Source organism: Triticum aestivum, chromosome 3D (assembly GCF_018294505.1).
Source record: "Triticum aestivum cultivar Chinese Spring chromosome 3D, IWGSC CS RefSeq v2.1, whole genome shotgun sequence".
Lineage (NCBI taxonomy): Eukaryota > Viridiplantae > Streptophyta > Magnoliopsida > Poales > Poaceae > Triticum > Triticum aestivum.
In genome coordinates, this window is record NC_057802.1 from 12,554,604 (window position 1) to 12,626,692 (window position 72,089).

At 45.0% G+C, this 72,089-nt stretch overlaps 1 protein-coding gene, 1 long non-coding RNA gene and 1 pseudogene across 2 annotated transcripts; all 3 read left to right on the top strand.

Annotated features, from left to right (window-relative positions):
• Positions 1-17,970: 17,970 nt before the first annotated feature.
• On the top strand, positions 17,971-22,939 carry LOC123076883 (uncharacterized). The gene is made up of 4 exons (XR_006436284.1): positions 17,971-18,540; positions 18,610-20,793; positions 21,434-21,513; positions 22,630-22,939. It is a non-coding gene; the product is annotated as an uncharacterized lncRNA (long non-coding RNA).
• Positions 22,940-25,600: 2,661 nt separating this feature from the next.
• On the top strand, positions 25,601-31,019 carry LOC123076047 (receptor-like protein EIX1; annotated as a pseudogene).
• Positions 31,020-34,427: 3,408 nt separating this feature from the next.
• On the top strand, positions 34,428-36,912 carry LOC123073756 (uncharacterized). The gene is made up of 2 exons (XM_044496797.1): positions 34,428-34,527; positions 35,426-36,912. The coding sequence occupies exon 2, from the start codon at positions 35,446-35,448 to the stop codon at positions 36,682-36,684; it is 1,239 nt and encodes a 412-aa protein (XP_044352732.1). The 5' UTR covers positions 34,428-34,527; positions 35,426-35,445; the 3' UTR covers positions 36,685-36,912.
• Positions 36,913-72,089: the final 35,177 nt, after the last annotated feature.

Below are 72,089 nucleotides of genomic sequence, written 5' to 3' on the forward strand. Positions count from 1 at the left end.
CATCTACTGGGCCACCACGGCCTGAATACGACTAGAAACCCAACCATGGGCCAGGATTCAGGCCCGCAGGTGGCCCAGTAGGCCCATAGGCACACAGTATACGGTTAGGCCCGAAAGCCTGCAATTGAGAGGAGCTCGAGAGGGTGGGCGCAGCAGCGCTTATAAACCACTCTCGAGCTCTCTCAACTAGCAAGGTGGGACTAAACTTTGGCCGCGACGCGGGCAACACATGTCCTTTTGTCCCGGTTGGTGGCACGAACCGGGACTAAAGTGGTGCATTGGTCCCAGTTGGTGCCACGAACCGGTACCAATGGCCCCCCTTTAGTCCCGGTTGGTGCCACCAACCGAGACTAATGCTTGGACTATACAACAAACACTTGTGAAAAGTTTCAGTTTTCATCGCCAGTTGCCTCCCCCCCCCCTCGCCGTCAGGCTGCTCCACCTCGCCGTCTACGCCGCCACCAATGCCGTCGCCTCCCCGAGCCCGCGCCGTCCTCGTCGCCGGCATCCCTGAGCCCGCCGTCCTCGTCGTCCCTGTCGCCGCGTGCCTCCCCGAGCCCACCCCTCCTCGTCCATGTCGCCGCCTGCCGTCCCGAGACCGCCGTCCCCGTCACCGCGTGCCGCCCCGAGCCCGCCGTCCTCGTCGCCGGACTCCTGCCATCGCCGCCCCCTAGAAGTGAGCCCCCCCTTTCCCATGGTCCTGATCGAGCGCCGCTCTTGCGCCCGAGTGCCCCTTGCTCTCTGCCCCTGCTCCATGGTCGCCGTCGGCCCCGACGCATTGAAGAGCAGAAGGAGAGGAGAAGGAGAGGAGAGGAGAAGGAGTGGAGCAGCAGCAAGACGCCGTCCAATTTTCTGAATTATCTGAATTTTTTTACAGATTTGAACAGTGCATATAGAGGGTGTTTGATCAAATGCTAGATGGCTTTGGGCATTTTTAGAATTTATGATATTTTTTGTGGTGAGGTACTGATGCAAGACAAAGGTGATGGCAAAAAATTTCAGAATTTTTGGATTGGTTTACAATAGGTTTTCAGCAAGGAATTTGAATCTGGTTCAAATTTCATTTGAATGAAATTTGAAAATTTAGAACTATGGATCAGAAGGTTTTTGGTGAAATGGAGTGTGGGTACTGTCATGAAGTTGGAGTAATTTTTGTGGTTGTAAAAGAGTTAGGAAAATTTAGAATGTGCTAAATATGTCAAAAAATGTTTTTTTGTTCATATACAGAAAGTTTTTATATATTACTATGGATATATGAGCAATGATGATCCATGGATGTATGCATTGATATATATAAGATAAACGATGTTCATAGAATATTTACCAAGTATATATGTATTTTTGTTCATAGCATTTTTTTCCATTTATATATGTATGTGGCTGTAGATGGATATATATGAGAAATGATGATCCATGGAAAAAATTTATATATGCAAAAGTTACATTTTTAGAAAAAATTTATATATCTAGCTAGGAAAGGAAGAAGAAGAAAAAGAAGGAGAGGAAAAACGAAAATAAGAAGAGGAAGAAAGGAGAAGAGGAGGAGAGGAAGAAGAGGAGAAATAAATAAGAAGAAGAAAAAAGAAAAAAAAAAGAAGAGGAGAAGAAGAAAGGAATAGAGGAGAAGAAGAGAAAATAGAATATTCTATTTTCTCTTCTTCTCCTATATTCCCTTCTTCTTCTCCTCTTTTTTTTCTTCTTTTTTCTTCTTCAATCTTCTCCTCTATTAATATCTTCTTCTCCTCTTTTTCTCCTCTATTAATATACCCCATGTCCCGATAACTTCAACATGAGGGGGGGGGGGGTTTCGACCTACCCCCTCCCCGATAACATTATTTTCCCATGTATGTATGTCGTCGTTGTCGATATAACCCCCTCCGGGATAACTTCGACCGTGATAACTTATACCACGGGAGCACCCCCCGGCCCTCTCGCTCGACCAAAACTCTCGAGGACACCCAAACCGTAGAAAAAAACGATGTCGGTCTCCTACCCCCTCCCGCCGCGACCCTACCCTTGAAGCGTTGCCGAGGCCAACCCCAAACACAGAATAAGCTAGGTCTACGTTTGCACTAATATATCCACCTGCTGTCATGTTTGTGTAATAATTTCCATGTTGTAATATTTGCAGAAACAATGGAGCACAGACGAGCCGAGGAAGCAGAAGAGGTGTTGGGGGACATAATCTTAGCCGGAGGTGATGTCTTGTCGTATCTTAACGACAATGATGGTCTGGAAGAACAGGGTGAAGAAGCAGGCTATGGTGATCGAAGAGTGGAGGAGGAAAGACATGATTATGATGGCTCCGGTGACCCAATGCTGGTGCAAGAAGGAGCTCGTGGTGACGGCTCCGGTGACCGAACAGAGTCCGGCCAGGTAAATATATTAGTTAAGCCTGTGCTGACTAGCTAATTGATGCATTCATTGTTTTGGTATGTACACATATTAATTAACTCTTGTCTTTCTTCTTTTTTCTAGCCCTCCGGATCAAGCACAACTTCGGTAAAGAGACGAGGCCCGAAGAGAAAGTTGCGCTCGGATGAAAGGTTTGAGATCACAGCAATCGCGCACGACGGCCAACCGATTGAACCCATCCGGACAAAGGAAGTATTTGCTGCTCAGTGCGGGGTTCTTGTTGGGGACAAGATCCCGATCAGCATCCACCAATGGTATAAGCCTAAGAAGGAAGACCCTGAGGTGTCTTATGTCAATGATATGCAGAAAGATGATCTTTGGACTAAGCTCAAGGCAAATTTCACCCTACCGCCAGAGGAGGATCCGGAGAAGCCAGTTAAAGAGCAATTAATCAAGTCTCATGCTCTTAAGAAGATGGCAGGCCTATTCAGGAGGTGGAAGAATGAGCTGAAAACGTTTGTCGACAAAGAAGAGACACCAGAATTCATCGGCCGGTATGAGAAGATCAGAGATTACTGGCCCGCATTTGTGGCCCACAAGACATCGGAAAAGAGTAAGAAGATGTCAGTGACAAACAAGAAGAATGATGCGAAGAAGAAGCTTCACCATCGCACGGGGTCAGGTGGCTACCTCAAAGCTCGGCCTAAGTGGGCCAAGGCTGAGAATGATCTGCTTGATAAAGGGATCGAACCACAGACAATGTACTGGCCAGACCGTTGCCGGACATGGTTCTTCGGGGCTGGCGGAAAATTGGACCCTGTATCAGGGAGGTGCGTTTGGACGGACGAGCTTTTGAGAATACCAATCAAGAAGATTCAGCAATATATCAATGCAGCGCAGGAAGGGACGTTCGTTCCAGACAAAGAGAACGACGAGCTCACAATGGCCCTCGGGAATCCTAAGCACCCTGGATGGACACGAGGCACGCCAGGCTCTGTTCCATGGAAGGCTAGTTTTCCGGACGCAGGCGGTTACAAAAGCCAGGAGAGGAGGAAAAAAATGGAGCAGACCCAAATTCAGAAGCTGCACGAAAGGGTTCAAGCGCTAGAGGAACGAGACGGCAATCGACATGCTGAAACTACCCCCGAAGCTACCCCGCCATCTCAGCGGAGAAGCAGCATGGCTTCCACTGAGCTGCTTCAGCCGGAGCATGTCTTGACGGCTCCTGCTAGCTACCCCGTGGATGCTATCACGGAGTCTCAACATTTCCACCTTATGGCGCAATGGCAGAACTTCAAAGTCAAGGCGGCTGTTGGCTCTGTTTTACCTCCTGAACCCGGCGCAACCTACCACTGCCGGCCGATTCCAGAAGGATATGCTAGGGTGATGGTGGATGAAATAACAGAGGGATTTGAGGACCTCCAGCTTGACCACCCTACCGGTGAAGGGGAGACTCGGCTGGGTTCTGCTCTGAAGACTCCATGCCTATGGCGGAAGGAGCTCATTAACCTTCCGAACTGGACGCCTCCGAGGAGTAAGGGCACTCCGCCTCCTCCTCCGGCGAGTGATCAGGGCACTCAGCCTCCTTCTCCGGCGCGTGGCAGCACTCCGCCTCCTCCTCCAGCGAGTGATCAGGGCACTCAGCCTCCTTCTCCGGCTAGTGGTGGCACTCTGCCTCCTTCTCCGCCTGCGCCGGTCTGCCAGAGCAGCCAGCCTCCTCCTTCTCCGCCTCGTCAGCAAGGGCGGAGAGACCCGCCGCCGCTCTGGTTGCTCCTGCGCGTCGTAGTACTTCTCCTCTGCCTCGTAAGCAAGGAAAGAAGACAGCCGCAGCCGCTCCGTCTGCTCTGCCGGCGTCTAGCAGTACAGCTGCCAGAGGCGGGAGGCAATACAGATTCGGTCCTTCTCTGAAGACTCCAGAGAAGTTACCATACGAGAGGACCGAGGAGGAAACCACGAAGATCGTGCGAGCCGAAGTGACGAACTAATTTGAAGGGGTGAAAGCAAAGAAACATCCACCTCCGGAGGAGAACGTAGATCCGGTGAAAGCGAAGCGCACTCTGGCTGCCCTGACAAAACCACCAAAGTCTCCGCCGAGAGGCAACTATGAGCGCATTCTTGCAAAGACATTTGCCGAAGCGGAGCGGTCGGGAAGTACTGTTAGTGATCAAAGGTTAAAAGAACGAGGAGCTAGGAAAAAAATTGGCCAGCTCGGCGAACAAGCGAACCAATCGTGCCCCCCGCTCAAGGTGTCTAGCGACATCGTCGCTGCAGATCCGAGGATGGTGCCTGGTTATAGCAATCTTGGAGATTACCTGCCCGACAATGTACATTATAATTTCTTGGAGGTGGACGAACACAAATACCATTACGGGAAGCCTCTCATCAAAGATGAAAGATCTCTAACAATGATGATGCAAAGATTACATGATTGGTACATGAAAACCTGCAGAGAGTCTGGGGGGAGGAATACTTTGACGCTGAGAGTTAAACCGGAGCATGACCTCGTTGGAATTGAACTGTTGAATGTTCCATTTGAGGAGTTCTTCCAGTTTTTCAATCAAAATGCCCTCGATAAATCAACGATCACTTGCTACTGTCTGTAAGTAGTACTACTTCTGTAATTAAGTCTCTCTATATAGGTCAGCTCTTTCATTGCATGTATTTATAATTATCCTCACTATATTATGCAGATTGAAGATCGCCGAATTGAAGAAAAGACAAATCGGTGATATTGGGTTCATTAACACAAATCTCATAGATGCGACTGAGGTTAAATATCATGCCGAAAATACCGAGGCCAACTTGCTACGATCGTTGGTAATAAATGAAAACAAAGATATAATACTCTTTCCTTACAACTTCAAGTGAGTGTTACTGTCTTGTGCATATTCGGTTTCCCTTATTAGTCCAGGTTATGGTAATGTAATTGATGACTTATGCATGCGTGCGCAGCTTCCACTATATTCTCCTAGAGATTAAGCTTGAGCAGGGAGTAGTAACCGTCTTAGACTCGAGACGAAAAGATCCCCAGGACTATGCGGACATGACTCAAATGCTCGAGAAATAAGTTAAATTGATCATTATCCACCATATCAGCAACTTTGTTCATTTCCTGATATCAAATAATTGTTTTCTTTGTCTGGCAGGGTTTGGATAAAATTCACCAAAAAAGCTCCGGGACTGCCGAAGAAGCTGCAATTTAGACACCCGAAAGTAAGTACTATAGTAGCATGTTCCGCGCATCTCCTAGTGATTCAAGCGCTAGTTTCATCAATACCATTTAGCATGCTTGCTTATCAGTTTGATTGACCTCTATTTTTTGTAAAGTGGTTGTGGCAGGAACAAGGGAATGTTTTTTGTGGATACTACGTTTGCGAGTCCATCCGCCACACGACCTGTGAGCGGGGCTACTCTGACGAACAATATGAAGTGCGTAAGCAATAATATTCACAATTTTATTTTATTACCATCATTTGTGTCGAGTTTCATTTATTCATATATATATGTATTGACCCCCCCCCCCTTCTTCAAATTATATCTTTCGGATGCGGGATGAACTCCTAGCACCAGATCGTATGCGAGCAATTCAAGAGGAATTGGCGGCATTCTTCCTTGACCACGTGATCGCTGAAAACGGAGAATACTATGTGGACCCTGTGTTCATAGATAATTAGGAGATTATATTTTAAGAGATAATTATTGTATATATGTAGCCGGTAGTGTCGGGTAGATATACGAGAACTTGTTGTTCGACCAATCTCTCGGAGAAGGAGAGGTGGTCGATATCACTTCTCTCTATATGCATATGTTCATGACGATCTTTTGTTTCCTTCATTTGCTTACTAGCAAGCGTGTCTAGTCCTCTCTATACGTATATAGTACGTAGCGTCGACCAAGCACGGAGATAAGAGAGGACACTTCTCTCTATTAATTAGCTAGCTAACACAATATATGAAACACCTAAATTAACCCCCCAAAACCCCCAACCCCCCCTTCAGAAAAAAAAACAAAAACCCCAGCCCCTGAAATGCTGACGCGTGGATGCCTATTGGTCCCGGTTAGTGCCACCAACCGGGACCAAAGGCCCTCCTGCCTGGGCTCACCGCACCGGCCACGTGAAGGCTATTGGTTCCGGTTAGTGCCACCAACCGGGACCAAAGGCCCTCCTGCCTGGGCTCGCCGCGCCGGCCACGTGGAGGCCCATTTGTCCCGGTTCGTGTAAGAACCGGGACTAAAGGGTTAGGGCATTAGTAACGACCCTTTAGTCCCGGTTCAAAAACCGGGACAAAAGGTCCTTACCAACCGGGACAATAGGCCCTTTTTCTACCAGTGCCTCATTATTACAGTCCAGAAGAGTAGTAAGTATTACAAGATTATAAACAATACTGAACTCTTACATTTACCACTGTAGTTCGACAATAGCAAAGTCATAAATGCATCAGAAGAGCTAGACATCTTCATTTTTATATAGATAGAGGTACAAACAAGGCACACAATATAACATATCTTTCTTGACATCTTGCATACCCTGGTTAATATCCCAAACCTCTCATTCAATAGGTTGCAGCACAAACACTGCCTCCTTCAGAGAAATTGCTTATTCTTCATCCGTTTTCTTTGCGAAGCTTTCCCACTTCACAACCACAAATACATAGAATTGATCGTACACTTTGTCGAAGAGCCGGAAATAAGCAATTCTCCATGTCTTCTTGAACAGCAGTGCACAAAACACCATCCAGAGCCCCACCACAAATCCTAGCACAAGACCAAAGTAAAACGTCAGTGGATCAAATTCTTCCTTGCAGCTTTCGAGATCGCCATAGATGGAAGGTTCATTTCCTGAACAATTCTTGTGGACAGGAGGCCCAGAAAGTCCACTGTTGAAGTTCTAGGTTTGTTCCAGGTCAAACTTTTTTAAGTTTGACCAAGTCTATAGAAGCCTCTTTATTAGCGAAGTCTTCGGAGAATTTCTTCTAGTATAGGTTGATACCAGAAAGAAGATGTTTCCAAGAGATCGTATTTTAATTCCTAGTCATAGGAGTTACTTTGTACTTTTGTTTGGATCTTGTATCCGAATCAGTGTACCTGTAGTAGTAATTGTTCAAAATATGAGATTTAATCCGAATAAACAGAAGATAAATCATGACAATACCAGCAGAGATTAAACTAATCATGCGAACTAGCATAGTAGATGAATAGATCACATGTAGGGCACATACTAGAAACATGAATTCTACCACGATCTAGAACAAGAAGGATAGAATCATATACGGTGCAGCAGCAGCAACACCACCGGCGTCGATGTTGTCGCCATGTCGTTGAGGATGAGGTTGCCGAGCTCGGGGAAGAAGTCGTCATTGGCGAAGTCGTCGCTGCCAGCAGTCCACTAGTAGAAAAAGAGGCTTCCATACGCCCCCATTAGTCCCTAAAATAATTGAACCGCGACCAAAGGGCTCTTTAGTCATGGTTCGGGAGGAGACCCGCGACCAACTATCTGGGCCCAGCGCGCTCGGTCGACAGCTGGCGGATGGGAGGGGCTTTAGTCCCGGTTGGCCTGGCCAACCGGGACTAAAGGTCCTTAGGCTGGCCCGAAGGCCTTTAGTTGCGGTTGGCCAGGCCAACCGGGACTAAAGGCCCATCCCTATATATAGGACTCAGCTCACTTCACTTAGCCACAATTCAGAAGGGGGGTGGTGGGTTTGCTTTTGGTTCCTCCTATGCACACAAGGTGTTCGATGAAATGCCCGAGAGCATGAAACAAACATGATATGAAGTATCCGAGCCACACTTGAGCTTTCTCATTTATTTTTCCTCCGCGATCGCGGTTAGCAACTTGAACCTTTCATGTGTCATTGATAAAATATGCGTGTGTGTAGTTGATTGTTTAATTTGTATTATTTCTAGCTAGTTAGTTTAACAAATGCATGATGGTTAATTATATACTTTATATAATAATAATGCAGATGAATCGGCAATGGATGTACGGTCCCCGACTCTCCGGCGAGTTCACTACGGGTTTGAAAGATTTCCTCGTAGTGGCAAATGCGAACAAGCAGCGAGGTTTTATTATCTGTCCATGTGCTGTCTGTAAGAATCAGAAGGGTTACTCCTCCTCAAGAGACGTTCACATGCACCTGCTTCGGCACGGTTTCATGTGAAGCTATAATTGTTGGACCAAGCATGGAGAAAGAGGGGTTAGAATGGAAGAAGATGAAGAAGGGGATGATATCGATGACAACTATCATGATCATTTCGGTGATACTTTCATGGAGGATGATGCCGAAGGTGGGGAAGGGTTAGGTGAAGGTGAAGAAGAGGCACATGATGAGCCCGCTGATGATCTTGGTCGGACCATTGCTGATGCACGGAGACGCTGCGAAACTGACAAGGAGGGGGAGAATTTGGATCGCATGTTAGAGGATCACAAAAAGTCGTTGTACCCAGGATGCGATAATAGTCTGAAAAAGCTGGGCTGCACACTGGATTTGCTAAAATGGAAGGCACAGGAGGTGTAGCTGACTCATCATTTGAAAATTTGCTGAAAATGTTGAAGAATATGTTTCCGAAGAATAACGAGTTGCCCGCCAGTACGTACGAAGCAAAGAAGGTTGTCTGCCCTCTAGGTTTAGAGGTTCTGAAGATACATGCATGCATTAACGACTGCATCCTCTACCGCGGTGAATACGAGAATTTGAATGAATGCCCTGTATGCACTGCATTGCGTTATAAGATCAGAGGCGATGACCCTGGTGACGATGTTGAGGGCGAGAAACCCAGGAAGAGGGTTCCCGCCAAGGTGATGTGGTATGCTCCTATAATACCACGGTTGAAACGTCTGTTCAGGAACAAAAAGCATGCCAAGTCGTTGCGATGGCACAAAGAGGACCGTAAGTCCGACGGGAAGTTGAGACACACCGCTGATGGAACGCAATGGAGAAAGATCGACAGAGTGTTCAAAGATTTTGCAGCTGACGCAAGGAACATAAGATTTGGTCTAAGTACTGATGGCATGAATCCTTTTGGCGAGCAGAGCTCCAGCCATAGCACCTGGCCCGTGACTCTATGCATCTACAACCTTCCTCCTTGGTTGTGCATGAAGCGGAAGTTCATTATGATGCCAGTGCTCATCCAAGGTCCAAAGCAACCCGGGAACGACATCGATGTGTACCTAAGGCCATTAGTTGATGAACTTTTACAGTTGTGGGGCAGACCTGGTGTACGTGTCTGGGATGAGCACAAAGAAGAGGAATTTGACCTACGAGCGTTGCTTTTTGTAACCATCAACGATTGGCCTGCTCTCAGTAACCTTTTGGGACAGACAAATAAGGGATACAATGCATGCACGCACTGCTTACATGAGACTGAAAGTGTACGTTTGGGTAACTGTAAGAAGAATGTGTACCTGGGTCATCGTCGATTTCTTCCCCGAAATCATAACGTAAGAAAGAAAGGCAAGCATTTCAACGGCAAGGCAGATCACCGGCCGAAGCCTGCGGAACGTACTGGTGCTGAGATATTTGATATGGTCAAGGATTTGAAAGTCATCTTTGGAAAGGGTCCTGGCGGACAATCAGTTCCGCGGGGAGTTGACGGGCACGCACCCATGTGGAAGAAGAAATCTATATTTTGGGAGCTAGAATATTGGAAAGTCCTAGATGTCCGCTCTGCAATCAACGTGATGCATGTTACGAAGAATATTTGCGTGAACCTGCTAAGCTTCTTGGGCGTGTATGGGAAGACAAATGATACAAAGGAAGCACGGCAGGACCAGCAACTTTTGAAAGACCCAGATGACCGGCATCCGGAATGGTTTCAAGGTTGTGCCAGCTACGCTCTTACCAAAGAAGAGAAGGTCATTTTTTTGAATGCCTGAGCAGTATGAAGGTCCCGCCTGGCTTCTCGTCGAATATAAAGGGAATAATAAACATGGCGGACAAAAAGTTCCTAAACCTGAAGTCTCACGACTGCCACGTGATTATGACGCAATTGCTTCCGATTGCTTTGAGGGGGCTCCTACCGGAAAATGTTCGAGTAGCCATTGTGAAGCTATGTGCATTCCTCAATGCAATCTCTCAGAAGGTAATCGATCCAGAAGATCTACCACGGTTACAGAACGATGTGGTCCAATGCCTTGTCAGTTTCGAGTTGGTGTTCCCACCATCCTTCTTCGATATTATGACGCACCTCCTGCTCCACCTAGTCGAAGAGATTTCCATTCTCGGTCCTGTATTTCTACACAATATGTTCCCCTTTGAGAGGTTCATGGGAGTATTAAAGAAATATGTTCGTAACCGTACTAGGCCAGAAGGAAGCATCGTCAAGGGCTATGGAAATGAGGAGGTAATTGAGTTCTGTATTGACTATGTTCCTAACCTTAAGCCGATTGGTATTCCTCAATCGCGGCACGAGGGGAGACTAAGTGGAAAAGGCATGATCGGAAGGAAATCAACGATATGTATGGACGGTCATTCTATGACTGAAGCACACCACACAGTTCTGCAAAATTCCAGCTTGGTGGCTCCGTACTTCGAGCAACACAAGAATATTTTACGCTCGGACAACCCGGGGAAGCCTGAATCCTGGATTAGAAAGGCCCACATGGAGACTTTCCGCAGTTGGTTGCGAAAACATTTAATGAATGACAATGATGTTGGAGATCAGCTGTACATGTTGGCCAAGACACCATCTTCGACTATAACGACTTTCCAAGGGTACGAGATAAATGGGAATACATTTTACACCATCGCCCAAGATAAAAAGAGCACCAACCAAAACAGTGGTGTCCGCTTTGATGCAGCAACCGAGAATGGGCAAAAGGTCACATATTATGGTTACATAGAGGAGATATGGGAACTTGACTATGGACCCTCCTTTAAGGTCCCTTTGTTCCGGTGCAAATGGTTCAAGCTAACAGGAGGTGGGGTAAAGGTGGACGAGCAATACGGAATGACAATGGTGGATTTCAACAATCTTGGTTACCTTGACGAACCATTCGTCCTTGCCAAAGATGTCGCTCAGGTTTTTTATTTGAAGGACATGAGTAGCAAACCGAGGAAACGGAAAGATAAGAAAACGATCAGTACATCATGCGATGATCCAAAGCGCCACATTGTTCTTTCAGGGAAAAGAAACATCGTGGGAGTGGAGGACAAGACAGACATGTCAGAAGATTATAATATGTTTGGTGAAATTCCGCCCTTCAAAGTGAACACTGACCCAAGCATTAAGTTAAATGATGAGGATGCTCCATGGATACGGCACAATCGTAAGCAAGCAGGGACACAAGGGAAGAATTGATGTGTAATAATTTATTATACCAAACTTTGTTGAATGGATCATGTGAATTAAAACGTACGATGGCGAATCCGGATGATTTGTATTTGGTCGATGAACTGAATGATGTATCAAATCTTTTGTCAAACCTTCAAGGGATCGAGGATGTAGAACAAAACAATCGGTCTGAATTTTTAAAATGAATTAGTTTTATTTTTCTGGATTTTTTATATATTATTTGTATTTTTAAGATTTTAAAATGAATTAGTTTTATTTTTTTGAATTTTTTGATATATTATTTCTATTTTTAAGATTTTAAAATGAATTAGTTTTATTTTTCTGAATTTTTTGATATATTATTTGTATTTTTAAGATTTTCAAATGAATTAGTTTTATTTTTTTTGAATTTTTTGATATATTATTTGTATTTTTAAGATTTTAAAATGAATTAGTTTTATTTTTCTGAATTTTTTGATATATTATTTGTATTTTTAAGATTTCAAAATGAATTAGTTTTATTTTATTGAATTTTTTGATATATTTTTTCTATTTTTAGATTTTAAAATGAATTAGTTTTATTTTTCTGAATTTTTTGATATATTATTTGTATTTTTAAGATTTTCAAATGAAAAGTATATGAAAAAGGACCTTTAGTCGCGGTTCGTGACACGAACCGCGACTAAAGGCTCTTTCCGCGCGGGAACGAACACGGCGCGAAAGAACCTTTAGTCCCGGTTGGGGACACCAACCGCGACTAAAGGCCTTTAGTCGCGGTTGGTGTCCCCAACCGGGACTAATGCTCTGTCTATATATACAGCACTTAGTAAATTTTCCCCCACCTCCATTCTCCTCTCGACGCCGACGCCCTGCCCCGACGCCGATCGACGCCGACGCCGCCAGGCTACTGCCCCGACGCCGATCGACGCCGACGCCCTGCCCCGACGCCGACACCCTGCCCCCAGTGAGCTCCGTCGCCCCCAGTGAGCTCTGCCCCCACTTCCCCTGCCCTACGCCGCCGCCCCTGCCCTGCCCTGCGCGCCGCCGCCACCGCTGCCCCTGCCCCTGCGCGCTGCCGCCGCCGCCCCCCAGTGAGCTCCGCTCCCCTTCCCCCTGCGCCGCCTGCCGTCCTCCGCCGCCTGCCGTCCTCCTCGTCGTCGCGTACTGGATGCGCGCCTTGCCGTACTCCGCCGCCCGCCGCCGCCTGCCTGCCGTCCTCCGCCTCCCGCCGCCGCCTGCCGTCCTCCGCCGCCCGCCGCCGCCTGCCGTCCTCCTCAAACAAAAACTTGAGCAGAGAGGAAGAAAAAGTTTGCTCCCACCCAAGCCCTTATTGACGCAATGACCCAAGCTCAAGAGGGCTTGATCAAGTTCAACAGAGAGAAAGACGCACTTACAACAGCCCTCGGGAATGATGAACACGGAGGACGTGTACGAGGCAAAGGCAGAATTTCGTGGAAAGTAGGGTTTTCCCAGGACAATGACCCGTACTGTTACAGAAGCCGTAAGAGAAAGACGGACCGGGATGCAGATCTTTTGGCGAAGTTTGCATCGGAATTCCATGAGTTGAAGCAGACCGTGCATGAACTAGTAAAAGAAAAATCGGCTGCAGGGCCGCATGAAGATCATGAAGCGGATCGCGGAAGCCAGCAGCGGAGAAGCAGCGTGGCTTCCACGGATGCCCCGCCTGGTGCTAATGCACCGATGATCGAGATTCGTGCACCGGAGCCTCACTACCCCGTGGATGATGTAAAGGAGATGAAAGAATGTGATCTGCATTATCCCGTGGGGAACGTTTCCACGAAGGTAGCTACCGGCAGTGCTTTACCCTGTACACCTGGAGCACTCCACCACAACAACCCCATTGCATATGGCTATGCTCGTGTCACGGTGGAAGACATAGTCCAAGAGTTTGAGGACCTGGAGATTGACAAAGCTACACCCGAAGGGGAGAGAAGACTTGGAGATGTCAAGCGCCAGATCATTCTATGGAAAAAGAAGTACATAGTGTTTCCAGGCGAGGCGCCAAGGCTAACAAGTCCATCCCCCTCCGATGGTGGTGGTGGTGGTGGTGGTGGCGGTGGTGGTGGTGGTGGTCGTGGTGGTTCACCTACACCTCCTTCACGCCATTCGACGCCGTCCCCCGATCCACAACCTCCGGCGGGTAAGCAGCCGCCGCCCCCCAATCCTCCTCCGGCGGGTACGACGCCCCCCAATCCTCCTCCGGCGGGTACGACGCCCCCCAATCCACCTCCGGCGAAGAAGCAGAAGCAGGCGGACAGCAAGGAAACCCGCTCCTGGACTATTAACCCGGACCCTTATGTACCTAAGACCACAAGGGTACCGGAGCCATCACTGAAGCCTCTCCTCCCAAGGCCTTGGGAACTTAGTGAAGCTGAAACCAAATTGGCCACGTCTGCTCATTATGAGAAATGGAAGGCGGATACGAACGCGATGAAAGATCCTGAGCCCAAGCAAGTATTCACTGAGAAGCAAAAGAAGTGGGCTAAGGATTTTTTGACAACACCGTCCCAAGCCGAGCTGAATATGCCTGACGACTATGGACATGAACTTCGTAGGCAAGCAAAAATATTGAAGGAGGAGAAAGAAGAAAGTAAAAAAAGCGGGAAACAAGTTGACCAGCTCGGGATGCAGAATAAACAATCGATCCCCCCGCTCATAGTGAAAGCCGGTCCGGAAGAGGACCCCGAGATCATAGCAGCTGCGGCAGCACTTGGATTGACTGTAGCGAGTGCCATGAAACAAGCGTCCGAGATGGGTTTGACTCTTCGTGCCTTCTTAGGCCTTGAGGATGCGCCAGTATGTGAGATAGCATTACAATATGTGCGGAATGGGCCTCTCGTCGAGCCTGCGCGGGAAAAGAGTCTACCACCACAAATGCGAAATCTGCTACGTTGGTACAAGCAATTCATAACATGGGCCGACAAAGAATATGTTTATGCGGATGTTACAGAGGAGCATCACACCAAACGGTACTCTGTACAAGTTCATATGAGTGAATTGTTCCAGCTGTTCAATCTGCGCGAGCTCGACAAATCTATCCTGAGTTGCTACGTTCTGTAAGTGATTTATTTCTACCTCATCTCGTTCTTCATTGCCTGCACTATATATATATATATATATATATATATATATATATATATATATATATATATATATATATATATATTGTCCTAACTATATTGTTGTGTACGCTATTATGCAGATTGAAGATTTGGGAATGCAAAATAAGAAACATCCATGATGTTGGGTTCATTGACCCACATATCGTTAATGGACATGTGTTACAAAATCACCCCGAAGACATGGAGAAAGACTTGTACAAGTTTCTTAGAAAGCATCAACTCAAAAGTCATATTCTATTTCCTTACCATTTTGGGTGAGTGTTTCTCTCTTGTGCCCATTCTCTTTTGTTTACTCCATGCATGGTATGTCTAATCGATGAGTTATGCATGACTGTGCATGTAACGTGTCCGCAGGTTCCACTGGATTCTGCTAAATATTGAACTTCACACCTCCAGAGTTCTAATCATGGACTCTATGGATTCGGATCCAAAGCGTTGGGCCGACATGAGAAAAATGCTGCAAAAGTAATTATTTTCAATCATTTGAGCTCTATATCGATCGGTCTCTTTCGTTCATTTCCTAATATCAAGTAACTAATAACTCCCTTGTTCATTTAATTTTCTTTGCCCTGTAGGGTTTGGAGACGGTTCTCAGAAGAAATTGTCGGTGAATTCAAACATGAGCTAGATTTTAGAAGGTTAGTTAATGTGGATAAGCAGCCACCGGGGACCAATCTATGTGGATACTATGTTTGTGAGAACATCCGGAGACACACCTCTGAGCGGAAGGCATCGGATAGCGTGCGGAAGGCGACGGATAACTTGCGGAGGAGGCTTAGTCCAGAAGCTCGCTTCCGACCAATTCAAGATGAATTAGCAGGATTTTTCATGAGGGAAGTCATCAATCCTAAAGGAGAACACTATACCGAGGACGAAGAAATTTATATGCATACCCGAGATTGAAACTTGTTCGAAGTTGTATATGGTCATCCATCCTAATTGTGTATGGAAACTTGTTCGAAGTTGTATATGGTCACCCGAGATTGAATATATATTATATATTCCTCTTGAATTCTTCTTGTTTGAAATTTCATATGCATGTATATAGTAGCGTAGAATATGTGTACTGAAACTTCATCAAAATTAAAATAAAACACAAAATAAAAAATAAAATAAATAAAACACTACAAATTAAAAAGAAACCAGGTTTAGGGGGGCTAAAACCCTAAACCTGCGGAGGAGGCCTTTAGTCCCGGTTAGCCACGAGAACCGGGACTAAAGGTCCTCCGCCCCGACGGACTCCTGGCGCCCACGTGGACGGGCCTTTAGTCGCGGTTCGTAAGAGGCGCGACTAAAGGGGGGAGCCTTTAGTCGCGCATATTTAGTCCCGGTTGCACAGCCGAGATTAATGGCCTTTGCGAACCGGGACTAAAGGCATATTTTCTACTAGTGGTCGCGCGGGTGCGCTCCCCAAAAACGGGGCCTCTCATCATCAGCGGAAGGAGGATGTAATTGAGCATCATTGACAGCTTGTTGGGAGATATCTTGTTTAAATTTCTCTCAAATTCATTTTGTTTTATTTGAATAATTTATTTGATCGGATTATTTGTTAATTTGGAACATTTGATATATTCGGATTAATGGATTGTAGTAATATTTGTTGAATTATTGGATTGTTTGATCTAAATTATTGTATAGTGTAGAAAAAATGAAGGCCACATTATGGCGATTCTATATTGGCGCACATCCTCCGCAACCTCCAAAACATAATGGAACGTGTTTCATATTTGTTTTGGAGATTACTAATATGGCGACTCTGCTAAAGTTCTAAGGGTAATTGCTTAGATTTGATTCTAGAGAGAGAGAGAGAGAGAATTGTTCGGTGAATGTGTCTGCACACCAATACCGTTGATTTAATGAGAGAGAGAATCGAGGAGGGGTGGTGAAAATAACGACATTGTGTTTCAGGAATGAGGTGAGCTTTTTGCCCCAAAAGTCTGATCGCCCCTCTCCCGTACAGGATCACGAGAGGCGGGGTTCCGGAGGCCTGCTGTCGCTTTTCGCGGTGCACGTCGGAAGGAAGGATGAAGAAGACTTGTCTGGCAGCGCAATGCTCTGGAACGGTGGTGCCAACCATACGATTCAGTGGCGGCTAGGATAGATGTCTGCCTGACTATATAATACGGGCCGGATAGGTCATGGCGAAAACCCACGTCCAAGTAACAACCCCACCATCCAAAAGGATCAGAAACGGACGCGTCCATTACTTATTAATTAATGACTTATTAATTTTTCCCGAGCAGTAAAAATATAGACAACGTGCATAGCTCTGTCCTCGGCTCGGCTCATTCCCGCAACCCGTGGCGCGTCGTGACGAGGCAAGGCGTGGCGAGGAGGAGGAGCGCGCGTGTAGGTCTCCTCTTCTCATACTCACACAAGTGGTAGAAGAGATCACCTTATAAAGAGGTGCAACTCTCTCTCAACTTATGGGGTGAGACTAAACTTTAGTCTCACTCCCACCACTCGCATGTATGCATGAATGGGCCAAGAAAATTTTAGAATTTTAGTTGGGCTTTGGCCCAAAAGGCCACTAGCAAATTCCAACAGGTATTTTTAAAAAAGTTTGAAACAGAAGAATATAGATAGATAGTTAGTTATAGATATAAAAAAAAAAGAAAGCGTGCTTCTCGTGCTTCCCTAGCTTTACTCGGACATTATGTCGATCTACCTACCATGATCCATCTCTATTTTTAATGGAGCAGTTGGTGAATAGTTTTCACGGTTTTTTTCGCTGGGTTTTTTTCGTCACCTCCCATGATCCATCTCTATTTCTAATGGAGCAGTTTCGCGTCACCCTCACACACAATAAAAAAATCTGAACGGATCAGAACTTTCCATTCCGACACAAGTTATTGAGGAATGTCTTTATGTGAAAGAATCAATCACGATCAATCTCTAAAGACCAAATCTAAATTAATTAACCTTACCTTAAATTGCCCGATCACATTAATTGAAACAAATCTTACTCCTAATGTCTGAGTTGGTGAATAGCATCCATGGTTTATTTTCGCAGGGTTTTTTTCGTCCCCCTCTCACCATCTCCCTCATTTTAATTTTTTTCTCCTTCGCAACTAAAACCGAATCGCGTCCGATCCTCTTTCCATTTATTCGTGCTTACTTTGGTAGGTGTCAATTGAATTCAATCATGTAAATATTTGGTAATTAAGAATTCAGAAATAATATCATATACATGGGATCAGCTTCCAAACAAATCACCTACCTCTCCATTTATTTTTTTCACCGATCCCCTTCCATACTTAGCTCCTTCGAACACGCACTAGACACGTTTATCTTTTCTCCTGAGCATAAGTCGTTCGTTCGTCATCCTCAAAAATAGACCAAACGTGAAAACCTACGGAGGACCTCCCTCCCGGCTCCCGTGATCCCTAGCTAGCCCGCGCTCATCCCCTTCTACACCAGCAGCCGCCGCCCCCGCCCCGCACCCCTTGCCCTCCCTCCCTACCTTTTCCCAGCCGAGCGCCCCATCCATACAAAGGGCAACGCCGCGGCTGGGCAGTCCAGGAGGCGAGCGAGGCAGCGAGCAAAGTTTTTCATGGATCGATCGATACATGTGTGATTGCGTTTGCCTCTTCCTCAGCTGGCTGATCGAGCGTCCTCTACGTGCCCTCCCTCGGCCCCTCGGCAGCTCGTCGCCGCAGGCAGGTATCCACACGTGATGCCTATGCGCTGCACGCCATTCCTCTCTGCAGGTGCCGCCATGGCCGTGTCATGGAGCTCGCCGCCGCGCCTACCAACGACGTCCTGCGTCCAGGTCATCCAGATCCTGATTTGGGCGTTTGTTTTTTTGCCCTTGTTTCTGATTTGGGCGATTTTTTTCCAGGCATGGCGAGGGCGCTGGATGGCAGGAACGGCCGCATCAAGGAGGCAGCTAGGGACGGTGGCTCCAGGGCTCTACACGCCGTTGCCAGTCACGGGAGGATGCCGGTGTGTGTTTACCTGCTCCAGAAGCATGTTCAACGAAAATGTCAACGAACCTTTGGCCATAGCTCCTTCCTCTTCTCACAACAAGTGAGTTCTCTCTGCACTAGCATATGTGCTATCAGTAATCACCGCTCTAGAATTCTGAATATATTTCTATATGATATCCAGCCGGTAATCGTGCAGGCTTTTGTCTAAAGTTTTTTCTCTTGCAATTTGCAATGTACAAAGTTTGAATATTACAGAAACTGCTGGCATCTAATTTTCCATCATATTATATTTTACGCATAAGTTTTGTATCTCCTTTCTAATGAGTAAATGGTGAATAGATCCTTTTTGTGAATTAAACATAATTCAGAGATGATAATGACTATGTAGCTTGCATTGCATGTATGGTGGTGTATCTATTGAGCTGGAGAATATTTTAGAATTCATTCACTTGCAGCGATGGCAATGACCAACACAGTTTTTTCGTTTTCCGTTTCGTTCCTACGTTCTGGTTGGTACCGGTGTAGATTTTCTTCCTCAATAAAATACATAGAAGTAGATCGGATTGGTCACAAATATCTTACTACTTCAGCAGCAGTTATGTTTTTCCAACTGAAATCATTTTCCTTGCTAGGCGCTAGCTATACCTGACAACAGGTAAGAGACGTGTTGTTGACAACTCACCCTTAGTTACAGTTGAGGTACTTGCACAAAAGACGCATGAAAATGTTTGATTTTAATATTGTTTTACCATATGCTTTGATTTCATCGGGAAAGAGGAGAAGACGAGAGGAAGAGAGTCCCTAGGGGTAAGTATCGCCGAGCACAACAGGTTGAAACAAAAATACTGAGATGGTGTTGAGAACAGAAAATAGGAGAAATAGTCCAATGTTTTACACAACATGTTGTGACACATGCACATGACATAGATATTTTAATCAATATCTCATTTAATGAACTAATCAAGAAAGACAAAAAAATAGATTGACTCATGATGACAAATATGTTCGTCTTGATTTGTACTATCAATTTTTGTCGCAACACAGTCATAAGTCGCATGTGACGTTCACATTGTGAATTGAAATGATGTTTTGATTAGTGTCTTAGTTTGTTGTTTCATGGTAGCACGGGCATTCACCTGTGTTAGTTTTTCATCTTGAATGGAAGTAACTTTGTGTTCTAATTGATTGAGCATATGAATTTATGAAGTATTGGTTGTGTATGCTAATTCTGACGGATGGAATCCTTTGCTTTATAGCATCATGCACTAATATCTCTATCCCTAATGTCTCAGTTGGTAGAATAGTCTCCACGAATTTTTTTCGTCCCACCATTTTCATCCTTTTTTTCGTTGGTTTTTTGTCCCCCCACCCCACCCCACGCAAGCACCCCAAAAAAACCAACCCGCACAAACACCGATCCTATCGATCCCCTGGAGGACATGCAGCCACCGTCGTGTGATCTTCCTCACACAGACGCACCAGATCGCCGCCGCCGACCTCACAGAGAAGACGCCGCCGAATCTTGTACACGTACGGGATCGCCGGATCCCTAGAACGCTGTTGATCTATTCACTACATCGACGGAAACCAAGCGCTACACTAGAAACCAGGCCGATCCCAGAGCCAGAAGAAGAAGGAGAAGAGGGTCTCCATGGCTCATCAGGCGTCGGCGGGCAGCGATGACACGCGGCTGCGAAGGTGTTCGTGTATGGCCCGGCGTGGAAGATGAGCAAGGAGGGTGTGCACGACCAGTTCGAGCTCTTCGGCGAGATCCTCGAGGCTGTCGTCATTGCCAACAAGGGCACCGACATATCCAAGGCCGCGGATTCGTGAGTACCCACCCAAACAATTCTCTCTTCCCCTCATCATCGATTCATGTTCAGTAGTTAATTCTCTTGTTTAATTCAGCCCCGTTAGTTGATGCTATGCCTAGATGGATGCTTGGCAGGTTACATTTTGGGAGGCGGAGGCGGCCATTAGGGCGTGCTTCGGTCCGTATCGGTGATTGACGACCGGAGGACCAACTGCAACCTCGCCCGCCTCAGGGTCCAGAGGTCCAAGGCCCCACAACCAACTGCCTCTGCATCCATATGCTGGTAATTAATTAATTTTATGCTTTGATTGTTAGTCATTGACCATGACCAAGAATCTATCAATTAATTTGATGCTTTAGTTAACTTGTAATTTTCTGAATTATTATTGGTTAAGCACCGTGTATGTCTTCGTTTGATTGTTAGTCGGTGACCATTACCAAGAAGCTAGCTAGGTGTGCGTGCATGCCACACACATATATCAGTTGTTGCAGTTTAAAACCATCTGCCAACTCTCTTTTCAAATAAAAAATTTGCCAACTTAATTAATCAATCATGTTAGATTGTAGACGCAGTGACCAGACAATGCAAAGTTCCTGTTTAGTTTGACATAGTTAGTAGAAGGTTTAGTGTCAATCTAGATTTGCTATGACTAATTTGAAAACTATACTGGTGTTATAGATTTGCTAGGACTAATTAATCTGTATGCACGGCTAATGCCTTTTTGATGTTTTTCACTGTCGAGATTACGCTTTTAGAAAATGTGTTTGTTTTGTTTTGTGTTAAGCTACAACAAAATATGATTTGATTGCATTCTGGGCAATCTTCAAAGAGATGCTAATTCTCCATGATTATTAACTTGACGTCCGAAATTAAGTTTGTCTGTCCTATTGTGGTTTATTTCAATTGTGTGTGGTAATTGCAGCAATCAAGTTACCAAATCTGAAGCATTTTAGCAAGGCAACGGTACATGTGCTCTTTTGGTGGAAGATGAAGCTTTTGTTGGTAATGTGATGTTTTTTCTGAAGAAGACTGACAACCCTGCATCATGAGATCGCCAAAGTCCAGTCTCGTTTCTACTGGGCGGGCGACAACGATAGATAGAAATACCATATGGTCAGCTAGACGGACATCTGCAAGCCTCGGGAGTAGGAGGGCTTAGGATCATGTGCTTTAAGCACATGAACATCGCCCTACTATCCCGCTGGCTTTGGCGGATTGCCCAAGGGCAAGGTGGCCTCTGGTTAGACATTATCCGAAATAAATACCTTCGTGGACAGCCAACTTGCCTTCTGCCAGAGAACTGGCGGCTCCCAGTTCTGGCAGTCGGTCATCCAGCTGCTCCCGGTGCTTTGCATCGGGACATCCATCTCGGTTGGATCTGGAGCTACGACTCTGTTCAGGTTTGTCCGCTGGGTGGGCGACTCCCCCTTCGCTGTGCGCTTCCCCGACCTCTTCTCCATCGTCGTAGATCCTAGGATCTCGGTTGAGAGGGCCCTTATTGACTTAGGGCGCCTCGCCTTCCGGAGACCATTTGGGCCTCCGGAAACTGTCGACTGGCAGGAGCTGCTTGACTGCATTGCCCTCCACGAGCCTCAGGTTGACGCTGGCCCAGATTCTGTTCAGTGGCGCCTAGAGCCGTTGGGACAATTCTCCACCAAGTTCCTCTACCGGGCTGTCGCCCCCTCCTCCGCCCCGCCTCCCCTCACGGCGGTTTGGCATGTCCGCCTTCCCCTGAAGATCCGGATCTTCATGTGGCAATGGATCCGCGGACGGATTCCGTCTGGCGTAGAGGTCCGCAAGCGCAATGGCTCCGGTACCGGCCTTTTCCCGCTTTGTGGCGTCCCTGAAGACTCGAATCACATCTTCTTCACTTGCGTGTCCGTCCAATTTATTTGGGGCTGTTTTCGTGAGGTGGTTGGTGGCAACTGGTGCCACACCAATTTCCCCGACATGTTCGCTGAACTCCAGGCCTCCTCCCCGCATTCTCGCCACATTAGGTCGCTGGAGATTGGGACTCTTGCTTGGACCCTCTGGACGATCCGCAATAGATTTGTGATCCAGCGCATTCCGCTTCGGCGTGCTACTGACACTCTCTTCAAACTGTCTGGTTACTTGCAGCTCTGGCAGCCGCTTAGCCGCCCCAGGATCGGGACGCCATCTCTGCCTTCATCGCCGACCTCCGCTCGATGGCCGTCCACTTATCGCCGACGCTCCCTCCGCCACCTCCCGAGCCGGATTAGGGGTCGGGTCCCTCCCCGGCCCCATTTTGTGTTTATTTTGGGCTTGTTGAGCTGTGCCCTCAGCAAAACCTTTTGTACTCTGTCTTGTGAGAGTTGTGTGTGTGTGGTGTGAACCTTCTTGTGTACTAGTGCTATGTGGCGGTTTGCTTTATTTATAAAGCGGGGCGAAAGCCTTTTTCGGTTTAACTCAAAGGACTGACAATTAACCATGGGAAAGTAGTGCATCATGGAAGGTTCACCACTAGAAAAATCAACAAAGTCTACAGCTAAGAGAGATAATTTTAAAATTTCTTGTTACTTACAATTCCTGAATTGGGTTAAGAATGTAGTGCTTACGGTGCAGATTGTATATATAGTATTTGGATGATCAGATGGGTCTTCTTCTACATGGTGACTATTAACGCAAAAGGATTGCACTTCTATCTCAACCACTACATTTGGTTACTCAGATTGTAAGTTATTTTGCATATCTGCTGTCATCATACTTTTACTTTCCATTGTGTTGATGTAGAGGTACGAACAAAGCTACAAAGTGATAAGGGCACATAGTCTACTAGATTTGTTACACTCTTCTTGGCAGCCAACGAAATATCTTTATTTGAACCATAATCCGTGCAAAACAGATTTGGAGTATGCATTGTCCCTCTTAATAGCTCACAAACTGGTTTATGGGTACCATATCTTAGCAACACACATCAGACTGAAACGGACATTAGAGTGTTACTCCATCTTTTCGAAAATACAGTGTGTTGTTGAACCTTGACCGTAAATTTCTCTTTGTTGCAAATCATAAGAAGGTGTTACACAAGTACTATATTATTATCACACTGCAATATTTAGCAAGATTGCATGCTATTTATACAGTATCTTTTCTAACCCTTTTTTATTCCAAGTCAAGTGATTGATGGGAGGGAGGGAGGGAGAGAGGGAGAGAGAGAGAGACGGACAGAGGTGGCAACCATGGACTGGGATTGCAGAGAGAGTTGAGAGTTATTGGACAAAGAGATAGATGTTGAGTGATTTATTATTGATAAAAAAAAGTAAACTGAACAAGAAATCTATAGGTATATGTTAGCTTGATTAAATCTTCATACTAATTATATAGTGCTTGTGCAGGATGATTATGAGATGAGAAATATATTTTTGTATTATAGATACCATCCAAATGAAGCTAAAGGCAACAATCCTGACTGGAAATATCTTAAGCGCATCATGTAGACCTTAATTGTAACATATAATATTGCTCTCTACCTATACATAATCAAGTTACATTGCAGTGGACTTCAATTATTTTCCAATTGTCGCAGGCTATTTTTTCTATATATGTGAAATATGATATACATTATATGCATAATCAGAAGAAAAAAAATACATGTGAAATTTGATATGCGTTCTATTCATAGGTGTAATCAAAATAAATAAATTAAAAGCCGTGGCAACGCACGGGCATTCTACTAGTATATATAAGTGATGGAGATCTGCCATGCGGACGTGTCCTAATCTGCTGATTGGCTAGCAATTAAACCCATTAAGCTATGAGCTAGCAATTAAACCCATTACGCTATGAGTGAAAGGCAGCCAACCAGCTATGCCATGTGACGCGAGCTGGTTGGCCGCGATGGGAATTTTTTTGAAATTCTTTTTACACGAGGGGTCAGTTCAACATAACACACAATATTACCATCCTATAATTTCACATGGTATTAGAGTGGTTTGTCCAACGACGTTCATCCTAAGACCTTCCACCACTTTCGCAACGCGCCGCCCTCAGGGAGATTAATCTCCTCTCCCCAGGGCGAGTCAGCTGATCGATCAAAAGATTAGATTGGCTTCTATAGCTTAGATATTAAATCAATTCTGTAGGCTTTCAATCTTGAGATTTAAGGATCATCTAGTAAATTGTTTCTTTTTAGCCACCAAAAATACAATAAAATCACAACCCACTTTTCCGATCGATCTCTCCTCGCATCCACCAGCGTAAGTTACACGCGCAGGCCAGGAGGGCCGGCCACCAGCAACGGCCCCCTTGACTTCGAGCGACACACGACTTCGGCGGACGAGCACATCAGCCCGAGACCTCCCCGACGCGATCTACGTCAACACCACGGGCGGCGATCAGCAACCAGCCAGGCGTACGAGCGCATCAACACCGGGCGGGTCACACGGAGTCGATCCGATCTTCCTCGACAATCTGCCGTCCCGGATGCCGGCCTCTACTTCGTCTAGCCGCATCGGCTTCCCCTCCACATGAGCTCCGCCGGCATCCATAACGCGCCGCCGTCCACACGGTGACCGTGACACGCACGCCACCGAGCACCGAGGTTATCGCCGCTGCTGGCGAACTGCGTGCGACTGAACGCGTACTCGGCGCGGCGTCCTCCAGTAATTGCAGGCCCACGGTGATGTACGCGAGGCCGCACTCAGCAACCACGCTGGCTCGACATCTCGGCTACGAAGAGCAGATCGGTTCAGGTCGGCCTGCCAGCACAGACATCTAGGAGACCAGGAGCTAGCATGCATCCATGCATCACGTGCCCATCCAGGGGCCATCTGCATCCGCTCCAGCATGCATCGATAACAGGAGGGCCGATTCAAAGTCGGTCGGAGGCCTCGCCACGGACTAGCAGGACACCACAGGCACAGATCGACATCGTGCCACTACATCTGCATCGTGCCGACCAGACTGCACCAATGTTCGAGCCACTGCATCGAGCGATCTACACCGACCAGCGCCGCATCATCAAGCTGTAAGACTACGTCAGGCTACAAGCCAACATACTTCGTCGAGCACATCTACGAGAAGCGACTGCAATATGCACCGTCCACACGCCAGGCCGGCGTGGAAAGCGATGCAATTCTTCATCAACTTCTCCGACGCGACACGGCATCGACACTTGGTCGCCGCGAGGGACGCCTTCAAGCGACACATTATCGTCGACACACCGCTGCGACGTCATCACCGACACTTCATCGCCAAGGTCTTCATCAACGTGGTCTTCACCAATATCTTCGTTCTGGACAGAGAGAACGACGAGCTCACAGAGGCCCTCGGGAATTCTGAGCACCCCGAACGGACACGAGGCACGTCAGGCTCCCTTTCGTGGAAGGCTGGATTTTCCGACGCAGGCGGTTACAAACGCCAGGAGAGGAAAAAGAAAAAGGAGGTGTCCCAACTACAGGCACTGCACGCAAGGGTACAATCGCTAGAGGAACGAGAGGCAGTTTGCAGCACGCGACCTGCCGAAGCTACACCCGAAGCTACCCCGCCATCTCAGCGAAGAAGCAGCGTGGCTTCCACGGAGCTGCTTCAGGAGCCTATCTTCACGGCTCCTGCTAGCTACCCCGTAGATGCTATCACGGAGTCTCAGCATTGCCACCTTATGACGCAGTGGATGGAATTGAAAGTCAAGGCCGCTGTTGGCTCTGTTGCACCTCCTAAACCTGGCGCAACTTTTCACTGCCGGCCGATTCCAGAAGGATATGCTAGGGTGATGGTGGATGAAATCACAGAAGGATTTGAGGACCTCCAGCTTGACCACCCTACGGGTGAAGGGGAGACTCGGCTGGGTTTTTGTCTGAAGACTCCATGCCTATGGCGTAAGGAGCTCATCAAGCTTCCGAACTGGATGCCTCCTCCTCCGGCGAGTCAGGGCACTCCGCCTCCTCCTCCGGCGAGTGACGATCAGGGCACTCAGCCTCCTTCTCCGGCGCGTGGCGGCACTCCGCCTGCGTCGGCACGCCCGAGCAGCCACCAGCCTCCTCCTTCTCCGCCTCGCCAGCAAGGGCGGAAGAGACCCGCCGTCGCCCCGGCTGCTCCAGCGCGTCGTAGTCCTTCTCTCCGCCTCGTAAGCAAGCACAAAAGAAGACAGCCGCAGCCGCTCCGTCTGCTCCGGCGTCTAGCAGTACAGCCAGAGGCGGGAGGCAATACAGATACGGTCCACCTCTCAAGCCTCTAGAGAAGTTACCGTACGAGAGGACCGAGGAGGAAAACGCGAAGATCGTGCGGACCGAAGTGAAGGACTTCTTTGAAGGGTTGAAAGCAAAGAGACATCCACCTCCGGAGGAGAAGGTAGATCCGGTGAAAGCAAAGCGCACTATCGATGCCCTGAGGAAACCACCAAAGTCTCTGCCGAAAACCAACTATGAGCGCATTACTGAAAAGGCATATCTCGAAGCGGAGCGGTCGGGAAGTACTGTCAGTGATCAAAGGTTAAAAGAACGAGCAGCTGGGAAAAAAATTGCCCAGCTCAGCGAACAAGCAAACCAATCGTGCCCCCCGCTCAATGTGTCTAGCGACATCGTCGCTAATGCTCCAGGGATGGTGCCCGGTTATAGCAATCTTGGAGATTACCTGCCCGACGATGTACATTATGATTTCTTGGAGGGGACGAACACAGATACAAGTACGGGAAGCCTCTCGTCAAAGATGAAAAATCTCTAACAACGATGATGCGAAGATTCCATAATTGATACATGAAAACCTACAGAGAGTCTGGGGGGACGAATACTTTGTATCTGAGAGTTAAAGAGGAGCACGACCTCGTTGGAACTGGTCTGTTGCATGTTCCATTTGAGGAGTTCTTCCAGTTCTTCAATCAAAAGGCCCTCGATAAATTAACGGTCACTTGCTACTGTCTGTAAGTACTACTTCTGTCATTAAGTCTCTATATATAGCTCAGCTATTTCATTGCATGTATTTGTACTTATCCTCACTATATTATGCAAATTGAAGATCGTCGAGTGCAGAAAAGCAAAATTCTATGATATTGGGTTCATTAACACAAATCTCATAGATGAATTTCAGGTTAAAAAGAGCGCTAAAGATGCCGAAGCCAACTTGCTCAAATGATTGATAATAAATCAAACAAAGATTAATACTCTTTCCTTACAACTTCAAGTGAGTGTTACTGTCGTGTGCATATTCGGTTTCCCTTATTACTCGAGCGAGGTTATAGTAATGTAATTGATGAGTTATGCATGCATGCGTAGCTTTCACTATATTTTCCTGGAGATTAAGCTTGAGCAGAGACTAGTAACCGTCTTAGACTCGAGACGAAAAGATCCCGAGACCTATGCGGACATGACTAAAATTCTCAACAAGTAAGTTCAATTGATCATTATCGCACCATATCGGCAACTTTTTGTTCATTTCCTGATATCTCAAGTAATAATTATTTTCTTTGTCTTGCAGGGTTTGGAAAAAGTTCACCGCAGAAGCTCCGGGACTGCCGAAGGAGCTGCGATATACATACCCGAAAGTAAGTACTACTAGCTAGCTAGTTGCGCACATCTTCTGTTGATTCTAGCTACTTTCATCAATGCAATTTATAATGCTTCATTATCAGTTTGATTGACCTCTATTTCTCGTAAAGTGCTTGTGGCAGGAACAAGGGAATGATTACTGTGGATACTACGTGTGCGAGTTCACCTACAACGCGACTTTGAAAAATAAGCGGGCCTACTCTAAAAGACAATATGAAGTGCGTAAGCAATAATATTCACAATTTCATTTTATTACACCATCATTTCTGTTGAGTTTCATTCATATATATGTATTAAGCCCCTTCTTCAAATTAGACGTGGCAGATGCGGAATGAACTCCTACCACAAGATTGCATGAAAGCAATCCAAGAGGAATTGGCGGGATTCTTTCTTGACCACGTCATCAATAAAGCCGGAGAATACCATGTGGAAGTTGAGTTCAAATGCTAGGGGATTGTAAGAGATCTTACATATTGTATATGTATGTAGCCAGTAGCGTCAGATAGATAATACGAAAACTTGTTGTTCGACCAATCTCTCGGAGAAGGAGAGGTCGATCACTTCTCTCGGTATGCATGACGAACTTCTGTACTTGATGGTTTCCTTCATTTTCTTACTAGCTAGCGTGTCGAGGGCCTCTTTATGTATAGTACGTAGCGTTGACCAAGCACGGAGATAAGAGAGGACACTTCTCTCTATTAATTAATTAGCTACCTAACACAATATATGAAACACCTTAATTAACCATACAAAGCCCCAAATCCACCCCTCTTTCAGAAAAAAAATAAAAACCCTAGCCCCTGAACAGCTGACGCGTGGATGCCTATTGGTCCCGGTTGGTGCCACTGGTCCATCTGTCCCGGTTAGTATAAGAACCGGGACTAAAGGCCTAGGCATTAGTAACGACCCTTTAGTCCCGGTTCCCCAACTGGGACAGATGGGCCTTATAAACCGGGACAAATGGCCCTTTTTCTACTAGTGTAATAACAATTTCACTGGAACACTGCCAAATTTTATCGGTGAATTCACCAGGTTGAGCACACTGCATCTCTTCAATAACAACCTTGTTGCACCTATACCAGCACAGCTTGGGAATCTGACATGTCTAACCTCCCTTGATCTCAGCGACAATCACCTCACTGGACCTATATCGGTGCCTTTACTCGTCTCACTTCCTTGGACCTAAGGAACAACTGCTTCTATGGTAGTTTACCAACTGAAATAGGTGCCCTTACTCGTCTCACTTCCTTGCACGTAAGTTATAACAACTTGAATGGAAGTGTACCAACTGAAATAAGTTACCTTACTAGCCTGATTTCTCTGGACCTAAGTGGCAACAACTTCAGCGGTATGATCACAGAGGAACACTTTACAGGTCTAAGAAACTTGAAGGACATAGACCTTTCTTTCAACAGCTTGAAGGTTATGGTGGGTTCAGGTTGGCTTCCTCCCTTTAGTTTGAAGTCTGCACTGTTTGAATCCTCCAAGATGGGCCCACTGTTCCCAACTTGGCTTCAATGGCAGACAGAAATCACCAGACTTAGCATCTCAAGCACATATCTGAAGGGCAACATTCCTGATTGGTTTTGGTCTACATTTTCACAAGCCACCTACCTCAATATCTCTGACAACCAACTATGTGGCAGCTTGCCAGCAGATCTGGATACTATGGCATTTAAATAACTCTATGTCTCTTCAAATCGGCTTACAGGACCAGTACCTTCGTTGCCAGAAAATATCAGAGAGTTGGACATCTCAAACAATTCATTTTCAGGAAGGCTGCCATCAAATATTGGTGGTCCGGATCTTGAAATGCTTCTTATGTATTCAAATCAAATTGAAGGACGCATTCCAGAATCCATGTGCAAATTACAGAGCTTGTTATATCTAGATTTGTCAAACAATATTTTGGAGTCTGAAATTCCTCAATGTTTTGACGGCAAACAGATACAATTTCTTCTGCTCAGCAATAACAGTTTATCTGGAAAATTCCCAGCATTCTTGCAGAATAGCACAAGGCTGAAGTTCTTGGATCTTGCATGGAACAAGTTCTCTGGAAGGTTACCTACATGGATAGGAGAGTTGTGGAAGTTACGTTTTCTACTATTGAGCCACAGTGCACTTTCTGGTACTATTCCAGTCGAAATAACAAATCTTGGGTATCTTCAATTTTTGGATCTATCGGTCAACAACTTCTCTGGTCCTATACCATTGCATTTGTCAAAGTTAACATTTATGAAAAATTTACAAGAGCAATTCATGCCTAGGTCTGATAATCGAGGCATACATTTAAATAACATTCAATTGGTTTCTCCAACATTTGGCGCTGGTCACCTAGCAGAAATATTGTCAGTAATTACTAAAGGACAAAAACTTATCTATGGTAGCACAATTGCATATTTTGTGAATATAGATTTATCAAGCAACTCCCTGACTGGTGAAATTCCCACAGACATCACTTCCCTTGTTGCACTCATTAATTTGAATTTATCATCGAACCAATTGAGTGGACAAATTCCAAACATGATTGGCGCTGTGCAGTCATTGGTATCTCTCGACCTCTCTCAGAACAAGCTTTATGGTGAAATCCCATTGAGCTTGTCAAGTCTGACATCTCTGAGCTACCTGAACCTGTCCTACAACAGTTTGTCTGGAATGATACCATCTGGCCCCCAACTTGACATCCTCAATTTGGACAGCCAGTCACTTATGTACATCGGCAACAGTGGACTTTGTGGGCCTCCTGTCCATAAGAATTGTCCAGGAAATGATTCTTCCATCCATGGTGATCTCAAAAGCAGCAACGAAGAATTTGACCCACTGACGTTTTACTTTGGTCTTGTGCTGGAATTTGTGGTGGGGCTCTGGATGGTGTTTTGTGCACTACTGTTCAAGAAGACATGGAGAATTGCTTATTTCCGGCTCTTCGACAAGGTGTACGATCAAGTCTATGTATTTGCGGCTGTGAAGTGGGCAAGCTTCGCAAAGAACACAGATGCAGAATAAGCAATTATTCTGAAGGAGGCAGTGTATGTGCTGCAACCCACTGAACCAGAGCTCTGGACTATTAACCAGGGTGTGGTAGATCTTCAGCAGCATTTGTTATATTGTGTGCCATGTTTGTACCTCTAAATAAAGATGAAGATGTCTAGCTCTTCAGATACATTTATGAATTTACTATTGTCGAACTATTGTGGTAAATGTAAGACTTAATATTATTTCGTAATTCTGACACATCTAAGACTTTACTATTCTTCTGGGATGTACTCCCTCCGTTCCTAAATATTTGTCTTTTTAGAGATTTCAAATGGACTACCACATACGAATGTATATAGACATATTTTAGAGTGTAGATTCACTCATTTTGCTCCGTATGTAGTCACTTGTTGAATCTCTAGAAAGACAAATATTTAGGAATGGAGGGAGTAATAATCATGAGGGTGGTCTTTCCCTGAGTAATTTGAACATTTTTAGCCGTTACAACGAGTAAGTTTTTTATTTTTTGCATGATGGTTTTGTCATCTGCACTAAATTAGCTGTATGAATCCCTGCAGAATTTCAGTTTATAACCTTGCACTTATACTCTGTTCTCTGAAGGGTACGAGTACGAGTACTTTATTCCGTTGGCTTCAAGTTTTTATTTGTAGCTTGAAATGTGCACCGTAGAAATGGCATTGACTGTGTAATCCTCAGATGTTAATGTCAATCAGCAGCAAGTACTTGAATTTCACAAGATTTAGACTTAAGTGACTGTATTTGGTTACTCTGAATGATGGTGAAACAGATAAATAAGAAGTCAGAGGGAAGGAATTAACTAACCAGCAATTTCCTCCTCTCGATCGGCGCGCTCGGAGCAGCAATGGCCGCAGCTCTGCAGCACTCGCCGGCCATGGTGCAGCAGGGCGCCTCGCCTGGGAAGCCCTCGCCAAGGAGCTCCGGGGGCGCCGAATCCATCCTATCCAGCGCTGGCCTCCTCGCCGGCTGGACAGCTGCCTTGACAGCACCTGAGGCCGCCCTCGCCTTTGTAGCGCTCAGGTGGATCGCCGCCGTCGTCGCCGGTGGGGGAACGGCGGGCAGGGGGACTCCTCCCCGATCTGGTTGTCCGCCGGGGCCCAACCCCAAACAGGGAGGAGCGCTGGGGCCAGCCCTCGAGTCCAAACCGGCCCAGCTGGGCGCATTCATCCAGTTTTCCTGTTTGCTTTTAGCTTTTCCCTCCGGCCCACTTTGGGGCCTGCGTGGGCGCTTTCACCCGGTTTTCTACCTTTCTTCTTCTTCTGGTTTTCCTGTTTGCTTTCAGTTTTTCAGGCAGTTTTCTGATTTGAAAAAAAAAATCATACATTGAAGAAAATATTCAAAAAAAATTAAGAAAATATTCAAAAACATTTTTAAAAGCCATGAATTTTCAAAACACTCATGGGTTTTTCAAATATTCACAAATTTAGAAGATAATCATTACATTTTTAAAATGTTCTTAAATGTATTTGTATTTATAAAAATGTACATGCAATGTTTAGAAAATAGTCATGAATTTTAGAAAAATGTTTATCAATGTGAAAAAATGTGCATGGACCTAGGAAAATGGTCAAGCACTGCAGTCTTTTCATCGGAACTTTCCTGCTTCGTAAGGGGTGGCTCATAGGAGGTTGCACGCTCCATCCGTAGGTTGTAAAATAAGATTAGACATCTTAGACAGTTCATGTATGGTGTGCTACGGTTTGCAAGAAGGAAAATTAGAGATTGTGCTCAGACATAACTTTTGTGAATATTTCTAACTATTCATATTTTATCCAAACACATGCCATGTATCTTTTCTAGATAACAATAAAAACATGCTGAATTGTTACATTCATTTAATATTGGCCTCAAAACCAGCCATATGTGTATAAGATGCCACACATCGCCACATGGGTCACAATATATAAAAATCCAAATGGCGACACCTATTTGATTCCTCCCACCATAACCCTAGAGCGAAGCTCTCAACATCCTTCCGCTGATGCACTTCATAGTCATAATCCTCACAAGGTTAGAACTCTGGCGGCACAAATCTACAGATCTACAAACCATCCTAGGACAGGGTGGGGAGTCCTCTGGTATGATTCCTAGATCTTTAACCAATATTTTTCTCCAGCAAGCTATTTTGTAAATAGAAAGCGCGTCAAATTGGGGAGAATAGATCTGGTATTCCGAATGAATCGGGAAGTGCGATAGAGCGACACGAGAATGATAGCGTGAGAATTAGTGGCCCTTGTCCATCTTTCACTCATGTGGGATTTGGTTATTAGTAGACTTCCTTCGACTTTTCATCATCGAGCTTTTTAGGTCAAGAGGAGAAGGGATTGACGAAAAAATGGGGATAAGGGTGCGGGGGATGCCAGCCTTTTTTTTGGAGAGGGGGTGGGGGTGGGGGCAAAGAGGTGATGCTGCCAAGGATAGAGAGGGGTTGGATCTTGAAGCGCTTCCCAGCTCTAGTGAACCGCTCAATCGCTTGCCTCCCAACTTGACCAAATAATAGGAACGTGTTTGGCGTGTGATGGCAGGGGATATCCATCGTCTTGCATTACATCAGGGTAGGGGGAAATTGAAGGAGTAGCCTGCCCCCAAACAGGGAGAGGACCGCTAGAGTTCATCCGGTTTGGCGCATTCATCCGGTTTTCTTGTTTTTTTCTTCTTCTGATTTTCCTGTTCGCTTTTAGTTTTTTTTAGGTTTTCTTCTGACTTGAAAAAAATTCTTAGATTGAAGAAAAATATTCGAAATTTTAAGAAAATCTTAGAGAACTTTCTTAGAAGCCATGATTTTTCAAAACACACTAGAGTTTTAAAAATATTGAAAATATTAGAAAAATAATCATTAAATTTTAAAATGTTCACTAATTTTAGAAACATGAATTTTTTGAAATGATAATGTATTTATAAATATGTACATGCAATGTTTAGAAAATAGTAATGAATTTTAGAAAAATGTTTTTGAATGTGATAAATGTGCATGAATTTAGGTAAATGGTCAAGTAGTGCAGTCTTTTCATCAGAAATTTCCTGCTTTGTAAGAGGTGGCTCATAAGAGGTTGCACGCTCCATCGGTAGGTTGTAAAATTAGATTAGACATCTTTGACTGTTCATGTATGGTGGGCTACGGTTTGCAAGAAGGAAAAATAGAGATTGTGCTCAGACATAAATTTTGTGAATATTTCTACCCATACATATTTTACCCAAACACACGACATGTACCTTAGATAACAATAAAAACATGCTGAATTGTTACATTCATTTAATATTGGCCTCAAAACTAGCCATATATGTATAAGACGCCACACATCGCCACATGGGTCACAATATACAAAAATCCAAACGGTGACACCTATTTGACTCCTCCCACCATAACCCTAGAGCGAAGCTCTCAACATCCTTCCGCCGCCACACCTCATAGTCGTCATAATCCTCACAAGGTTAGAACTCTAGCAGCGCAAATCTGCAGATCTACAAATCACCCTAAGACAGGGTGGGGAGTCCTTTGGTATGATTCCCAGATCTTTAACCAATAATTTTTTTCTAGCAAGCTATTTTGTAAATAGAAAGCGCGTCAAATTGGGGAGAATAGATCTGGTGTTTCGGATGAATCGGAAAGTGTGATAGAGCGACACGAGAATGCTAGCGCGAGAATTAGTGGCCCTTGTCCATCTTTCCCTCATGTGGGATTTGGTCATCAGTAGACTTCTTTTTTCATCATTGAGCTTTTCTAGGTCAAGAGGAGAAGGGATTGATGAGAAAATGGGGATTTGGGTCAGGGCGATGCCAACCTTTTTTTTGGGGGGGTGGGGGTGGGGAGGGGAGGAAAGAGGTGATGCTGCCAAGGATAGAGATGGGTTGGATCTTGAAGCGCTTCCAGTTCTAGTGAACCGCTCAATCGCTTGCCTCACAACTTGACCAATAGGAACATGTTTGGCGTGTGATGGCAGGGGATATCCATCGTCTTGCCTTACATCAGGGTAGGGGAAAATTGAAGGAGTAGCCTGCTAGAGGTGGTGGAGACATACACAAACATGTAGTTGGGTTGTGTCGCGGTTGATCTATAGGATGCACCACGACCTGTGGGGAAAGAGGAAGGGTAGGGCAGCGAGAAATAGTAAGTCTTTTGTTGTCTAATAAGTCCGGTGTATATGCCTGATGGATTGTTGGGCCTTTGGTACTGCGCTATTCTACAACGTTGCAGGCCAAGACACCATGTGGGATATGTCCATATATGTCCCTCTTAGTTTTCTAACCATCAACGACCACTGATGTTGCACATATTGAGGACAATTAAATTTGGAGAGCAGTGTCACCGTTGTGAATTTTGCACAAAAAATATCACCATTACATGTTATCCGGCACAATTCACTGTAATTCATTTTTGTGAATGTGCAATTGTGCAGAAAGTGGAGATCCATCCAAGATGACCATGGATGCACCTGAGATGTGTTATGTTGACCTCCTCCACCAAGACATCCAGGCAAACATCTTCTCATGCCTGCCGGATCCGACAAGCATTGCCCACTCTATGCTAGCTTGCAAAACATGGTGCCATTTGATCACCGACCGTGGCATCCTTCGCCGTCACCGACCACCTATGCTCTGTGGCATTTTTCAAGAGGTCTTCTCACCAGAAGAGTTGGCTATTCGCTCCATATTCTTTAGTCCCATCGACCAAATTGCATCACCCGAACTCGCCGAGAAGACCAACAACATCCAAGCGAACAATCCACTGTCTCTACCCAGTGGCCCGTGGTCCATCGTGGACTCCTTGGAGAACCTTCTCCTCCTTTGCCATGAACGACTCATCATTCACGAGTCGGTCATGCTCGCGATATACAACCCTGTCACCCATGACTTGCAGGCACTCCCTCCAGTGGTAAACAACCAGTATTGCTTCTTCTTCGGCGCTGCCATCTTCAGTGATGATGCACTAGCTGCCAATAATAGGCGTCTGCTCAGACCTGGAGCCTCAGATGTGTCGTTCAAGGTGGTGTGTGTGGTGGCGGTACCTGGTGACCACCATGGTGAGTGGATCTACCAGACGTTTGTGCACTCGGGTGGCTCCGCTGGTGACAGCAGCTGGAGCACCCTTCCTTATCGGGCCAGCAGTATGAGGACCCGCGGCTGGTGCATTGGTGGTACTCATGGTGGACAGGCAGCTCGGGCTGGCGCCGCGCTGTTCAAGAGTATTGGATGCATGCACATGACGGATGTCATGATGATGTTGATGCTGGATATGCGCACAGGGGGGGCTTCTTTGTTGGTGACGCCGAAGTGTGGCGCGTTCGTGGATTATGGCAGGGGAGACGACGAGAAGCTTTGGTTCGTCTGCATAAATAAGTTCCTTGTGCTCCGGCTCTACAGCCTACCGAAGCCGCGAGAGGGCAGTATTACGCGTGTCTTCAAACAGTGCAACCTGGAAAGAGAAGTGGAGCTATATCCGATCATCACGGGGCTGGTCGCGGACGTTGATGCGGCCGATGTCGTCGGGAGCGCTAGCAACGTGCATTCACGAAATGGGTACGTCTTCTTCAAGATAATCTTCAAGATGGACAAGTACGACTATTTTGCGGTGCATCTCCGGAGCATGCGTGTGCAGCGGCCGAACGGGGAATACCGGGGCTCTCTCTATCCCTTCATGTGTCGTGAGGATTCGTAATTTGTTGTTGTGATCTGCAGACTGCACGCATCATTCTGGAGTTTGATGGAGTGCAGGGCAAGATTTACCTGTATCCAAATTGTTCGTTTGTTACACCATCGAATTGTTCGTTTGTTACACCATCAAATTGTCCTTTTGTGTCATGTCATGGAAGAAACGGGATCTGCTGCTTGATAACTTTATATTAGTTTCACAATGCACCCCATGTGTATTCTTTTGGTTTATCATGAGATTTTGCAGTAATTCAATTTTTCATTTTTCCGGGAATTCTCACATTTGTTTATGTCTAGGTCATCTAAAAGTAGGATTCAGTATGAACGTAGAATTTAGGTTTTTTAGTACATATATTTAATTGTACAAGTTTAATCTTTGAATTATGAACGTAGGAAATGTCATACTCGGACGACGAATGTCTCCCGGGGGAGTGCAGCTGGTGCCACGACGATCGAGGTTTGTGCGACAGGTGCCCTCACCTAGACGAAGATCGACGCTTCAGCATTAAGCTCGAGGAGACCTTCGATGTTGAAACGGTACGCAACGACGACAAGTGTTTTTTCGTAATTAAGCACGACTTCAACTATTTCAACATCTAATTTTCATCTTTTACAATTCGACTAGCTTATCCCATGCCATGCAAGACGCTATGTCTTTGAGAGGATGGGTTTTGAAGACCATGAAAATTTTGAAACAAAGAAAATACACCTAAGGACCCATCATGATATGGATTTTGAAGTAAATCTATACAATTCTCAGGGCGTAACCCATTTTGGTTGCCAAAATTGGGAAGAACTTTGCAAAATGTATGGTTTTTATGAGGGTATGATTGTCACCATGGATCTTGGTGATCCTGACATCGAGCAAAACAATATGGACATTTGGGTCCTTGTTGATACGCTTCCCATTCTACCGTTATGTGAGTTTCTCAAACATAGTTATTAACTAATTTATATTGTTTATTTCAAAATAGTTGACAGCTTATTTCCATTGACAGCTTATTTTCATTCTTCAAACAATGTGCGAAAGATGGTAGACAAACCCACTACACCGATGGCTCCGAATTAACTTATAAGGAGAAAAATCATCTGATCGCATTTTGTACTGATCTTGAGAATTACAATACCTATTATCGAACTCCTCTAAATTATGGTGAATACGTGCCACTAGTGCACGTGTTGAACCATGGTAACTTCTATGGAGATACCCTGGTAAGATTTTTTACTATTACGACATCCGTGCATCTTTTGCATACTTCTAAAACTAGTACATCATTGCTAACTACGAAGTTATTACTATGTTTTTCAACAGAAAATCCCGATGGATTGTGTGCCTCATCTGATGTATCAGAATGGTCGCCTTGATGTTCTGAACATACAGCCAGGTCATCCTACAGATCTCACCTGTGCATATCGGATTTCTAAAACCGGTGAACACATGCTAATCAAAGAATGGAAAAAATGTTTGGACATTCGTAAGGAGGTTCTTGGAAGCAAGATTAAGCGAAAGGCAAGAATTGGAGACAGGATAATCTCCATTCTCCATAATGGAGAGTCAGGGGCTATCTTGTTTTTTGCTATTTTACCTTAGAGAATATAGTAGGTCCTAAGAGAATGTATTAGGTCCTATGAGGTACAATATGTTTATTATGTGGTACAATGTGTTAGAGTTTATTATGACTAGTGACCAACTTGCTATGTGATGTCTCATTGATGAAAACGATGATCATGGGCAGGTTTTATATGACAATGATGTATTATGATGATAAGTGTTAATGATATGATGATGATGATGATATTTATTATATCATTGCGTGAAAGAACCGTGGATTAGTTTCAAGTGGATGTCCATCCACTTGAAACTAGTCCACGGTTCTTTCACCCAGTGATGTAATAACTCATTATGATGTAAAAACAATCTCTAAATTGCTGCTGTATGAAAACTTGTATAGAGGTGTATGAATACAACATGAAATAAAAAAGAAATAAAATATGGAATAATGGTAGTAGCGCGGGCTGGGAGAAGTGCTACTAGTAATTACCAGTAGCGTTGTTTGGAGAAAGTGCTGCTACTAAGTCGGTATGGCAGTAGCGTGGGTTACCCCATGCTACTGCTAACCTTTAGCTGTGGCGCCGTACCAGTAGCGCCCCTGCCCGCGCTACTGATAGGCCTAAAACCCGTGTTGCTGCTAGGCTTTTCCCTAGTAGTGTTAGCATGGAAGATACCGACTACCTCCTGTCGCTCTATGAACAATCCAGGCAAACAAAAAGGAAATTCATTTGAATTTTTTAGAGGTGGCACATGCAAATTTACTTAGAACGACAGGGTAATACCGCATATAGGTAGGTATGGTGGACTCATCTGGAATAACTTGAGTTTAAGGTTTTGGATGTACAAGTAGAATTCCCGCTTAGTACAGGCGGAGGCTCGCAATTAGGTTGAGAAGCGGCCAGCTAGAGAGCAACAACGGTCATGAACATGCATTAGTCATAAGTAACATTGGACAGTAGCATGAGTAGGATATGAACACCATGAATATAAATATCATAGAGGTTGTGTTGGTTTTGATTCAACTACATGCATGAACATGTGCCAAGTCAAGCCACTCGAACATTCAGAGGAGGATACCATATCATCATACTACATCACAATCATTTTAACGCAATGTTGACATCCAAGATAAATCATTATCCACTCCTAGCTACTTATGCATGGCATGAGAAACTATAATCTCTAATTGTCATTGCAAACATGTTTAATCATAATGGGCTGAATCATGGATACTAGGTTAAACATATTTACAAATACATAACAAGTTGAGTTCATACCCGTTTCTCTCTGCCACGGCCAGTTCATCAAATATCGTCATTATTGCCTTTCGCTTGCATGACCGAACGATATGGAAATAATAATAGTGCAAGAGTGTTGTGGACTAAGATGTATTCTGTAAACATTTTATTCAACAGGAGAAGACAAGGTAAAATGGGCTCTTTAGATCAACAATAATGCATATGAGAGCCACTCAACATTTTCATCGTGGTCTTCTCCTTGGTACAACTCAATAAAAAGAAAAGAAATTCAGAGAAACACACTAAAATATTTTTAGAGTTTTTGGTTTTTTTAAAGAAGTAAAGGGGAAAAGTAGAAACAAGAAAAACTATTTACAGGGGAAAGCTCCCAACAAGCAAAAGAAGAACAAGGAAATCTTTTCGGGTTTTCTTTTTAGTGCTACAACAATTTAAACTAGGAAGAAAAACCGAAAAGAAGCCGGAAATATATTTTTGGATTTTCTCAAAGTTTTTCAAACACACAAGAAAGGGAGAAAATAAATTTAGCATCGATAATACAATGAAAAAGTGTGAACACCGACAAATGAAATGTGTGAACATGAATTTAATGTCGGTGAGAAATACGTACTCCCCCAAGTTAGGCTTTTGGCCTAACTTGGTAATCAGTAATCGAAGAAACCATGGGGTCCCATGCTGAAATGCTGAGGAGGTGGCACCTATGGATCCCACTGCTGAGGCTCCGTCTGTGCTGCAGCAAGATTGTTCCGGTAGGCGACAATGTCCGCAGGCATAATTCGTATCCGCCCCTGGCAATAGGATCAAACAAAGCAGGTGCAGGAAATGGAATAATATCACGAGTGTTTTCACTAAAAACCAGGTTATAAGGAATAGGAATGTTAGTGTAATCGCCTGCAATAAACTGGTGGTGTTCCATGGCCGCGCGATCTAGGTAAACCTTGGGCAAAGGATAATCATGCTGGCGTATCTGAACGTTAAAGCGAGCCGCCAAACGAGTAGCATAAATACCACCATGTATTTTACCCTTGGATTTGTTAATGTGAAGGCGACGTGCCACAATAGCTCCCAAGCTATAAGTGTTGTCCCGTGAAGTGCACGACGTAAAACAGCAAAATCTGGAGCACTGAGTGCGCCTACCTTCTCTCTAGCAAGTAAACACTTCGCAATAAATAGAGCAAAATAGTGCACATCAGGAAAATGCAAGACAACGGCGGTGATACTCGACACCCCACTCTCATCCCCCACTGTCAGAGTACGGTAAAAACCATCAAACTCTGCAGGCCTAGGCTCTACTAAACCACCATCAGAAGGAAGCAAGCATATGTCACAAAATTCAGTAAGCGGTATCTGATGGGATTCAGCATATAAATTAAACTACACCTCAGGGGGATTATTCCTAGGAAGGAAATTAAAACTTTGCACAAAGGAATTAGTGAGGAGATGATTCTGTTCACATTCAGCTGCGATGAAGTCAGTGAGGCCGGCATTAGCAGCATATTGTGCAAACTCTTGAAGGATTTCGGCCCCTTCCATGAACGGGTTATGCGGCCATTCACACGGTTGTACCTCCGCCATTCTCCGGGTATGGAGATCACTGTCAGATGACTCCCCAATCACTCCCTTGGAGTTCTTCTTGGAAGCAAACTTTCTAAAGATACTCGTCTTTTTCCTATGAACAAAATTCTGAAATTTTTAGTCCATAAAATTTTCTCAACAAAACCTTACAAGATTGATAGCAGCTACTCATAGGTATGCATAGAGACCATAGCAAGCATTCAAACTACTTAGAACTCTAAGAATTCAACATGCAAGCTCATCTACAGCACACCAAGAGCAACTAATTATTCGAAATATAAACCACTAAAGCAAAAACTAATTGGACAAACGGAGGAGTCACATACCAAGCAACAATTCCCCGAAAGAGTTTCAGAACGGAGCTTCGCGCAAAGATATCGAAATCCGCGGGTTTGAGAGCAAGAACACGAGAGAGTGAGAGAGAGAGAGAGAGAGAGAGAGAGAGCAATGGTGATTTTTTCTAGAGGTAGGTGGTGATGTGGGATGAAGAGATAAGTGAGGGGGCCCACATGGGGACCACAACCCACCAGGGCGCGCCTGGGGGTCCTGGCACGCCCAGGTGAGTTGTGCCCACCTGGTGCACCTCCCTCTGATATTATTTGCACCAGAAATTCTTAAATATTCAGGAAAAAAATCGTATTAAATTTTCAGAGCATTCTGAGAACTTTTATTTTTGGGTCTTTTTTTCATTGCACGGGAAATTCAGAAAATAGACAAAACATGCCATTTTATTTTATTTAACTAATAAAACAGAAAACAAAAGGTAGGGACAGAAGGTAGTGCTCACTAAATTCATCAACTTCATACCTCTAAAAAATGATCCATTAATAAGGTTGATCAAGTCTTATTAACAACCACTATGAATGATACGTCTTCAACGTATCTATAATTTTTGATTGTTCCATGCTATTATGTTATCCATCTAGGATGTTTTATATGCATTTACATGCTATTTTATATGATTTTTGGGACTAACCTATTAACCTAGAGCCCAGTGCCAGTTTCTGTTTTTTCCTTGTTTTTGAGTTTTACAGAAAAGGAATACCAAACGGAGTCCAATTGACGTGCCAATTTTTGATGATTTTTTATGGACCAAAAGAAGCCCCCGGAGTGAAAGAGTTGGGCTAGAAGAGTCCCGGACCGTCCACGAGGGTGGGGGCGCGCCCTACCCCCCTGGGCGCGCCGCCCTATCTCGTGGACGACTCGGGCACCTCCCTGACTTGTTCCCGACGCCAAAAATTCCTATAAATACTGAAACCTCCAGAAAATAACCTAGATCGGGAGTTCCGCTGCCGCAAGCCTCCAGAGCCACGAAAAAACAATCTAGACCCGTTCCGACACCCTGCCGGAGGGGGGAGTCCCTCTCCGGTGGCCATCTTCATCATCCCGACGCTCTCCATGACGAGGAGGGAGTAGTTCACCCTCGGGGCTGAGGGTATGTACCAGTTGTTGGAAATATGCCCTAGAGGCAATAATAAATGGTTATTATTGTATTTCCTTGTTCATGATAATTGTCTATTATTCATGCTATAATTGTATTAACTGGAGACCGTAATACATGTGTGAATACATAGACCACAACATGTCCCTAGTAAGCCTCTAGTTGACTAGCTCGTTGATCAATAGATGGTTATGGTTTCCTGACCATGGACATTGGATGTCATTGATAACGGGATCACATCATTAGGAGAATGATGTGATGGACAAGACCCAATCCTAAGCATAGCACAAGATCGTGTAGTTCGTTTTCTAAGAGCTTTTCTAATGTCAAGTACCGTTTCCTTAGACCATGAGATTGTGCAACTCCCGGATACCGTAGGAATGCTTTGGCTGTACCAAACGTCACAACGTAACTGGGTGGCTATAAAGGTGCATTATAGGTATCTCCGAAAGTGTCTGTTGGGTTGGCACGAATCGAGACTGGGATTTGTCACTCCGTATGACGGAGAGGTATCTCTGGGCCCACTCGGTAATGCATCATCATAATGAGCTCAATGTGACTAAGGAGTTAGTCACGGGATCATGCGTTACGGAACAAGTAAAGAGACTTGCCGGTAACGAGATTGAACAAGGTATTGGGATACCGACGGTCGAATCTTGGGCAAGTAACATACCGATAGACAAAGGGAATTGTATACGGGATTGATTGAATCCCCGACATCGTGGTTCATCCGATGAGATCATCGTGGAACATGTGGGAGCCAATATGGGTATCCAGATCCCGCTACTGGTTGTTGGCCGGAGAGGTGTCTCGGTCATGTCTGCATGGTTCCCGAACCCGTAGGGTCTACACACTTAAGGTTCGGTGACGCTAGAGTTGTTATGGGAAATAGTATGTGGTTACCGAAGGTTGTTCGGAATCCCGGATGAGATCCCGGACATGACGAGGAGCTCCGGAATGGTCCGGAGGTGAATATCGGTATATTGGACGAAGGGTATTGGTGTCCGGAATTGTTCCGGGGGTACCAGGCTATGGCTAGCATGTCCGAAAGGGGTTTCGGAGGCCCCGGCAAGCGTTGGGGGCCTTATGGGCCAAGGGGAAGGGGCAAACCAGCCCACTAAGGGGCTGTGCGCCCCTCCAAACCCCTCTCAGGTAACCAGGAGAGGTGGGGGCGCCACCCCTAGGGCAGCCGCCCCTCCCGGCTTGGGGGGCAAGTTTCCTAGGGGGTGGGGGCGCCCAAACCCATCTAGGGTTTCCCCTGGCCGCCCCCTCCTCCTCTAGATCCATCTAGAGGGGCCGGCCCCCTCTCCCCTTCCCCCTATATATAGTGAGGGGGTGGGAGGGCAGCCACACACTTCCTTTGGCGCAGCCCCTTCCTCCTCATACATCTCCTCCTCCTCCGTAGTGCTTGGCGAAGCTCTGCCGGAGAACCACGAGCTCCATTGCCACCATGCCGTCGTGCTGCTGGAGTTCTCCCTCAACTTCTCCTCTCCCCTTGCTGGATCAAGAAGGAGGAGACGTCCCCGGGCTGTACGTGTGTTGAACGTGGAGGAGCCGTCCGTTCGGCGCTAGATCGGATCTTCTGCGATTTGAATCGCCGCGAGTACGACTCCATCAACCGCGTTCTTGTAACGCTTCCGCTTAGCGATCTTCAAGGGTATGAAGATGCACTACCTCTCTCTCGTTGCTAGCATCTCCTAGATTGATCTTGGTGACACGTAGGAAAATTTTGAATTATTGCTACGTTCCCCAACACCAGTAGCTATGTGTTTGATCTCTCTCTCTCTCTCTCGTGTTCTTGATTTGGCACGATCTTGATGTATCGCGAGCTTTGCTATTATAGTTGGATCTTATGATGTTTCTCCCCCTCTACTCTCTTGTAATGGATTGAGTTTTCCCTTTGAACTTATCTTATCGGATTGAGTCTTTAAGGATTTGAGAACACTTGATGTATGTCTTGCATGTGCTTATCTGTGGTGACAATGGGATAGTCACTTGATGTATGTGAAGGAAATATGCCCTAGAGGCAATAATAAAGTTATTATTTATTTCCTTATTTCATGATAAATGTTTATTATTCATGCTAGAATTGTATTAACCAGAAACTTAGTACATGTGTGAATACATAGACAAAACAAAGTGTCCCTAGTATGCCTCTACTTGACTAGTTCATTTATCAAAGATGGTTATGTTTCCTAACCACAGACATGTGTTGTCATTTGATGAATGGGATCACATCATTAGGAGAATGATGTGATGGACAAGACCCATTCGTTAGCTTAGCATTATGATCGTTACAGTTTCATTGCTACTGTTTTCTTCATGACTTATACATGTTCCTCAGACTATCAGATTATGCAACTCCCGAATATCGGAGGAACACCTTGTGTGCTATTAAACATCACAATGTAACTGGGTGATTATAAAGATGCTCTACAGGTGTCTCCGATGGTGTTTGTTGAGTTCGCATAGATCGAGATTAGGATTTGTCACTCCGTGTATCGGATAGGTATCTCTGGGCCCTCTCGGTAATGCACATCACTATAAGCCTTGCAAGAAATGTGACTAATGAGTTAGTTGCAGGGTGATGCATTACTGAACGAGTAAAGAGACTTGCCGGTAACGAGATTGAACTAGGTATGATGATACCGACGATCGAATCTCGGGCAAGTAACATACCGATGACAAAGGGAACAACGTATGTTGTTATGCGATTTGACCGATAAAGATCTTCGTAGAATATGTAGGAGCCAATATGGGCATCCAGGTTCCGCTATTGGTTATTGACCGGAGATGAGTCTCGGTCATGTCTACATAGTTCTCGAACCCGTAGGACTCCACACTTTGGGCGCGCCCTATGAGGGCCGGCCTCCTCCTCCCTCCATCCTTTATATACATAGCCAGGGGGCACCCCATAGACACACAAGTTGATCATTGATCTCTTAGCCATGTGTGGTGCCCCCCTCCACCATAATCCACCTCGGTCATATCGTTGCAGTGCTTAGGCGAAGCCCTGCGCCGGTAGCTTCATCATCACCGTCATCACGCCGTCGTGCTGACGAAGCTCTCCCTCGACACTCTGCTGGATCGTGAGTTCGTGGGACGTCACCGAGCTGAACGTGTGCAGATCGCAAAGCTGCCGTACGTTCGGTACTAGGATCGGTCGATCGTGAAGACGTACGACTACATCAACTACGTTGTCATAACGCTTCCGCTTTCGGTCTACGAGGGTACGTGGACAACACTCTCCCCTCTCGTTGCTCATCACCATGATCTTGCGTGTGCATAGGAATTTTTTTAAATTACTACGTTCCCCAATAGTGGTATCCGAGCTAGGTCTATGCGTAGATGTTATATGGACGAGTAGAACACAAGTGAGTTGTGGGCGATAATAGTCATACTGCTTACCAGCATGTCATACTTTGATTCAGCGGTATTGTTCGATGAAGCGGCCCAGACCGACATTACGCGTACGCTTACGCGAGACTGGTTCTACCAACGTGCTTCGCACATAGGTGGCTGGCGGGTGTCAGTTTCTCCAACTTTAGTTGAATCGAGTGTGGCTACGCCCGGTCCTTGTTGAAGGTTAAACAACACATACTTGACGAAAAATCGTTGTGGTTTTGATGCGTAGGTAAGAACGGTTCTTGCACGGCCCGTAACAGCCACGTAAAACTTGCAACAACAAAGTAGAGGATGTCTAACTTGTTTTTGCACGGCTTGTTGTGATGTGATATGGTCAAGACGTGATGAGATATAAGTTATTGTATGAGATGATCATATTTTGTTGAAGTTATCGGCAACCGTCAGAAGCCTTATGGTTGTCTCTTTATTCCATAAGATGCAAGCGACAAATAATTGCTTTACTTTATCGTTATGCGATAGCAATAGTTGCAAAAGAAATAGTTGGCGAGACGACCATGTGACGACACATTGATAAAGATCAAGATGATGGAGATCATGGTGTCATGCCGGTGACGATAGAGATCATGACGGTACTTTGGAGATGGAGATCAAAGGCGCAAGATGATCATGGCCATGTCATGTCACATATTTTGACTGCATGTGATGTTTATCTTTTATACATCTTATTTTTCTTAGTTCGGCGGTAGCTTTATAAGATGATCCCTTACTAAAATTTCAAGGTATAAGTGTTCTCCTTGAGTATTCACCATTGCGATAGTTCTTCGTGCTGAGACACCACGTGATGATCGGGTGTGATAAGCTCTACCTTCACATACAACGGGTGCAAGCCAGTTTTGCACACGCGGAATACTCGGGTTAAAATTGACGAGCCTAGCATATGCAGATATGGCCTCGGAACACTGGAGACCGAAAGGTCGAGCGTGAATCATATAGTAGATATGATCAACATAGTGATGTTCACCATTGAAAACTACTCCATCTCACGTGATGATCGGACATGGTTTATTTGATATGGATCACCTGATCACTTAGATGATTAGAGGGATGTCTATCTAAGTGGGAGTTCTTAAGTAATATGATTAATTGAACTTTAATTTATCATAAACTTAGTCCTGATAGTATTTGCATAACTATGTTGTAGATCAATAGCTCATGATGTAGCTCCCCGTTTATTTTTTGATATGTTCCTAGAGAAAAACTATGTTGAAAAATGATAGTAGCAATGATGCGGACTAGGTCCGTGATATGAGGATTATCCTCATTGCTGCACAGAAGAATTATGTACTTAATGCACCGCTAGGTGACCGACCTATTGCAGGAGCAGATGCGGACGTTATGAACGTTTGACAAGCTCGGTATGATGACTACTTGATAGTTTAGTGCACCATGCTTTACGGCTTAGAACCGGGACTTCAAAAATGTTTTGAACGCCACGGAACATATAAGATGTTCCAAGAGTTGAAATTGGTATTTCATACTCATGCCCGTGTCAAGAGGTATGAGACCTCTGACAGTACTTTGCCTACAAGATGGAGGAGAATAGCTCAACGAGTGAGCATGTGCTCAGAATGTCTAAGTACTACAATCACTTGAATCAAGTGGGAGTTAATCTTCCCGATAAGATAGTGATTGACAGAGTTCTCTAGTCACAATCACCAAGTTACTAGAACTTTGTGATGAACTATAATATGCAAGGGATAACGGAAATGATTCCCAAAGCTCTTCGCGATGCTGAAATTGGCGAAGGTAGAAATCAAGAAAAAGCATCAAGTGTTGATGGTTGACAAGACAACTGGTTTCAAGAAAAAGGGCAAGGGAAAGAAAGGGAACTTCAAGAAGAATGGCAAGCAAGTTGCCACTCCCGTGAAGAAACCCAAAGCTAGACTTAAGCCTGAAACTGAGTGCTTCTACTGCAAAGGAAATGGTCACTGGAAGTGGAACTGCCCTAGATACTTGGCGGATAAGAAGGATGGCAAAGTGAACAAAGGTATATTTGATATACATGTTATTGATGTGTACTTTACTATTGTTTATAGCAACCTCTCGATATTTGATACTGGTTCAGTTGCTAAGAGTAGTAACTTGAAACGGGAGTTCCAGAATGAACAGAAACTAGTTAAGGATGAAGTGACGATGTGTGTTGGAAGTGGTTCCAAGATTGATATGATCATCATCGCACACTCCCTATACTTTCGGGATTAGTGTTGAACCTAAATAAAAGTTATTTGGTGTTTGTGTTAAGCATGAATATGATTTGATCATGTTTATTGCAATACGGTTATTCATTTAAAGTCAGAAAATAATTGTTGTTCTGTTTACATGAATAAAACCTTCAATGGTCATACACCCAATGTGAAAGGTTTATTGAATCTCGATTGTAGTGATACACATATTCATAATATTGAAGCCAAAAGATGCAAAGTTAATAATGATAGTGCAACTTATTTGTGGCACTGCCGTTTAGGTCATATTGGTGTAAAGCGCATGAAGAAACTCCATGCTGATGGGCTTTTGGAATCACTTGATTATGAATCACTTGATGCTTGCGAACCATGCCTCATGGGTAAGATGACTAAGACTCCGTTCTCCGGAACAATGGAGCGAGCAACTGACTTATTGGAAATAATACATACTGATGTATGCGATCCGATAAGTGTTAAGGCTCGCGGCGGGTATCATTATTTTCTAACCTTCACAGATGATTTGAGCAGATATGGGTATATCTACTTGATGAAACATAAGTCTGAAACATTTCAAAAAGAATTTCAGAGTCAAGTGGAAAATCATCTTAACGAGAAAATAAAGTTTCTATGATCTGATCACGAAGACGAATATTTGAGTTACGAGTTTGGTCTTCATTTGAAATAATGTGGAATAGTTTCACAACTCACGCCACCTGGAACACCACAGCATAATGGTGTGTCCGAACGTCATAACCGTACTTTATTGGATATAGTGCAATATATGATGTCTCTTGCCGATTTACCACTATCGTTTTGGGGTTATGCATTAGAGAAAGCTGCATTCACGTTAAAAAGGGCATCATCTAAATCCGTTCAGACGACACCGTATGAACTGTGGTTTAGCAAGAAACCTACGCTGTCGTTTCTTAAAGTTTGGGGTTGCGATGCTTATGTGAAAAAGTTTCATCTTGATAAGCTCAAACCCAAGTCGGAGAAGTGCGTCTTCATAGGATACCCAAAAGTAACTATTGGGTGCACCTTCTATCACAGATCCAAAGGCAAGATATTCATTGCTAAGAATGGATCCTTTCTAGAGAAGGAATTTCTGTCGAAAGAAGTGAGTGGGAGAAAAGTAGAACTTGATAAGGTAATTGTAACTTCTCCCGAATTGGAAAGTAATTCATCACAGAAATCAGTTCCAGTGATTCCTACACCAATTAGTGAGGAAGTTAATGATGATGATCATGAAACTTCAGATCAAGTTACTACCAAACCTCGTAGTTCAACCAGAGCATGTTGCGCACCAGTGTGGTACAGTAATCCTGTTCTGGAGGTCTTTTACTTGACCATGACAAACCTACGAACTATGAGGAAGCGATGATGAGCCCAGATTCCGTGAAATGGCTTGAGGCCATGAAATCTGAGATAGGATCCATGTATGAGAACAAAGTGTGGACTTTGGTTGACTTGCCCGATGATCGGCAAGCCATAGAGAATAAATGGATCTTCAAGAGGAAGACGGACACTGATAGTAGTGTTACTATCTACAAAGCTCGAATTGTCGCAAAAATGTTTTTGACAAGTTCAAGGTGTTGACTACAATGAGATTTTCTCACTTGTATCGATGCTTAAAAGTCTGTCCGGATCATGTTAGCAATTGCCGCATTTTATGAAATTTGGCAAATGGATGTCAAACCTGCATTCCTTAATGGATTTCTTAAAGAAGAGTTGTATATGATGCAACCAGAAGGTTTTGTCAATCCAAAAGATGCTAACAAAGTGTGTGAGCACCAGTGATCCATTTATGGACTGGTGCAAGCATCTGGAGTTGGAATATACGCTTTGATAGTGTGATCAAAGCATATAGTTTTATACAGACTTGCGGTGAAGCCTGTATTTACAAGAAAGTGAGTGGGAGCACTACAGCCTTTCTGATAAGTATATGTGAATGACATATTGTCGATCGAAAATGATGTAGAATTTTCTGGAAAGCATAAAGGAGTGTTTGAAAGGAGTTTTTTCAAAGAAAGACCTCGGTGAAGCTGCTTACATATTGAGCATCAAGATCTATAGAGATAGATCAAGATGCTTGATAAGTTTTTCAATGAGTACATACCTTGACAAGTTTTTGAAGTAGTTCAAAATGGAACAGTCAAAGAAAGAGTTCTTGCATGTGTTGCAAGGTGTGAAGTTGAGTAAGACTCAAAACCCGACCACGGCAGAAAATAGAGAGAAAATGAAAGTCATTCCCTATGCATCAGCCATAGGTTCTATAAAGTATGCCATGCTGTATACCAGACCTATTGTATACCCTGCCATGAGTTTGGCAAGGGAGTACAATTTTGATCTAGGATTAGATCATTGGACAGCGGTCAAAATTATCCTTAGAGGACTAAGGAAGTATTTCTCGGTTATGGAGGTGATAAAGAGTTCGTCGTAAAGAGTTACGTCGATGCAAGCTTTGACACCGATCTGGATGACTCTGAGTCTCAATCCGCATACATATTGAAAGTGGGAGCAATTAGCTAGAGTAGCTCCGTGCAGAGTATTGTTGACATAGAATATTTGCAAAATACATGCGGCTCTGAATGTGGCAGACCTGTTGACTAAACTTCTCTCACAAGCAAAACATGATCACACCTTAGTACTCTTTGGGTGTTAATCACATAGTGATGTGAATTAGATTATTGACTCTAGTAAACCCTTTGGGTGTTGGTCACATGACGATGTGAACTATGGGTGTTAATCACATGGTGATGTGAACTATTGGTGTTAAATTACATGGCGATGTGAACTAGATTATTGACTCTAGTGCAAGTGGAGACTGAAGGAAATATGCCCTAGAGGCAATAATAAAGTTATTATTTATTTCCTTATTTCATGATAAATGTTTCTTATTCATGCTAGAATTGTATTAACAGGAAACTTAGTACATGTGTGAATACATAGACAAAACAAAGTGTCCCTAGTATGCCTCTACTTGACTAGTTCATTTATCAAAGATGGTTATGTTTCCTAACCACATACATGTGTTGTCATTTGATGAATGGGATCACATCATTAGGAGAATGATGTGATGGACAAGACCCTTTCGTTAGCTTAGCATTATGATCGTTACAGTTTCATTGCTACTGCTTTCTTCATGACTTATACATGTTCCTCAGACTATGAGATTATGCAACTCCGAATATCGGAGGAACACCTTGTGTGCTATCAAACATCACAACGTAACTGGGTGATTATAAACAAACTCTATAGGTGTCTCCGATGGTGTTTGTTGAGTTCGCATAGATCGAGATTAGGATTTGTCACTCCGTGTATCAGATAGGTATCTCCGGGCCCTCTCGGTAATGCACATCACTATAAGCCTTGCAAGAAATGTGACTAATGAGTTAGTTGCGGGGTGATGCATTACGGAACTAGTAAAGAGACTTGCCGGTAACGAGATTGAACTAGGTATGATGATACCGATGATCGAATCTTGGGCAAGTAACATACCGATGACAAAGGGAACAACGTATGTTGTTATGCGGTTTGACCGATAAAGATCTTCGTAGAATATGTAGGAGCCAATATGAGCATCCAGGTTCCGCTATTGGTTATTGACCGGAGATGAGTCTCGGTCATGTCTACATAGTTCTCGAACCCGTAGGACTCCACACTTTGGGCGCGCCCTATGAGGGCCGGCCTCCTCCTCCCTCCATCCTTTATATACGTGGCCAGGGGGCACCCCATAGACACACAAGTTGATCGTTGATCTCTTAGCCGTGTGCGGTGTCCCCCTCCACCATAATCCACCTTGGTCATATCATCGTAGTGCTTAGGCGAAGCCCTGCATCGGTAGCTTCATCATCACCATCATCATGCCGCCGTGCTGACGAAGCTCTCCCTCGACACTCTGCTGGATCGTGAGTTCGTGGGACGTCACCGAGCTGAACGTGTGCAGATCGCGGAGGTGCCGTACGTTCGGTACTAGGATCGGTCGATCGTGAAGACGTACGACTACATCAACTGCGTTGTCATAACGCTTCGGCTTTCGGTCTACGAGGGTACGTGGAAAACACTCTCCCCTCTCGTTGCTATGCATCACCATGATCTTGCGTGTGCGTAGGAATTTTTTGAAATTACTACGTTCCCCAAGAGTATGTTTTGGTGATCAACTTGCGAGTTCCGTGACCTCATGAACTTATGCATAGGGGTTGGCACACGTTTTTGTCTTGACTCTTCGGTAGAAACTTTGGGGCACTCTTTGAAGTTCTTTGTGTTGGTTGAATAGATGAATCTGGGATTGTGTGATGCATATCGTATAATCATACCCACGGATACTTGAGGTGACATTGGAGTATCTAGGTGACATTAGGGTTTTGTTTGATTTGTGTCTTAAGGTGTTATTCTAGTACGAACTCTAGGATAGATCAAACGGAAAGAATAGCTTCGTGTTATTTTACTACGGACTCTTGAATAGATCGATCAGAAAGGATAACTTTGAGGTGGTTTCGTACCCTACAATAATCTCTTTGTTTGTTCTCCACTATTAGTGACTTTGGAGTGACTCTTTGTTGCATGTTGAGGGATAGTTATATGATCCAATTATGTTATTACTGTTGAGAGAACTTGCACTAGTGAAAGTATGAACCCTAGGCCTTGTTTCCTAGCATTGCAATACCGTTTACGCTCACTTTTACCACTTGCTACCTTGCTGTTTTTATATTTTCAGATTACAAAAACCTATATCTACCATCCATATTGCACTTGTATCACCATCTCTTCGCCGAACTAGTGCACCTATACAATTTACCATTGTATTGGGTGTGTTGGGGACACAAGAGACTCTTTGTTATTTGGTTATAGGGTTGCTTGAGAGAGATCATCTTCATCCTATGCCTCCCGCGGATTGATAAATCTTAGGTCATCCACTTGATGGAAATCTGCTACTGTCCTACAAACCTCTGCACTTGGAGGCCCAACAACGTCTACAAGAAGAAGGTTGCGTAGTAGACATCAATGAAACCGAAGAACTTTCGTAAATCACTAAGTTAACTCAAGGGGATATGAATGTCCCCAACAATAAGTATTTCATATTTATTTTTGACAGTAGGTAGAGGTAGTTGAAAACTTCCAATAGTGATTGTCGGAGATTTTTCAATGACATTAATACCATTCACTTGGAATTGTTTCTACGGAAAGTGCACCGTATGCTCATTACTATTGATATGAAAAGTGACCTTGCTTTTATTGCAAGCAATAACAGACCCTGCAGTATTCAAGAAGGGTCTACCAAGGATAATTGACATGTTGTCGTCCTCGGGCATCTCAAGTATAACAAAGTCAGTCAAAATAGTAACATTAGCAACAACAACGGGCACATCCTCACAAATACCGATGGGTATGGCAGTTGATTTGTCAGCCATTTGCAAGGATATTTCAGTAGGTGTGAGTTTATTCAAATCAAGTCTTTTATATAAAGAGAAAGGCATGACACTAACACCAGCTCCCAAATCACACAAAGCAGTTTTCACATAATTTCTTTTGATAGAGCAAGGTATAGTTGGAATTCCTGGATCTCCAAGTTTTTTAGGTACTCCATCTTTGAAAGTATAATTAGCAAGCATGGTGGACATTTCAGCTTCCAGTGTTTTTCTATTATTGGTGATGATGTCTTTCATGTACTTTGCATAAGGAGGCATTTTTAAGATATCAGTCAAGCGAGTACGCAAAAAGACTGGCCTCAACATTTCAGCAAAGCGTTCAAATTCTTCATCATCTTTCTTTTTAGTTGACTTAGGTGGAAAGGGCATAGGTTTTTGAACCGATGGTTCTCTTTCATTACCGTGTTTTCTAGCAACAAAGTCTCTTTTATCATATCTTTTATTCTAGGGTTGTGGGTTATCAAGATCAACTGCTGGTTCTATCTCAACATCATTGTCTAGTTCTTTATTATTTGTTTGAGTATCTTCATGAACCTCACTCTTATCTTTTTCATTATCAGAAGGTGAGTGTTCACTACCAGATTGAGTTTCAGCATCAGAGATAGAAACTTCATTATCATTATCAAGAGGTTTTTCTACTTCAGGTTCACTAGAGGCACGCAAAGTCCTATCATTTTTCTTCTTCTTTTTCTTTTTAGATGGACTACATGCATCAGTGTTAACCCTTTGAGAGTCTTGTTCAATTATTTTTGGGTGTCCCTCAGGATAAAGTGGTTCCTGAGTCATCCTACCTCCTCTAGTCAATTCTCTAACAGCATGATCATTGATATTATTATTCATTTCATCTAACAACTCTCTTTGAGATTTAGCAACTAGTTCTAAGTGAGTTTGAACCATATAAGCATGCTTCCCCACACCTCTAACATCATTTGATATTCTGTATAACAAGTCACTCAAGCGAGCAATCATATCAGAATTGTATTTCAATTGTTTCATAACATTTGCATTGAAGTGATCTTGCTTTCTAATATAATTTTCAAATTCATAAAGGCATTGGCTAGGGTGCATATTGTGAGGATTGATGACCCACAAGTATAGGGGATCAATTGTAGCTCTTTTAGATAAGTAAGAGTGTCGAACCCAACGAGGAGCAGTAGGAAATGACAAGTGGTTTTTAGCAAGGTAATGTCTGCAAGTGCTGAAATTGTAAGTACCGGAGTAGTTTGATAGCAAAATAATTTGTAACGAGCAAGTAACGGCAGTAGTAACAAAAGTGTAGCAAGGTAGCCCAATCCTTTTGAGGCAAAGTACAGGCCACAACGGTCTCTTATAATAAGCAAAGCATTCTTGAGGGTACACGGGAATTTCATCTAGTCACTTTCACCATGTTGGTTCGATTTGTGTTCGCTACTTTGATAATTTGATATGTGGGTGGACCAGTGCTTAGGTCATGAAAGAAATACAAAGTCCAGCTCACAGAGTTTAGTAAAGTCTTAACTCCTATACTCCTAGATTCTCGTGATATGGATAGTAAACATCCAGCGATAGGACTGCTCGTTCATGTCTCTTAGCTTCCAACGCTCTCCGAGTCGCAATGACACGACTCAAGGATGAATCCTGACACATGATGATGTCGCCGTGGGTGACCTGACCTAGGTGCTTGTTGCTGGCCTCGCCTCCCTCTCCACTTCAAGTCGCCGAAGCGGCTTCTCTGATGTGAGTCACCGGTGAGCACAAAAGGACCCGAATGGGAAGAGTTGAAGCACTGCCATGAGAGAGATGTGGAGTGGTGAAGGAAAGGCGAGGAGGGCGCCACCTTGATCAGGGAGATGAGGGAGAGAGAGAGAGAGAGAGAGAGAGAGAGAGATGTCAGAATTTTTCAGATAATGCAAGATAAGTGCAGAGTGGCTGGAAATATCCAATGTTGACCGCAAACAATTTACCTCAACCAAATCAAAGAAATCGATGTACAACAAATCAGGAGCAAAAACAGTTGTCAAGCGCTCGTTAATCCCATGACACCCCCCAAAAAATGGAGGAAATCTGAATGCTACACAATTTAGTTTTGTATTATATTATATATTGTTTGTATTATATGGGCTATATAAGCAGGACGAGAATTCAAGGCCCACATCCTCAACTTCAATGACAAGAATCCGATGATGCCCTATGTGCCCTTAGACATTTACGTTTGGGATGTAGGAAACGAGAAGTCCTGGATTAGGGGGTCCTCGGACAGCCAGACTATATCCTTTGGCCGGACTGTTGGACTATGAAGATACAAGATTGAAGACTTCGTCCCGTGTCCGGATGGGACTCTCCTTGGCGTCGAAGGCAAGCTTGGCAATACGGATATGTAGATCTCCTCCCTTGTAACCGACTCTATATAACCCTAGCCCCCTCCGGTGTCTATATAAATCGGAGGGTTTTAGTCCGTAGGACAACAAAAATCATACCATAGGCTAGCTTCTAGGGTTTAGCCTCTACGATCTCATGGTAGATCAACTCTTGTAATACTCATATCATCAAGATCAATCAAGCAGGAAGTAGGGTATTACCTCCATCGAGAGGGCCCGAACCTGGGTAAACATCGTGTCCCCCGCCTCCTGTTACCATCCGCCTTAGACGCACAGTTCGGGACCCCCTACCCGAGATCCGCCGGCTTTGACACCGACATTGGTGCTTTCATTGAGAGTCCCACTGTGCCGTCATCATAAGGCTGGATGGCTCGTCTCGTTGTCAAGGACAACATCACCTCTGGGGGAGCCCTGGCTGTAGGCCAAACTCTCCGACTAGGCGGTTTCGTCATGACCGCCCGTTCAGCCGTTGCGCCGACGATGACTTCTCGAGTCATCGAAAACAGCCTCCACGTCGGCTCGGAATTCGCCGAGCAGTTGGATCCAATGGAGCTCTCTTCCTTGAACGAGCTCTTGGATCGCATCACCGCCTTGGGAGTCGCTATGGACTATAATCAGATCGGGCTTAAACCCGACCAAAGGGAGATTAACTCTCCGCCGGTCACCCATCAGATAGCGGTGGTGGAGGAGCAATGCAGCGATTCTTCCTCTATCTTGAGGACAAACTATGTCCGGATTCCCGAGCTTTCCGAGCCGGATACCCGTCTACGGGAGGACATGGCCCAAGACTTGAACCTAGAATCAGGCAGCGGGCCAGACCTATTGGGCAACATCCCGGAGCCCGAACTGCCAAGCTCGGAAACTCCTCCGCCCCTGGGTCTCAGATCGGGTCAGGGTTCGGACCTAAATCCACCCACCCACCCAGATATAAGTGATCTTTCCCACATTAGACAAGAGCCCCAAGAGACAGTACACCACTATTGGGCCAGATTCCTCCTTGTAATGAGCAAGGTTAAGGACTGTCGCGAGGAAGACGCAATTTCATTCTTTTGCAATAATTGCACGGACAGGGGAATCCTCAACGCCATAAGTCGCCGTGACATAGCACACTTCGCTGACTTGGCGGCCATAGTACGGAAGTACTGTGCGATGGAAAGCGCCTGGAAAACCCAAACAAAATTTTGGGATCCTCCGGCTCTCACAAAACCCCCCGTCCGAACTAAAAGGGTGTACTCTCGTAAGTCACCCGATCCAATTACAAAGAAACAAAAGCCCACTACAGGGCGTGGAACCGTATTGGAGGGATGGCTTAATGGGCCATGCAAAATTCACAGTACAGCGGATACCATGCCAACACACAGCCTTAGAGCATGTTGGGTACTCCGGCAGGTGGCCAAGAGCGGTGAGGATCTCCTCATCAACAATACCGCAGAGCACCATCCCGTGGAAAACAACAATACAGTATTGACAGTCTTCGAGACCTTCGCCTCAAATAATAGGCGTAAGCGAGCACTCCGCAGCCTTGCCGAAGTCTGCCACATGGCAGCAATAAATCCATGGAGCGATACGGCTATCACCTTCAATGCCAGTGACGAACCTAAATTCCGAACAGCCCGAGCACCAGCCGCCTTGGTCCTTAGTCCAATTGTGGACGGCTTCCGGCTTACTAAAGTGCTCATGGACGGCGGCAGCGGATTAAACCTCATCTATGAGGAGACTCTTCGAAAAATGGAAATAGACAAAAGCCGCATTGAGCAAAGCAGCACGACCTTCAGAGGAATCATCCCTAGTCGGGAGGCACGATGTGCTGGGAAAATCACACTAGATGTGGTATTCGGCACGCCGGAGAATTATAGGTCTGAAGAAATCACATTCCAAGTGGCCCCGTTCAATAGCGGATACCACGCCCTTCGGGAGGCATTCACGATCTTCCAAGCTATACCCCATTACGGGTACATGAAGCTCAAAATGCCCGGCCCAATGGAATCATCACTCTAGCTAGTGATCCGGACACAGCACTCCGCGCCGAAAATAAAACAGCCGCACTGGCCCTCGAGGTGTTATCCGAAGCCCTCGCGGTCGAAGAGTTAACTGCGCTGCGCTCCATAGTGGACAGGGACGACGTGATACTCGACAAAAGATCCAAGTCCACCTCTTTTAAACCAGCGGATGAAATAGTCAAATTCCAAGTCCATCCAACGGACCCTACAAAAACAGCATCCATCGGGGTACAGTTAAACCCCACAGTAGACGCCACGCTACGGGAGTTCTTGCGCGTGAATTGGGACATCTTCGCCTGGCATCCTTCAGACATGCCAGGAATCCCACGCAGGCTGGCCGAGCATAGCCTTAACATTCTAAAGGGATTCAAGCCGGTCAAGCAAACTCTTCGGCGCTTCTCTGAGCATAAGCGACAAGCCATGGGAGAGGAGCTAGCCAAGTTACTGGAGGCCGGATTCATTCGAGAAATAAAACATCCGGACTGGCTAGCAAACCTGGTGATGGTACCAAAGAAGGACAAATCCTGGCGCCTATGTGTCGACTTCAAGGACCTTAACAAGGCTTGCCCCAAGGATCCCTTCCCCTCCCTCGCATCGATCAAATTATCGACGCTACCACAGGACACGACTCATTGTGTTTCCTCGACGCATACTCTGGATACCATCAAATTAAGATGGCGGAGTCCGATCAAGCCGCAACGGCATTTATCACTCCATACGGCCCCTTCTGTTTTAACACCATGCCTTTCGGGCTCAAAAACGCCGGTGCAACCTATCAACGCATGATTCAGACATGCTTGGAGACACAGATCGGCAAAACAGTGGAGGCATACGTAGACGATGTGGTCATTAAAACCAGACACGTTGAATCCTTAAAAGACAACTTGAGGCTCACGTTCGACAATCTCCGAACATACGACATTAAGCTCAATCCGAAAAAATGCGTCTTCGGCGTGCCCGCCGGAAAGCTCTTAGGCTTCATCGTCTCCAACAGAGGAATCGAAGCAAATCCGGCTAAAATCCGAGCTCTGTCACAGTTGGCCATCCCAACAGACCTCAAGCAAATCCAGAAACTAACTGGATGCGTGGCTGCCTTAAGCCGCTTCATCTCCCGATTAGGAGAAAAGGCACTGCCTCTTTATCGCCTTCTTCGACGCACCGAACACTTCGAGTGGACGGATGCGGCCACGGCCGGATTAGAAGAAATAAAAGCCGTTTTGGCCACAAACCCAATCTTGGCCGCGCCAAATGTCGGCGAACCAATGCTGTTATATATAGCGGCAACACACCAAGTTGTAAGCGCAGTGCTCGTCGTCGAACGAGAGACGGACGGACATAAGTTCCCGCTTCAAAAGCCGGTATACTATGTATCCACTGTCCTCACTCCATGCAAATCACGGTACCCACATTATCAAAAGATAGCATACGCGGTCTTCATGGCATCCCGGAAACTACGACACTACTTTCAAGAGTGTTCAATTACGGTGGCCTCTGAAGTACCACTCAACGACATAATAAACAACCGCGAGGCCACGGGCCGGATTGCTAAATGGGCTATTGAGCTCCTCCCGTTCGACATAATATACAAACCACGGCGAGCCATTAAGTCACAAGTACTGGCTGATTTCGTCGCCGAATGGACAGAAGCCGAACTCCCTAAAGAGTACGGCGCGTACTCCAATTGGATCATGCACTTTGACGGCTCTAAAATGCTGGCTGGTCTGGGGGCTGGCGTCGTCCTGACATCCCCCACCGGAGATACAGTCCAATACGTACTCCAAATATTATACACAGACTCCAACAACGCAGCAGAATATGAGGCCCTGTTACATGGTCTCCGGATGGTAGTCTCCATGGGCATTCAACGCCAGGAGGTGCGTGGGGAGTCGAACCTCGCAATATCTCAAATAAATGGAGACTTCGATGCCAAGGATCCAAAAATGGCGGCTTATCGCAACGCCGTCCTCAAAATGTCAGCTCGGTTCGAGGGGCTCGAATTCCACCATGTGGTCCGGGAAAACAATCAGGCGGCGGATATCCTCGCCCGCATCGGCGCTAAGCGCGACCCTGTCCCACCTAATATCTTCTTGGAAAGGCTGTTTAAGCCATCCGTGGTATGGGAAGGAGAGACCGGTAACAATAGTCCGGACCCGGCCACAACACCAGACACCGAACACTCTGACGTAATCGGAGGCTCTGCCACCGAAATAACACCTTCGGCCCACGTGATTATGGCCGTCATCGCCCCGTGGACAGAACCCTTCTTGGCTTACCTAACTAGGCATGAACTACCTGAGGACCCAAACGAGGCACGTTGCATTGTGCGATGGTCTAAAGCCTACAAGGTCCACGAGGGAGAGCTTTATAAGAAAAGCGCTACCGGAGTCCTTCAAAGGTGCATCTCCGAAGAGGAAGGACGGCAACTTTTGGCAGAAATTCATGCTGGACTTGGCGGCCACCACGCCGCAGCTCGGGCCCTTGTAAGCAAGGCCTTCCGTACAGGTTTTTATTGGCCGACAGCCCGGGCAGACGCACAGGACCTCGTTCAACGTTGCGTCGGTTGCCAGCTTTTCGCAAACCAAAGCCATATGCCACCTACCGCTCTCCAAACAATCCCCATCACTTGGCCCTTTGCGGTCTGGGGGCTTGATATGGTCGGACCCCTTAAAGGGGGAAGCCATAAGAAAAAATACCTATTGGTCATGGTGGACAAATTCACCAAATGGATAGAAGCCAAACCAGTTAAAACGGCCGAATCCGGACCAGTGATAGACTTCATATCCGGGGTTGTACACCGTTATGGCGTTCCCCACAGCATCATCACCGATAACGGCTCGAACTTTACAGCCGACGAGGTAAAACTTTGGTGCAGCAACATGGGCATCAAGCTCGATTATGCTTCTGTCTATCACCCGCAAACTAACGGTCAAGTCGAGCGAGCAAATGGTCTTATCATGAGCGGCATTAAACCCAGATTAGTGCGATCCTTGAAGGAATCCGATACGCACTGGGTAGAGGAGCTCGACTCCGTACTATGGGGGCTGCGGACCACGCCGAATCGCACTACCGGATACACACCGTTTTTTATGGTGTACGGCGCAGAGGCGGTACTGCCCTGCGACATAATTCATGACTCACCTAGAGTGCGCATGTATGAAGAGAAAGAAGCCGAGCTTGATCGGCAGGACAGTTTGGACACCCTGGAGGAGGAGCGTGACGTGGCAAAAGCCCGTTCCGCATTCTATCAGCAATAGGCTCGAAGGTATCAAAGCAGAGAAGTACGGGCCAAAACTTATAACGTTGGCGAACTCGTTCTACGCCTATCGGAGAAGAAAAAGAACAAGCTCAAGCCCAAATGGGAAGGTCCCTTCATTATTGACCAAGTTCTGACCGGTGGAGCGTACCGTCTGCGGGATGCATCGGACAATCGACTCGAGCCAAACCCATGGAACGCAGCCAGACTCTGAAGGTTCTACGCCTAGTTCTGGACTCTATGTTCGTCTCCTTACCTCTGTCAATTTTTTATATATTCGTTATCTGCCTTTTCTTTCTTTCTTTCTTCCCTTTTTTCTTCGAGGCCTTACAAGGCTAAAATGTGTCTTGACTACACAATCTTGACGCGCTAGCCGCGCTCATGATACCTGGGGGCTTCTTATACAGAAGCTTAATATAGCTACGCTCCGGGCTCTAGGCCCCACACGTGTTACTTTTCACATGTACCTTTTTTTGCCATTATATGCATCGATATGACTTAAGTTTTGGCCAAGCTGGGTTGCCTGGCTCTTGTGTTTATGCCCTACGTTCCCGTTAATTCGGCTAGGGCATAAGGGGAGCACCTCTGCGATTGTTACTGCCGGGTCAGCCGGATGTGTACCTCAGACTGGGTGAAGCCGAAAGCTAGCGTTCTTAAGGGAATATTCGGTCGGTGAACAAAAGACGATTTTTATTTATTGTACTACATGCCCCCAGATGTTTATATCCTGCATCTCTTTTCGCAGTTCGGACATGCACATTAATGCATGCGTACCCAGGGAAAGGAACCCTTAACGGAACTATTCTCCCTGGAAGATGTTTCTTACTATCCATGTAATATAACATAGCTAGTTGGGTACTTGTCTGTTCAAGCACTTATGACCCCTACGCCTGGTTTCCACGCGTACCCCGGTTTTCACATAACTAAGCGGGTATACGGATACACTCCGGACGATCGGGTCCGGAGGTCGAAGCGAAAAGGTCCGCCATGACAAATGATTTACAATCCGGCTAGGGACAATACATGTCACTTGAAGTACACAGTCACTTAGACTGACTAAATTCTTCTTCTATACCATCCAACAGGCTGTCTAGCCTACAATCCTGTTGGGAATACTTTGCGGCTAATTCTACCTGGTCATACACCAAACTGACGGGGATCTCTTTCCCATCAGACCCCACAGGTCCGACCTCGGCCATGTGGTTCGGGTCAGCCTTGGTATATCGCGTCTTCACCATGGCCCAGGCTTCCCTTGCACCTTGTCGGCAGGCTGATATCTTCCATAATCGGAAGCGCCGCCGCGCTCCCTTGAGCTTCTCTACAAGCTCCCCATTTCTCCTGGCAGGGAGGCGGATGGCCACAAGGCTTGGGCAATGCCCTGCATCACCTGCCGAACTTGTTCGTGCAGTTGGGAGAGCTCTGGCAGAAGATCACCTGCAGACCCGGGCATTTCCTCGGCGGGACGACCCGTCAGCATACCTACAGATATAACTCTGTCAGCCGGTTTCTTCGCCGAACTCTTTAAAAGTTCGTTCAAGCACTTACTGAAAATGCCGCGTCGAAGCCTCTTATTCTCCTTTACGGAGTCAGCAAGCTGGGCTCGAACATCTTTCAGTTCAACGCCCAGCCGGGTATTGGCGTCTTGGAGATCGTTTTTCTCCCGCCTAACCCGTGTAAGCACGCGCTCGCCAGCCTTTAGCTGTCGTTTAGCATGTTGCTCGTCCCCTCGCACGACCTCCGGATTCACTCTGGGGTCATCTGCAGAATCTATTGTTAGATCTGCATGCATGCCTTATACTACCTGGTACATGTCATTCTTTGCAATGGAAACAAGTGTTACCAGATGGGGCCTTCTCGGACTCCTTCACTGCGGCAACTGCGGCCTGAAGCTGGGCTTTGCACTCCTCCAGCTCTTGAGACAACTGGGTATTCTTCTCCGTAAGAACCTATGCAAACAATGATCCTTAAATCAGTTGTGCCAACTGTTTCAAGTCTCAGGGGCTACTGATATACATAATTATTAGATTTTCTTACCCGTATATCCTTTACATACTGGTCCGTGGCTCTGGCAAGACCATTTTGAGCAGCTCGGATGTACGCGTCTCCTGAGTTGAAGGCATCAAACGCCTCTTGGGAGAAACAAGCGTCGCGGAGTACGGCCCGGCGACGCCTGTGATTCATGGCGCTCTCCACTTCGGAATTCGTAGCGGACAGCCTATCCGCATCCTCTGTAGGAGGAACATCCGGCGTTGGCCCCATGTTAGCGTCCGCCTCTAAGTCCGGCTCTGGAGCCCGACTGGTGGAGGCGTGGCCGGCAACCTCTCCGGATATAGTCCGGCGAGCGTTTTTCCTACTAGGAAACATGGGCGTTATTATATTTTAAAAGACGACAACCACGGAGCGGGGTTCTTTTTCATACCTCTGCGACGGCGTCTCAGTCCTGACCGCCTTCCTTTTAAGCCTACCCGGCTTCGGTGCCCCTTGTTGGTGAGTCACTGCGGGTTCGGCATGGCGTCCCGAGGGCCTTCCCTGTAAGACACCATATGTGTGCGGTAGGTGAAGTGCAGAAAAAGGGATCCTTCTTGGAAGTTAGGACTCCGGTTTTACTTACATGCGATGCAGGGAGTAGTCCCGGATAATCGGCTATGATGGCCACCATGGCACCGTCGCAGCTTAATTGATAGAACTTCCTGTCAATAAGCTCCACAAATGTGTCCGGATCTTCTTCGAGTCCGGGGTCGAGGGCCCGGTCAGGGTCCTCCGGTTGTGGAGGCGGGCTGTGGACCTCCCTTACAGCTTTTCGCAGTTCCTGCTATGAAATGGCAAGGTAAATACTTATGACGAAGAATGCGGGAAGGTTTGGAGTAAAAAGTAGCAGCTCACCCAGCTTGGGGGGTTGTACATGGAGAATCCATCCCGTGGCTTAATGCGGATGAACTCCTCTTCCTCTCCTTTGTACAAATCGGACAAAATTTTTGCTAGAGCAGCGACTGAGTCCGGTCCCTTACGACCGCAGCGGGTGGCATCGTCTTCTCCGTTGAAGTGCCACATCGGTTGCCCCAGATATTGAAGTGGCTGCACCCCCCGCATTATACATATTGACATAACCTCGGTTACTGTCAATCCTGACTCGGCCAACGTTTGTATCCGACCCATCAGGTAAAGGACTTCTCCGTTATCTTCCTCCTGAGGGCTCCGAGGGCGCCAGTTGTAGCATTTCTTCAAGGGAGCATTGTCGAACTCAGGAAGGCCCATCCGAATAGGGTCCGGAAGGGGGACGTCCTCCATATAAAACCACTCCGAAGGCCAGTCTTCGGATGTCTTCTTCGGTGTACCAGACAGGTATCCGGTCTCGGAGATGCGCCATATTTCGGCTCCGCCCACTTGATATATTGACCCCTCCTGAGTACGGGGTACGAGGCAGAATAGCCTCTTCGATAGCTCGAAATGAACTTCACAGCCCAAAAACAGCTTGCAAAGGGCGACGTAGCCAGCGATGTGTAATATGGAGGCGGGAGTAAAGTTATGCAGCTGGAGGCCGTAGAACTCCAGGAGCCCGCGGAGGAACGGATGGATTGGAAATCCGAGCCCCCTTAATAAGTAAGGGACAAGGCATACCCGCTCCCCCATGGATGGGTTGGGAAAGCTCTCCGCTTGCTCCCCGCCGTTGTAGGTGGCGACTCCGGCTCGAACGGGGACCATATACGCTGGAGGGAGGAATCCCTGGGTCTGTAACTCTACTAATTGGCTGTGAGGGACGGAACACTTCTTCCAATTGCCTGGCTTAGGGCTACGGGAGCGAGAGGAGGAGCTGCGATGGCCGGCCATGATGGGATGGACCTTTCCGGGCGCGCTCCGATGAATACTCGCTGTGGGAGGATGGTGTGATCTGGATCTGAGGATCCCCGCCTCCTTAAATAGACGATTTACTTACATGGTTAGGGTGGCAAGTGTAAAAATGCCCCGACTTCTCGCATTCGCTCGACACGTGGAGGATAGCCATTATTAGGCGCAGAAGCCAAGGAGTGCAACATTCATGGGAAGCCGGACGCTACTCGACAGGTACTCAGAATTTGGAGGAGAACCCGCCTTGCAATGCCGAAGACAATCTGCGCGCCGGACTCATCGTCATTGAAGCCTGGTTCGGGGGCTACTGAGGGAGTCCTGGATTAGGGGTCCTCGGACAGCCGGAGTATATCCTTTGGCCGGACTATTGGACTATGAAGATACAATATTGAAGACTTCGTCACGTGTCCGGATGGGACTCTGCTTGGCGTGGAAGGCAAGCTTGGCAATACGGATATGTAGATCTCCTCCCTTGTAACCGACTCTGTCTAACCCTAGCCCCCTCCGGTGTCTATATAAACCGGAGGGTTTTAGTCCGTAGGACAACAACAATCAAACCAGAGGCTAGCTTCTAGGGTTTAGCCTCTACGATCTCGTGGTAGATCAACTCTTGTAATACTCATATCATCAAGATCAATCAAGCAGGAAGTAGGGTATTACCTCCATCGAGAGGGCCCGAACCTGGGTAAACATCGTGTCCCCCGTCTCCTGTTACCATCCGCCCTAGACGCACAGTTCGGGACCCCCTACCCGAGATCCGCCGGTTTTGACACCGACAGCCATCTTCATCATCTTGACGATCTCCATGATGAGGAGGGAGTAGTTCACCCTCAGGGCTGAGGGTATGTACCAGTAGCTATGTGTTTGATCTCTCTCTCGTGTTCTTGATTTGGCATGATCTTGATGTATCGGGAGCTTTGCTATTATAGTTGGATCTTATGATGTTTCTCCCCCTCTACTCTCTTGTAATGGATTGAGTTTTTCCTTTGAAGTTATCTTATCGGATTGAGTCTTTATGGATTTGAGAACACTTGATGTATGTCTTGCATGTGCTTATCTGTGGTGACAATGGGATATTCACGTGATCTACTTGATGTATATTTTAGTGATCAACTTGCGGGTTCAGTGACCTTGTGAACTTATGCATAGGGGTTGGCACACGTTTTCGTATTGAATCTCTGTTAGAAACTTTGGGGCACTCTTTAAAGTTCTATGTGTTGGTTGAATAGATGAATCTGAGATTGTGTGATGCATATCGTATAATCATACCCACGGATAATCGAGGTGACATTGGAGTATCTAGGTGACATTAGGGTTTTGGTTGATTTGTGTCTTAAGGTGTTATTCTAGTACGAACTCTATGATAGATTGAACAGAAAGAATAGCTTCGTGTTATTTTATAATGGACTCTTGAATAGATCGATCAGAAAGAATAACTTTGAGGTGGTTTCGTACCCTTCATTAATCTCCTCGTTTGTTCTGCGCTATTAGTGACTTTGGAGTGACTCTTTGTTGCATGTTGAGGGATAGTTATATGATCTAGTTACGTTATTATTGTTGAGAGAACTAGCACTAGTGAAAGTATGAACCCTAGGCCTTGTTTCCTAGCATTGCAATACCGTTTACGCTCGCTTTTATCGCTTATTACCTAACTGTTTTTATATTTTCATATTACAAAAACCTATATCTACCATCCATATTGCACTTGTATCACCATCTCTTCGCCGAACTAGTGCACCTATACAAATTACCATTGTATTGGGTGTGTTGGGGACACAAAAGACTCTTTGTTATTTGGTTGCAGGGTTGCTTGAGAGAGACCATCTCCATCCTATGCCTCCCACATATTGATAAACCTTAGGTCATCCACTTGAGGGAAATTTGCTACTGTCCTACAAACCTCTGCACTTGGAGGCCCAACAACGTCTACAAGAAGAAGGTTGCGTAGTAGACATCAAGCAGTTTCTGGCGCCGTTGCCGGGGAGGTGAGTGCTTGAAGGTATATCTTTAGATCTTGCAATCGAATCTTTTTGTTTCTTGTTTTATCACTAGTTTAGTTTATAGAAGAAAGCTACAAAAAATTAAATTGAGTTTGCCTCATACGCTTCATCTTTTTAACATCTTTCGTGAGAATGATGGAAAGGAAAATTGTGCTCAAGTGCTAGAAGAAGAAGTCTCTAAAATGCTTGGCACTAAATCTTTGAATGATGAGCATGATTGCAATGTTGTTAGTATTAATTCTTTGAATACCCACGATGCTAATGATATGCAAAGCCACAAGCTTGGGGATGCTATGTTTGATGAAGATGATATTTTTTTGTCCCCCAAGTTTTGAAGAGAAAATTTACTATGATGAAAGCATGCCTCCTATCTATGATGATTATTGTGATGACATGTATGCTATAAAGAATAATTATAACCATGAAACTTGTCATCTTGATTTCAATTTTCAATCCCATGATAGTTATTTTGTTGAGTTTGCTCCCACTATTCCGAATGAGAAGACTTTTTCTTATGTGGAGAGTAGTAAAATTTCTATGCTTGTGTATCATGAAAAGAATGCTTTATGTGATAGTTATATTGTTGAATTCATTCATGATGCTACTGAAAATTATTATGAGGGTGGAACATATGCTTGTAGGAATTGCAATAATATCAAATTTCCTCTCTATGTTTTGCCTTCCTATACTAGTTGATTATTGTTCCCATAAGTTGGTTGATCAAAAAATCCCTATGCATGGGAAGTGGGTTAGACTTAAATGTGCTAATCATATTCTTCATGATGCTCTCTTTATGTTTCAATTCTTATCTTTTATGTGAGCATCATTGAAATCATCATGCCTAGCTAGGGGCGTTAAACGTTAGCGCTTGTTGGGAGGCAACCCAATTTTATTTTTGTTCTTTGTTTTTTGCTCCTGTTTAGTAATAAATAATTCATCTAGCCTCTGGTTAGATGTGTTTTTATGTTTAAATTAGTGTTTGTTCCAAGTAAGACCTATAGGATCTTCTTGGATGATAATTATTCGATCTTGCTGAAAAAGACAGAAACTTTCTGCTCACGAAAACAATTGTTAAAAATCACCAGAAAGTGATAAAATACTGATTCCAATTGTAGTAGATCAATAATCAAATTATCTAGGTCGTCCTATTTTGGAAGATTTTTATGAGTTCCAGAAGTTTGCGTTTGATACAGATTACTACAGATTGTTCTGTTTTTGACAGTTTCTGTTTTTCAATGTGTTGTTTGCTTATTTTGATGAATCTATGAGTAGTATCGGAGGGTATGAACCATAGAGAAGTTGGAATACAGTAGATATAACACCAATATGAATTTAGAATGAGTTCATAACAGTACCAAAAGTGGTGATTTATTTTCTTATACTAACGGAGCTTACGAGTTTTCTGTTAAGTTTTGTGTTGTGAAGTTTTTAAGTTTTGGGTAAAGATTCGATGGACTATGGAATAAGGAGTGGCAAGAGCCTAAGCTTGGGGATTACCAAGGCACCCCGGAAGGCATCCCCTCTTTCGTCTTCGTTCATCGGTAACTTTACGTGGAGCTATATTTTTATTACCACATGATATGTGTTTTGCTTGGAGCGTCATTTTATTTTCTTTTGTTTTGCTTGCTGTTTGAATAAAATACCAAGATCTGAAATTCTTAAATGTTAGGAGTCTTCACATAGTTACATAATTATTCGACTACTCATTGATCTTCACATATATCTTTTGGAGTAGTTTGTCTTTTGCTCTAGTGCTTCAATTATATCTTTTAGAGCACGGCGGTGGTTTTATTTTGAAGAAATAGATGAACTCTCATGCTTCACTTATATTATTTTGAGAGTCTTTAACAGCATGGGAATTTGCTTTGGTTATGAATTTAGTACTAATATGATGGGCATCCAAGAGGGATATAATAAAATCTATCATATAAAGTGCATTGAATACTATGAGAAGTTGTATTCCTTATGATTGTTTTGAGATATGAAGATGGTGATATTAGTGTCATTCTAGTTGAGTAGTTGTGTATTTGAGAAATACTTGTGTTAAAGTTTGTGATTCCCATAGCATGCACGTATGGTGAACCGTTATGTGATGAAGTCGGAGCATGATTTATTTATTGATTGTCTTCCTTATGAGTGGCGGTCGGGGACGAGCGATGGTCTTTTCCTACCAATCTATCCCCCTAGGAGCATGCGCGTAGTACTTTGTTTCGATAACTAATAGATTTTTGCAATAAGTATGTCAGTTCATTATGACTAATGTTGAGTCCATGGATTATACACACTCTCACCCTTCCATCATTGCTAGCCTCTCTAATACCGCGCACCTTTCGCCGGTATCATACACCCACCATATATCTTCCTAAAAACAGCCACCATACCTACCTATCATGGCATTTCCATAGCCATTCAGAGATATATTGCCATGCAACTTACCACCGTTCCGTTTATTATGACACGCTTCATCATTGTCATATTGCTTTGCATGATCATGTAGTTGACATCGTATTTGTGGCAAAGCCACCGTTCATAATTCTTTCATGCATGTCACTATTGATTCATTGCACATCCCGGTACACCGCCGGAGACATTCATATAGAGTCATATTTTTTCTAAGTATCGAGTTGTAATTCTTGAGTTGTAAGTAAATAAAAGTGGGATGATCATTATTAGAGCATTGTCCCAAGTGAGGAAAGGATGATGGAGACCATGATTCCCCCACAAGTCGGGATGAGACTCCGGACGAAAAAAAGAGGCCAAAGAAGCCCAAAAAAAGAGAAGGCCAAAAAAAATGAGAGAAAAAGAGAGAAGGGACAATGCTACTATCCTTTTACCACACTTGTGCTTCAAAGTAGCACCATGATCTTCATGATAGAGAGTCTCCTATGTTATCACTTTCATATACTAGTGGGAATCTTTTATTATAGAACTTGGCTTGTATATTCCAATGATGGGCTTCCTCAAAATGCCCTAGGTCTTCGTGAGCAAGCGAGTTGGATGCACACCCACTTAGTTTCTTTTCGAGCTTTCATACACTTATAGATCTAGTGCATCCGTTGCATGGCAATCCCTACTCACTCACATTGATATCTATTGATGGGCATCTCCATAGCCCGTTGATACGCCTAGTTGATGTGAGACTATCTTCTCCTTTTTGTCTTCTCCACAACCACCATTCTATTCCACCTATAGTGCTATGTCCATGGCTCACGCTCATGTATTGCGTGAAGATTGAAAAAGTTTGAGAACATCAAAAGTATGAAACAATTGCTTGGTGTGTCATCGGGGTTGTCCATGATTTAAATATTTGTGTGGTGAAGATAGAGCATATATAGCCATACTATATGATTTTGTAGGGATAACTTTCTTCGGCCATGTTATTTTGAGAAGACATGATTGCTTTGTTAGTATGCTTGAAGTATTATTATTTTTATGTCAATATTAAACTTTTATCTTGAATCTTTCGGATCTGAACATTCATGCCACAATAAAGAAAATTACATTGATGATTATGTTAGGTAGCATTCCACATCAAAAATTCTGTTTTTATCATTTACCTACTCGAGGACGAGCAGGAATTAAGCTTGGGGATGCTGATACGTCTCCAACGTATCTATAATTTTTTATCGTTCCATGCTATTATATTATCTGTTTTGGATATTTATGGGCTTTACTAAACACTTTTATGTTATTTTTGGGACTAACCTATTAACCGGAGGCCCAGCCCAAATTGCTGTTTTCTTGCCTTCAGTGTTTCGAAGAAAAGGAATATCAAACGGAGTCCAAACGGAATGAAACCTTCGGGAGAGTTATTTTTGGAACGGAAGCAATCCAGGAAACTTGGAGTAGACGTCAGGGAAGCTTCGAGGTGGCCACGAGGCAGGGAGGCGCGCCTGCCCCCCTGGGCGCGCCCCCACCCTCGTGGGCCCCTTGTGGCTCCCCTGACCGACTTCTTTCGCCTATATATGTCCATATACCCTAAAACATCGGGGAGCATAATAGACCGGGAGTTCCGCCGCCGCAAGCCTCTGTAGCCACCAAAAACCAATCGGGACCCTGTTCTGGCAGCCTTCCAGGGGATCCCTCACCGGTGGCCATCTTCGTCATCCCAGCGATCTCCATGACGAGGAGGGAGTAGTTCACCCTTGGGGCTGAGGGTATGTACCAGTAGCTATGTGTTTGATCTCTCTCTCTCTCGTGTTCTTGATTTGGCACGATCTTTATGTATCACGAGCTTTGCTATTATAGTTGGATCTTATGATGTTTCTCCCCCTCTACTCTCTTGTAATGGATTGACTTTTCCCTTTGAAGTTATCTTATCGGATTGAGTCTTTAAGGATTTGAGAACACTTGATGTATGTCTTGCATGTGCTTATCTGTGGTGACAATGGGATATTCACGTGATCTACTTGATATATATTTTGGTGATCAACTTGTGGGTTTAGTGACCTTGTGAACTTATGCATAGGGGTTGGCACACATTTTTGTCTTGACTCTCCGTTAGAAACTTTGGGGCACTCTTTGAAGTTCTATGTGTTGGTTGAATAGATGAATCTGAGATTGTGTGATGCATATCATATAATCATACCCACGGATACTCGAGGTGACATTGGAGTATCTAGGTGACATTAGGGTTTTGGTTGATTTGTGTCTTAAGGTGTTATTCTAGTACAAACTCTATGATAGATTGAACGGAAAGAATAGTTTCGTGTTATTTTATTACGGACTCTTGAATAGATCGATCAGAAAGAATAACTTTGAGGTGGTTTCGTACCCTACAATAATCTCTTCGTTTGTTCTCCGCTATAAGTGACTTTGGAGTGACTCTTTGTTGCATGTTGAGGGATAGTTATATGATCCAGTTATGTTATTATTGTTGAGAGAACTTGCACCTAGACATAATTTTGTTACACCATGATAGTAACCTAAAAGCGTGCATTCACGAAATGGGTACGTCTTCTTCAAGATGGACAAGTACGACTATTTTGCAGTGCATCTCCGGAGCATGCGTGTGCAGCGGCTGAACGGGGAATACCGGGGTTGTCTCTATCCCTTCATGTGTCGTGAGGATTCCTAATTCTGTTGTGTGATCTG

Excerpts from the sequence above, each read along its gene's own strand:
- LOC123073756 (XM_044496797.1), top strand. The coding sequence starts at position 35,446 with ATGACCATGGATGCACCTGAGATGTGTTATGTTGACCTCCTCCACCAA.